At 41.5% G+C, this 72089-nt stretch overlaps 1 protein-coding gene and 1 long non-coding RNA gene across 3 annotated transcripts; one reads left to right on the top strand and one right to left on the bottom strand.

Moving 5' to 3' along the window:
• Window positions 1–31668: 31668 nt before the first annotated feature.
• Window positions 31669–46295, bottom strand: LOC121655007. The gene is made up of 3 exons (XR_006013060.1): window positions 46285–46295; window positions 39282–39287; window positions 31669–31764 (listed from the first exon to the last, which is right to left on the bottom strand). It is a non-coding gene; the product is annotated as an uncharacterized LOC121655007 (long non-coding RNA).
• Window positions 37854–59728, top strand: LOC121655001 (protein sprouty homolog 3). Of its 2 annotated transcripts, none has more exons than XM_042009425.1 (2): window positions 37854–38492; window positions 55981–59728. In XM_042009425.1, the coding sequence occupies exon 2, from the start codon at window positions 56048–56050 to the stop codon at window positions 56930–56932; it is 885 nt and encodes a 294-aa protein (XP_041865359.1). In that variant the 5' UTR covers window positions 37854–38492; window positions 55981–56047; the 3' UTR covers window positions 56933–59728. The 2 variants fall into 2 exon arrangements, with proteins under 2 accessions (XP_041865359.1, XP_041865360.1); XM_042009426.1 differs by lacking the exon at window positions 37854–38492 and adding an exon at window positions 41978–42050.
• Window positions 59729–72089: the final 12361 nt, after the last annotated feature.

Below are 72089 nucleotides of genomic sequence, written 5' to 3'. Positions count from 1 at the left end.
GGAACAGTCATACTGGTCCCCCCGCATGTGTAGGAGACCCGTAAGTGTGAAACTCTTTCAGGCGCTCTCTCTCCCCCCTGCTCCACCTCTAGGGAAGTAAGCGCTGAAATGAGCTTGTTTGAAAGCGTGTACGTTATGACGTCATAAGGGACAATAACCACTCCCCACAGAGCGATGGACCCGCCTACCGGCTCTCAAAGCCCGCCCTCTAAAAATCACCTAGCGCCCAGTGTTTTTCCCTCTTCGGCAACCCTCGTTAGCGGACATGGCTAAGCGACAGAAGCACTGTTCTGTTTGTGGCTGCATAAATGAACACGAAAACGTTTTTTTACTTCCATCCACTGAACCCACGAGGACTGAGTGGATTAATTTTATTTTTGGAGGAAATGTACCCGGAAAACTTCCAAAGGTTTTGCATGTCTGTGGCCAGCATTTCAAAGAGGACTGTTTCCACAACATGGGGGCATGGAAAGCAGGCTTCGCCAACCGTTTGAAGCTGAAGCCAGGTTCAATACCAACTGTCCGTGACACAGCTGGAGAGGTAAGAGCTGGCAGTTATTTTATCGTTTCGGCCTTATTAGTCTGATAGCTTGAAAATATATTAACCTGTCAATCACCTCATGACGGGCGATGCGATGGGCGGAGCCAACAGCTGAGCTGCTCCACCAGGGTTCCGCCCACCATAAACGGCACATTTCTGAAGCTGCTAAAAAGAGGGAGGTGAAGAGAAGCCGCTGCACTCAAACTGAGGGTCGATTTGTCCATACCATGGCGGAAATATTTCATTTAGATATTAATGAATGGTCTCAGATTGGGAATAAAGTGTATAATATGGGACCTTTAAAACATGGATATGCCTCCATAATCTTGGTTGGCTTATCCTCTTCTTTCAGAACATCACTGTCAATATATATATATGTCATCATATAGCATCATGGACAGGAAAAAATGAACCTGTCTGCTCTAGTTCATAGTTCAATTATTTAACTTCATAAGGCATCTCCAGCTTAAATAGGCTGGGCTATGATGTTCAGAAAATCTACTGATCTCTTTTGTCTATAAATATAATTTTATGTGAGTGATTTTATGCCCCAAAGAATGTAAATTCATAATTTCACTAGAACAGCTGATGGATTTATCAGATGCAACACATTTTGTTTTCCTTTATTTCACAGCAGATCATGGGATCTACTTAACCAGGAAAATGGTCTATGTTTTTCTCCACAGCCTGCACAGACAGCTCATTTCTGTTGCATGTTCACCTGCCACTCATCGCACACTGAGTTGTGGAGGTCTCAGTCCCGTATTATTTTGCACAACGTAATTCCATTAATTTTATATATCTTGGATAACAGCGTGATAACCCCATATTTGAGTCATAGCTATAAGCAGGGTATCACAAGTTGATGGTGAAAACTGAGATACAAGGAAAGCAGAGGATGGACAGTAAAGTCACCACATGAAATGCCAAGGCCTGAGCTTGAGGATTCCCAGACTCCACACACTGATGATCAGGTAAGAGGTTATTTTGGCTATCTTAACCCGTTAAGGCCCGACCCATGAAAAAATGTTTTTTAAATATGAGGTCTTTATTTGGCCCTGTAACAAAATGTAACAAAAAAAAAACATTTTTTTTGGGGGGGGGGGGGGGGTTAAACAATATAAACCACAGTTTATATTGTATTTTATGGCACACACCATTGGAAGAAGCCAGTACCTCAAGTGAAAATCTCATCAGGCATGCAGATGCATTTATCATCAATGTCTGAGCAGCAGCAGAGCTGAGCTCCACTCAAATCCACACGGTTCAACCACCAGGCCCAGGAGCTACCACCAGATCTCAAACATTGTCTCAATGACATAACTTATCCTAATATGTGTGTAAACTAACCAATTTTAGGATTGAGTAACTAAGTAAGAAATAAAAGACAAAAACTCTCAAAACTTGATTAATAATCTTACACATTCTGCTCTTTCCGAGTGTGTTATTGTCAAAACAAGATCAAAAAGACTTTTTAGCTGAATATAAGATTGTACATCTTGATTAGAGTCAGCTTGTCAGTTTTTCACAGACAGATGGTAAGTTAGAATGCAGTAGATAAATAATAAATGGATGGTTAAAACATTTTATTAATAGACCTACAGTTATAATTTAAATGTATAAGGGCAATGCATTTTTAAGTTGCCATATTTTGTGGCATAGTTGCAATTTTTTGTATTATTGTTTGTTTACACTACAATAAATATATATTTTTGAAAAGTAGTTTGAAGTTATTGGATTATTCTAGAAGGTATTTAATTTATAGGTTTTGAATTTATCTTAAGAATTAAGATCTTGTAAAGCAACTTTGATGCACTATATTGCAAATTAGAACAGGGTCCAAAGAAATTCTGTTAGATATGGCCACGTGGGTGTATCATTATTCATCCATCCATCCATCCATTTTCTGCCGGAGTCAGGTCGCGGGGGCAGCTGTCTAAGCAGGTAAACCAAGACTTCCCTCTCCCCGGCCACATTCACCAGCTCATCCGGAGGGATCCCAAAGCGTTCCCAGGCCAGCCGAGAGATGTAGTCCATCCAACTTGTCCTGGGTCTTCCTCGGGGCCTCTTTCCAGTGGGACGTACCCAGAACACTTTACCAGAGAGGCCACCAGGAGGCATTCTAACCAGATGCCCGAGCCACCTCATCTGGCTCCTCTCGATGTGGAGGAGCATCGGCTCTACTCTGAGCCCCTCCTGGATCACTGAGCTTCTCACCCTATCTCTAAGGTAGAGCCCGGCCACCCTGCGTAGAAAACTCATTTCGGCTGCTTGTATTCGCGATCTTGTTCTTTCGGTCACTACCCACAGCTCGTGACCATAGGTGAGGGTAGGAAAGTAGATTGACCGGTAAATCGAGAGTTTTGTCTTTTGGCTCAGCTCCTTCTTCACCACGACAGACCGATGCCAAATCCACATCACTGCAGACGCCGCACCGATCCGCCTGTTGATCTTCCGCTCCATCCTTCCCTCACTCGTGAACAAGACTCCGAGATACGTGAACTCCTCCACTTGGGGCAGGACCCTATTGCAGACCCGGAGAGAGCACTCCACCCTTTTCCGGCTTAGGACCATGGTCTTGGACTTGTAGGTGCTGATTCTCATCCCAGCTGCTTCACACTCAGCTGAGAATCGCTCCAGTGAGAGCTTAAGATCACGGCCCGATGACGCCAACAGAACCACATCATCAGCAAAGAGCATAGACCCAATCCTGAGGCCACTGAACCGGATCCCCTCAACACCTCGGTTATAAAAGTTATAAACAGAATCAGTGACAAAGGGCAGCCTTGGCGGAGTCCAACCTGCACTGGAAACAATTCTGATTTACTACCGGCAATGCGGACCAAGCTCTGACACCGGTCGTACAGGGACCGGACAGCTCGTACAAGCGGTTCCGGCACTCCATACTCCCGGAGTACCCCCCACAGAATGCCTTCTGCAAGTCCACAAAGCACATGTAGATTGGTTGGGCAAACTCCCATGCCCCCTCAAAGACCCTGAAGAGGGTGTAGAGCTGGTCCACTGTTCCACGACTGGGACGAAAACCACACTGCTCCTCCTCAATCTGAGGTTCGACTATCCGACGGACCCTCCTCTCCAGCACCCCTGAATAGGCCTTACCGGGGAGGCTGAGGAGTGTGATCCCCCTGTAGTTGAAGCACACCTTCCGGTCTCCGCTTTTGAAGAGGGGGACCACCACCCCAGTCTGCCACTCCAGGGGAACTGTCCCCCGATGTCCACACAAGGCTGCAGAGCCAAAACAGCCCTACAGCATCAAGAACCCTAAGGAACTCTGGGCAGACCTCATCCACCCCCGGGGCCTTGCCACCGAGGAGCTTTTTAACCACCTCAGCGACCTCAGTCACAGAAAGAGGAGAGCCACCACCAGCCACCCCACACTCTGCTTCCTCATCGGAAGACATGTTGGTGGGATTGAGGAGGTCTTCGAAGTATTCCCTCCACCGCCTCACAACGTCTCGAGTCGAGGTCAGCAGCCCCCCATCCCCACTGTACACCGTGTTGACGGAGCACCGCTTTCCCCTCCTGAGCCTCCAGATGCTGGACCAGAATCTCCTCAAAGCCATCCGGAAGTCATTCTCCATGGCCTCTCCATGAGTTTTTGCCTTAGTGACCTCCAAAGCTGCGCTCCGCTTAGCCCACCGATACCCATCAGCTGCCTCTGGAGTCCCACAGACCAAAAAGGCCTGCCGGTGTCCACCAACGCGTTCGGGGGTTACCACCACGACAGGCACCAACGAACTTATGCACAGCTGCCGCTGGCAGCCTCGACAATAGAGGCACAGAACACAACCCATTCGGACTCAATGTCCCCCGCCTCGACCAGGACATGCCGGAGATGGGAGTTAAAACTCTTTCTGACAGGGGACTCTGCCAGATGTTCCTAGCAGACAATACGTTTGGTCTGCCAGGCCTGACCGACACACATCTGAGCCAACTTACTATCAGGTGGTGATCAGTTGACAGCTCCGCCCCTCTCTTCACCCGAGTGTTCAGAACATGCGGCCGCAAGTCCGACAACACAACTACAAAGTCGATCATCGAACTGCGGCCTAGAGTGTCCTGGTGCCAAGTGCACATGTGGACACTCTTATGCCTGAACAAGGTGTTTGTTATGGACAATCCATGATGAGCACAGAAGTCCAGCAACAAAACACCACTTGGATTCCCAATCACACCCCTCCAGGTCTCGCTGTCATTGCCCACATGAGCATTGAAGTCCCCCAGCAGAATGAGGGAGTCCCCGGAAGGAGTGCTCTCCAACACCTCTTCCAAGGACTCCAAAAAGGGTGGGTACTCTGAACTGCTATTTGGTACACAAGCACAAACAACAGTAAGGAACCGTTCCCCCACCTGAAGGCAGAGGGAGGCTACCCTTTCGTCCATCGGGGTAAACCTGTCACGGTCTGGAGCTGGACCCAAGAAGGAGAAGGCAAGGTTGATGTTCTGTGAGTCTTTATTTACAAAAGTGATGCTGAAGCTAGGTGTAATCCAGTGAGTGGTGAAGCGAGGAGCAGACTGGTAGGAAGAACGGTGAGCGGGCAGACAGGATCCACGAATCCACGGATTTATCCAGGGCCGGGGCTTGGGAGAGAATACAGATCGGTTAGAGCACAAGCAAATACCAGAAAACTGTGATCTGTTTAGAGCCGGTTACCACGTTTGGTAGTACGATCCAGCGAAGACTAGAGAAGATCCAGAAGTCTTTATACCATCTTCTAACCAGCCTGATGCACCACAGCTGTGCGGTCCTGATTGGTGAAGCCGCCCTTCCTCCAAATAAGGAAAGAGGCGGAAGCCGCACTGGCAAGGGCAGTCCATGACAGTGCCCCCCCCTCAAGGGGAGCCCCCAGGCGACCCACCACCACGGGCCAGACGAAAAGCCCGAACGAGGCCGGGGTCCAGGATGAAGGACCGAGGGATCCACGAGCGCTCCTCCGGCCCGTAGCCCTCCCAGTCCACCAGATACTGGAAGCCATGACCCCGGCGACGGACGTCCAGGATGCGACGGACCGTAAAAGCCGGACCACCAGCCACGACCCGGGCGGGCGGAGGGGGCCCGGAAGGAGGGACCAGAGGACTGGAACAGAAAGGTTTAAGACGAGACACATGAAACACAGGGTGGACCCTCATAGATCGAGGCAGGCGAAGTCTCACAACAGCGGGGTTGATGACCTCCAGGATCTCGAAAGGCCCCAGGAACCGGGGAGCCAGTTTGCGGGAGGCAGTCCGTAGGGTTATGTCTTTCGAAGACAGCCAGACCCGCTGTCCGGGAACATAGGCAGGAGCTGGAGCACGGCGCCGGTCAGCCCACCGGCGGTTGTTATCCGCAGTGCGCTCCAGGGCTGCCCGGGTAGACCGCCACATCCGCCGGCACCGCCCCAGATGACGCTGAACGGACGGGACCGCCAGCTCAGCCTCCTGGTCCGGAAACAGCGGGGGTTGATAGCCTAAAGACGCCTCGAACGGGGAGAGACCAGTAGCGGCAGAAACATGAGAGTTGTGGGCATATTCAACCCAACACAGATGAGCACTCCAGGTGGAAGGATTGGCGGCCGCCACACAGCGCAGGGCGGATTCCAGTTCCTGGTTAAGCCGTTCCGCCTGGCCATTGGTCTGGGGGTGGAAACCGGAACTGAGGCTGACCGTGGCACCCAGGGCGTTGCAGAAGGCCTTCCATACATGGGACACAAACTGGGGCCCCCGGTCCGAGACTATGTCCGCAGGGATCCCGTGAAGGCGGAAGACTTGCTGGGACATAATCTCGGCCGTTTCTAACGCTGTGGGCAGTTTGGGCAGGGCCACGAAGTGAGCCGCCTTTGAGAAACGATCTACTACTGTCAGGATAGTGGTGTTCCCCATAGACGGAGGTAAACCGGTGACGAAGTCCAAAGCTATGTGAGACCAGGGTCTTCCAGGGATGGGTAGTGGACGGAGGAGTCCTGCGGGAGCCCGGGAGGAGGTTTTACCTCGCGCGCAGACGGGGCAGGCTGTCACGTATTCCAGGATGTCTTTCTTCAGAGTGGGCCACCAGAAGCGCCTCCGGATAAGAGCAGAGGTCCGGGCTACACCGGGATGACAAGCCACTCGGGAAGAGTGGCCCCATTGGATGACCTGGGAGCGGACACTATCTGGAACAAATAGTTTATTAGGAGGACCGGTGCCCGGATCTGGCTGAGTGTGCTGAGCATCACGGACATTCTGTTCTACCTCCCAGGTTACCGCGGCGATGATGCAGGATGCAGGCAGGATAGGACCAGGATCAGCGGACGGGTCACCCGATCCAAACTGTCGGGACAGGGCGTCAGGCTTGACGTTCTTGGATCCGGGCCTGTAAGTAAGAGAAAAGTTAAAGCGTCCAAAGAATAAAGCCCACCTGGCCTGCCTGGCGTTCAAGCGTTTAGCAGTCTGTATGTATTCCAAGTTCCTGTGATCAGTCCAAACGATAAATGGTTGAGCTGCTCCCTCCAACCAGTGACGCCATTCCTCCAGAGCCATTTTAACAGCCAAGAGCTCTCGTTCTCCGACGTCGTAGTTTGTTTCCGCAGGGATTAGGCGTCGGGAGAAGAACGCGCAGGGATGCAGGATGCCTGACTTCTCTGCCCGTTGAGACAGCACAGCTCCCACCCCTGTGTCGGAGGCGTCCACTTCCACCACAAATTGGCGAGACGGGTCGGGATGAGTGAGTACTGGTGCAGAAGTGAACCGGTTCTTAAGCTCCTGGAAAGCCGACTCCGCCTGTTCAGACCAATGAAAAGGAAGTTTAGGTGAGGTTAATTTGGTGAGAGGTGCAGCTACCTGGCTGAAATTTCTAATGAAGCGCCGATAAAAATTGGCGAAACCCAGAAAACGCTGCAACTTCTTTACAGTATCGGGCCTGGGCCAGTCTTGTACTGCTTTTACCTTCACCGGGTCGGTCTTCATCTGCCCGCTCATGAAAATGTAACCCAAAAAACCTACTGTGTCCGAGTGGAATTGGCATTTTTCCGCCTTAACGTAGAGCCTGTTTTCCAGCAGCCTCTGTAGCACTCGTCTGACGTGAACCATATGTTCCTCCAGGTTCTGGGAATAAATCAGAATGTCATCAAGATATACAAACACGAACTGATTCAGAAAGTCACGAAGGACGTCATTCACGAGAGCTTGGAAAACAGCGGGGGCATTGGTGAGACCGAAGGGCATGACCAGGTATTCATAGTGTCCTAAGGGGGTTTTGAATGCAGTCTTCCATTCATCCCCTTCTTTGACTCGAACCAGGTAGTAGGCGTTACGGAGATCGAGTTTAGTGAACACGGTTGAACCTAACAGGGCATCAAAGGCAGAGTCTATGAGGGGCAAGGGATATTTGTTACGGACAGTGATTTCATTTAGACCCCGATAATCCACACAGGGCCGCAGAGTTTTGTCCTTTTTGGTTACAAAGAAGAATCCAGCCGCCAGTGGAGAGGAAGAGGATCTTATGATGCCAGCCTGCAGCGACTCCTGAATGTATTTATTCATAGCCTCCCTCTCGGGTCTGGAGATGTTATAGAGGCGGCTATTAGGAAGGGAGGAACCCGGTAGTAGATCTATGGCGATGTCATACGGCCGGTGGGGAGGAAGGGATGTAGCCTTAAGCTTGCTGAAGACTTCAGCCAGATCATGGTACTCACGCGGAACAGAAGACAGATCCGGGGGTATTTCAGGACTCTCAGGTCCGTCGGTGATGTGCAACGCTGACTGTAAGCAGGACTGGTGGCATCTGTCGCTCCAGCCAGATATAGTTCCTGTTTCCCAGTTGATGTGGGGATTATGGCGAGATAACCAGGGATGACCTAGAACCAAAGGAGATTCTGGTGCAGAAATCAGTTTAAGTTCGATAAGTTCTGAATGGTTTCCTGACAATTTCAATCTGACCGGAACAGTGGTGTGAGTTACCTGAGCTAATGTTCGACCGTCTAGAGCGTTGGCTGTCATGGGGTGAGACAGGGGAACCAGCGGTATGTGGGCTTTTTCGGCCAGACCGATGTCCAGGAAGCTATCCTCGGCACCAGAATCCAGTAGAGCAGGGATATTGAGGGACTGATCAGCACAGGTTATAGTGGCCTGAATCTGAGTTTTAGTTGGGGTGGTGGATGTGTGATCAGCTTGACCCGTCAGGACACCAACCCTTACCGGGCCCGTTCTTTTGGGCGCACCGGGCATGATACGCGGAAGTGACCAGATTCACCACAGTACAGGCACTCTCCCTCCCGCAGCCGTCTTTGTCGTTCTGCCGGAGCCAAATGAGCTCGCCCCACCTGCATCGGCTCCTCAGCCGCGGAGATAGGAGCTGAAGAATCCGGAGGAGCATGGTGCGTGGGCGTTGTGACGTACCCTGAATCCAGGACAGGGCGGAGCCCACCTCGTTCCCGGCGCCTTTCCCGACGGCGGTTGTCCAGTCGAATAGCCACGTCGATTAATCCGTCCAGATCTTCCGGGAGATCGCGGGTCGCCAGATCGTCTTTCATCGTGTCTGTTAAACAATGCAGAAAGTGATCGGTTAAGGCAGCAGAATTCCACCCTGAATCCGCAGCCAGAATCCGGAACTCGACAGAGAACTCCGCTACACTTAGAGCGCCCTGCTTTATTGTCATGAGCCGCTTAGCCGCCTCCCGGCCACGTACCGGATCATCAAACACTTTTTTTAATTCCTGGACAAAACTGTTATAAGTCAGTGTGTGAAGTGGAGTAGTTACGAGAAAAGCTTCTGCCCAGGTCAGTGCTCTGGATGTCAGCAAACCAATAATAAAGGAGACTTTCGAACTGTCGGTGGCGTAGGTGAATGGTTTCTGTTCGAAGACCAGGGAGCATTGAAGGAGGAATCCTCTGCACTTGCCTAACTCTCCGGTGAAGGGTTTGGGATCCGGGATGTGGACCTCCCGAGTGGATGTAGTTGACGGACACACGGGAACAGGCGGTGGAACTGTGGGAGTGGACAACTGGGATAACTGGGTTAGTACTGCAGACATTCCGGATGCGATGTCGTTGAGCTGAAGTTGCAATGTCTGGTGACTGTCACTGAGAGACCGGAGGGCCCGAGAGTGTTGACCGAGCAGATTACCTTGAGAGGATACAGCAAGGAACAAGTCACCGGCAGATTCGGGTTTCCCAGCGTCTGCAGAAGTCGCTCCAACTGGGTCCATGTTTTGGCTGGATCGTTCTGTCACGGTCTGGAGCTGGACCCAAGAAGGAGAAGGCAAGGTTGATGTTCTGTGAGTCTTTATTTACAAAAGTGATGCTGAAGCTAGGTGTAATCCAGTGAGTGGTGAAGCGAGGAGCAGACTGGTAGGAAGAACGGTGAGCGGGCAGACAGGATCCACGAATCCACGGATTTATCCAGGGCCGGGGCTTGGGAGAGAATACAGATCGGTTAGAGCACAAGCAAATACCAGAAAACTGTGATCTGTTTAGAGCCGGTTACCACGTTTGGTAGTACGATCCAGCGAAGACTAGAGAAGATCCAGAAGTCTTTATACCATCTTCTAACCAGCCTGATGCACCACAGCTGTGCGGTCCTGATTGGTGAAGCCGCCCTTCCTCCAAATAAGGAAAGAGGCGGAAGCCGCACTGGCAAGGGCAGTCCATGACAAAACCCCAACATACAGGCGCCAAGTTGAGGGGCAATGAGCCTGCCTACACCTGCTCGGCGCCTCTCACCGGGAGCAACTCCAGAATGGAAGAGGGTCCAGCCCCTCTCAAGGACAGTGGTTCCAGAGCCCAAGCAGTGCGTCAAGGTGATTCCAACTATATCTAGCCAGAACCGTGCAACCTCGCACACCAGCTCCGGCTCCTTCCCTGCCAGAGAGGTGACATTCCACGTCCCTAGAGCTAGCTTTTGCAGCCGAGGATCAGACCGCCAGGGTCCCCGCTTCTGGCAGCCTCCCAACTCACACTGCACCCAACCCCTATGGCCCCTCCTGAAGGTGGTGAGCCCACGATAGGGGAGGCCCATGTCACCCTTTCGGGCTGAGCCCGACCTGGCCCCATGGGCAAAGGCCCGGCCACCAAGCGCTCGCCTCCGTGCCCCACCTCCAGGCCTGGCTCCAGAGGTGGGCCCCGGTGACCCACATCCGGGCAAGGGAAACCTTGGTCCTTGCATTCTCCTCATCATAGGGTTGATTTGAGCAGCACTTCGTCTGGTCCCTCCCCTAGACACCAGTTTGCCATGGGTGACCCTACCAGGGGCATGAGCCCCCGACAACATAGCCGCTAGGATTGTCAGGACGCACAAACTCCTCCACCACCATAAGGTGGCGGCTCAGGGAGGAGGTGTATCATTATTATTTTTTATTAATTAATATTAACCTTTATTTATACAGGCAGTCCCATTGCAGTAACAGCAACAACAAAAAAGAAGAAAAAATGACTGGGCATATCTTGCCTAGGCTTGACCAGGTAATGGTCAAGTAATGGTAATGGCCAAAGATGGGTAATGAAGAAAGACTGTGTCTTAAAATATTTCCATCTGACAGTATGACGCCACTTGAGGACTTCTCATCATGAACACAAATGCCCCTTTTCCACTAAAGACAAACCGGTGCCAGTTCGGTGTTGGTGCTAGGGCCTTTTGTCAAGCCCGGCTCGTGAGAGCTTGACAAACAAGGAAGCGGGACAACGAGGGATGCCAATTAAAGTATAGTTTATTAAGAAAAGGTGACCAAAGTAAATAAACGAAGCTTAACAGTGTAACCTATGTGTATAATCTGTAGCATCAGTAGTGTATGGGAGTGTTGGTTGTGGGAAGGTGTTGTGTGGAAAAGCTAAAGTGAATAGACTAATGAGTGCACAAACAAAGGACAAGGAGTGCTGCCAGTGAGCAGGCCGGCGCGAAGAGCCCCGCAGGTGGAGAAGGCCTGGTATTTAAGCCCAAGCGGGCCACGCCCCCGCCAGGTACCGCGGGAAGACCGGAGCAGCATACTGGCCACCTGAGAAACGGAGGACAGAGGCGGAGAGAAGGAGGAGGAGGCAGAACAAGAGACAGAACTGGAAGCAAAAGTCTGGGGTTGTCACACCCTCCCCCTTAAGCTGTGAAACAAAGGTTCACAGACAAGGATACAAAAACAACCCCAGATATCACCAAAACACCCAATTACGATGAGACAAACGAACCACCCAGGAGCAACACTGCAATACAGGACCCAGCGCACTGCCACAGCCACCAATAAACTACCCCCCAGTACCACTCACCCCTCCGCAACCAGACGCCTTGGAGCATATTTAAGAAAGGCTAAGACACAGAGAGCGAGCTAGTGGGACAGCAACAAACCCAAAGTCCCCAGCAGCAGATATTAATAACTTAACCCCTAACCGGAGTACGACAACGGAGCACGAGACAGGGCATCTGCCAAGACGTTATCCCGTCCCTTCACATGGCGGATGTCCAAATCGAACCAAAAAAACAAACCGGCCTCAGCACCCTATCGTCACCCCCCTGGAGCAGGACGGCACCAGCCCCAACCTGGCTGGCGTCCACCTGAAGCTCAAAAGAACTATCAAACCGGGGAGCCGCGAAAACAGGAAATAAGCACCAGAATAATTCAATATTCCCAAATGCCTGTCGGCAATCCGACGACCACACAAATTACACACGAGCGTTCAACAGCTCTGCGAGAGGGAACACGACCGCAGAAAAGCTACTCTAAAACCCCCTACAATAACCCACCAGGCCCAGAAAACGTAGGAGGCCTTCCCAGCAATGAGCTGCGGAAAGTCGGCCACAGCAACGACCTTGGCGTCAACAGGCGCCACCCTACCCTGGCCAACCACGCGGACCAGGCAAAGCAATGTCGCTCTGGCAAAGTCACATTTGGCCAGTTTACGGTCAACTGTGCCTCCGACAACCACTCAAACAAAGTAAAAACGTAACACGGTCACGTTCATCAAACTTAGGACCAAGAAAGAGGTTAGCAGTCACAGCCGTGCCTTCACATGCACGCGCAGACCCAGACATATCTACTGTGCCTCCGACAACCGCTCAAACAAAGTAAAAACGTAACACGGTCACGTTCATCAAACTTAGGGACCAGACGAAGATTAGCAGCCATATCCGCGCCATCCCGTGCGCGCGCAGACCCAGGCGCATCCGCCCCGACCGCCGCGGATGCCCTCGACTCCCGATCCAAAACTCTGAGCTTTGTCTGCTCCAATTCCAACTGCAACTGCAGCAATCGCTCCTGCTGCTCAAACGTGAGCGCATTCCCGCGCGTCACTGACAACTCTTCGCAGCCGCTGCCCCACCCGGCTCTTTCCGCAGCACCCCCGTTTCAAACAAGGATAACAAAATAAACATTTTTAACTCGTCATTAAGCATCCCATCCCGCAAATCAATTGCATAATGCCCGGCTATTTCTACCAACTGATCCTTCTTACAGGTATCCAAAAACGCCGCAGAAGGCTCCAAATAAAACGCAGCCAAATCCATCACTAACACACAATTACACCCCCGAGTAAGCTACGCACCGCTTAGACAAACACCAGCGCACACCGACGCTGGAAAGTTCCCACTAACTGCCTAACCAAAACTAGCCAAACTGGACCCTAGTCTTCATGCAGTTCTGTGGCGGGATGATTAAGCACAAAACCAGCGGGACGCACGGCACCCTGTACAGACTGCCGCACGCGACCCCACGGACTGCCCCCGAGAAGGTTGCTGACACAACCAACACAAACCACTCCCCGCAACACTAACAAACAAAACCCGACACAAGCCCAAAAGGGGAAAGTGCCCTAAGCCTATCAGGGAACTCCCAGCCAATGCGTGTCCAAACAGCACTTACCTCAACGCGGCAGGGAGACTAGAAAACATGCAGCAACGGACGAGCCCCCATTTTGTCAAGCCCGGCTCGTGAGAGCTTGACAAACAAGGAAGCGGGACAACGAGGGATGCCAATTAAAGTATAGTTTATTAAGAAAAGGTGACCAAAGTAAATAAACGAAGCTTAACAGTGTAACCTATGTGTATAATCTGTAGCATCAGTAGTGTATGGGAGTGTTGGTTGTGGGAAGGTGTTGTGTGGAAAAGCTAAAGTGAATAGACTAATGAGTGCACAAACAAAGGACAAGGAGTGCTGCCAGTGAGCAGGCCGGCGCGAAGAGCCGAGACCCGCAGGTGGAGAAGGCCTGGTATTTAAGCCCAAGCGGGCCACGCCCCCGCCAGGTACCGCGGGAAGACCGGAGCAGCATACTGGCCACCTGAGAAACGGAGGACAGAGGCGGAGAGAAGGAGGAGGAGGCAGAACAAGAGACAGAACTGGAAGCAAAAGTCTGGAGTTGTCACACAATGCTTCACTGGTGTGTCCAGCGAACCTGTTTGGTTTTGCACAATTGGAGCCAAGTCGGTGCTGCATCATCACGCCATCTAAAACACAACTGAATATGCCTGCCTTGAGGAGAAGAAAGGAGGATGCGCTCAGGCAAAGAATGTTTAAATGGAGTTTACTGTACTCTGCTCTTCCAAACTTTCCTAGACTCCCACAGATAGACAAGTCATCTGTTCATGGATGTTCATTAATAATAGCTTATCAAGTGCAGAGAACAGCAACTACTTTTTTAATCAAGCCTTTTTAGTTTAAGGAGTGGTTATTTTTCCCCTCTTTGTATCAGTAATGATATGTAACAGTAACAGTTAAGAACAGATAACAGTTTATGTGGCTGGTGTGCCCATTACCTTCCTGCAATTGGGAGTGCAAAAATCTCTTTCCTTCTCTGCTGGGGCTGTGGGGGTCCTTGGGTATTTACACCTGGGCAGTTTAACCTCTGTGGTGTACTGTTTGGTTATGATTGAGTTTGGTGCCAGGGTAGCTCATCAAAACCTTTCACAGTATTCCTGGCCTCTTCTTTTTTCCCTCCCCATTAGAAGGGATGTACTGGTAAGACTGCATTCACTCTCCAGACAGAGTGGGACATTAATTTGGGTAATAAAATCGTGGGGTTTTTGTAGACACGGGAATTAGTGTGCCCTACGCTACCATGCAGGTGGATAGGCTGCTGTTTTGTCTTCGCTTGGATTCCCATCCTTCAGTCCATCGGATTGACAAACTGGTTACTGACAATTTACTCTTACACCCCAACAAGGGGTGAATTACAGATTGACCCTCACGGTGGATGCATCCCAGATTTTTGCTGAGAATATTGTTTTTTTTTGTTGTTTTTTTTTTTGGTTTTGCCTGTCTCAATTTTGATTATTTGAAGTATTTTGCATGTATTAACTTCTTTTTTGTTTATGGGGTTGTGACCCCTGATTTAAACCCCTGCAAATGTTTATTTTAGGAATTATCAAGTTTCATATTTTTAATTGTTCTTTTAAAACAGTTGTCAATAAAATATTATTTTGTATGGGATCCGTCTGCCAAGGTGCATTTATTCAAACCTGCTTACTGTTTCAGATTTACTGGGGGTTAAACCCCCCCCAGGTGGCATTGTCACCACTGATTTTAATCTAGAACCCTTAATCGCCTTAACCCAGCCACTCATGCAGCAAGTATTAGGGTTTCCTCAGTTTCCAGGCACTTTAACTCTGTTAAAAACAAAAAAGAATCTTAGTTTCTTAGTTTTTGTCGCTGATCACGTAACTTGCATGTCGGCGATATTCTTGGGTGGCAAAAAGATAAACAAAGCAGGCGTACTGTTGCCAGCTCAGCTCTACAGCCAGCTTTTCACATAAAAAAAGTAATGGTACACTCGTGTTGTGCATTTGGATGTTCCAATCACTGTCCAAAGAATGAGATTTTTTTTTGTTTTTTTTTAGACTGCCTGCTGGCCCTGAAAAATGGGCTAGATGGGTTGCTGCCATCAAAAGAGATAACTGGAAGTTGTCAGAGCTCTCAGCTGTGTAATGAACACGTTGTTGGTAAGTTTATCAAAAATTTGGTTTTGTATGCTTTCCAAGTATATTTATGGTGGGCTTCTCTAATTTTGAATATATTTATTAATGAAAAAAGTACAGACAGTGTATTACTAAATTGCAGCAAACTGCGGTGGTTTCATGTTATTGCCCCCCAGGACCAGACACTTCAGGTTAGTCTGTTATGTACATGTATGTGCATGACATGTAGTTGAGGCTATTTTTGTCTTCCTTTAGAAAGGTAAAAGTGCAACAATCCATTGTTCCCAGCCTATGTCCCATCTATCTTTGTGCTTATCTGCACTCCTGAGAAAAGAATCCAAAAGTTGATCTGGAAAAATTTGAAAGATGGCAGCAAGCAAAAAAGAGAATAGTCCGAATTACATTAAAGTTTGTAAAAATCTTTCTTAGGTTTATTTAACTATTTCTAAATTTGTGTGTGTGTGTGTGTGTGTGTGTGTGTGTGTGTGTCATGTACTGTGGAGGACCAAAACTGCCATTATTAAAAGTAAATACAGAAATGTACTACTTGGTTATTTTATCTAATTAACCAATACAGCACTCATTGTCAAATACCAGGACAGGGCCCACTGACTGAATACGGTGACCCTTTCCCAGCTGCATTTTTCAGCTTAAGTCCTGTCTTACAACTACAGCAAGCAAAAAAAAGTTTATAGAAAAGTTTAGATTTTTGTGTAAATGTTCATTTTTATTGTTAGTATTAAATAGTAAAAGAAGAACTTGGTTTCAAGACTTTTGCCTTCCGACACGCGTGTACTGAGTGCAAAGAAACCTGAACTTCAAAGCTACTGTAGTGAGTCAGCCCAGCTGCACCCACAAAGGCTGTTAGTGCAGGTGCAGGAAGAGCTGTACAGCTGGACTTTGGTGGGGACATGTCCCTATATTTTTCACCCATGGAACCACTTCTTCTGTTTGGCTCTGCCGAGTGTGGCTTTGGGAGGGAAATGAGGTTTTTTTATGCTGGTCTCTTTTAGCTGAAAAAATTAAACAATCACTGAAGACTATTCACTGGGGTGGCAGCGGCTAAGGCAGTAGAGCGGGTTGTCCAATTACTGGAAGGCTGGTGGGTCGATTCCCACACCCCAGTCATCTGTTACTGGGAAGATGATGCTCCAAACTAACTAGAGGAAGAGCTGAAAAATGCAGTTGGGAAAGGGTCACCGTATTCAGTCAGTGGGCCCTGTCCTGGTATTTGACAATGAGTGCTGTATTGGTTAATTAAATAAAAAAAAAAAACAAGTAGTATATTTCTGTATTTACTTTCAATGTTGGCAGTTTTTGGTCCTCCATAGTATAGGACACACACACACACACACACACGCAAATTTAGAAATAGTTAAATAAACGTAAGAAAGATTTTAAAAGCTGAAAAACCACAACAGTTAAAGAGGGTCTGAACACCGTACTAAAAGGTGGTATCAGCCAGAGAATAAATTTACTGAAACTTTGCAGGGTGGTGGAAATGCAAATAACACAAAACAACAGAAAGCCTTTTACATTGGTTACCCTAATAAAAATTCCTGGAAATACCAGTGGAAAACCCCCTTTTAACCTGAACCTGTTGCCCCATTAATGAATGAATGAATGAAATGAATGAATGAATGAATGAAAAATACTTTATTAATCCCAAAGGGAAATTCAATATTGTAGTAGTAGTAATTTTTTTTTTTTTTTTTTTTAGTAAAGTAAAACAATCACATTAATTAATTAAGGGCTTTGTTCTTCAGCCTGATAGCTGCTGGAAGGAAGGATCTTCTGTATCTCTCTGTCTTGCATCGGACTTGAACAAGCCTCCCACTGAACACACTCTGTTGTTTCGTCACGGCGTTGTGTAGAGGGTGTGAAGGATCTTCCATTATCTTCGTCAGCTTGTACAAAATTCTTTTTTTGATGATCAACTCCAGCGGATCCAGAGTTACTCCAAGCACAGAACCGGCTTTCTTGATCAGTTTGTTAATTCTTTTCAAGTCTCTGGTTCTGATGCCGCTGCCCCAGCAGATTGCTGCAAAGCTGATTGCACTTTCAACAACAGACCTGTAGAACATTTGCAACATTTTGGTGCAGACGTTAAAAGATCTCAGCTTCCTTAAGAAGTAGAGTCTGCTCTGACCTTTCTTGTAAATGTACTCAGTGTTGCTTTTCCACTCAAGTCTGTTGTCCAGCTGAACTCCAAGGTACTTGTATTCCTCCACCACCTCCACCTCCTCTCCCATGATGGAAACACTTCTATGTGTGTTCTTGTTCCTCCTGAAGTCAACAATCATCTCCTTTGTTTTCTTGGTATTCAAGATGAGATGATTGTCACCGCACCATTTCACAAACTGACCGACCAGTTCTCTGTACTCTGCTTCTTGTCCATCACTGATACACCCAACAACTGCTGAGTCATCAGAGTATTTCTGCAGATGACAGAACTCAGAGTTGTACTGGAAGTCTGAGGTGTACAGCGTGAATAGAAATGGTGAAAGTACAGTCCCTTGTGGTGTTCCAGTGCAGCTGACCACCATTTCAGACACACAACCTTTCAGTCTCACAAACTGTGGTCTGTTTGTGAGGTAGTCGTAAATCCAGGTGGTTGTGGAGGGATCCACCTGGAATTTCTGCAGCTTCTCACACAGCAGAGCAGGCTGAATCGTATTAAAAGCACTTGAGAAATCAAAGAACATGACCCTCAAAGTGCTGCCTGACTGGTCCAGATGAGAGTGGGCTCTCTGAAGCAGGTATATGATTGCATCTTCAACCCCAAGCCCATTACGGTATGCAAACTGTAATGGGTCCTGAAAGGTGTTCACCTGCTTGCTGAGGTGAGCCAGTAAGAGTCTCTCCAGGACTTTCATGACGTGAGATGTCAGGGCGACTGGTCTGTAGTCTTTTGGTTCAGCTGGTTGTGGTTTTTTAGGCACTGGAACAAGGCAGGATGTTTTCCACAGCACCAGGATTCTTCTCTGGCTAAGGCTGGTGTTGAACAGGTGCTGGAGAATCGGACATAGCTGTTTTGAGCAGGTCTTGAGAACTCTGGGACTGACACCATCTGGACCTGCAGCCTTGTTCTGGTTCAGTTTCACCAGTTGTTGCATGACTTGGTTACAGGAGACAGACAGAGTGGAGGTGGAGGCAGAGGAGGTTTCAGGAAGTCCTGATGTGGAGGGAGATGAGGTTGTGTCCAGGTCCTTGACTGAGCTGCCGGGTGACAGAGTGGAGGTGTGACAGGAAAGCTGTGGGCTCATGGAGGGTGTGTGGCTAGTTGGGGTTGAAGCAGGAGGTGAGCTAAACCTATTGAAGAACATGTTCAGTTCATTCGCTCTGTCCAGACCTCCATCAGTCTGATCCTCCTTTATCCCGAAGCCAGTGATCTTCTTCATTCCTGACCACACATCCCTCACATTGTTTTTCTGAAGCTTACTTTCCAACTTCTTCCTGTAGTCCTCCTTGCACTTCTTCATAAGTCCTTCCCACCACAGAGGATCCCTGTGATTTGCCATAATAAACCACCACTTCCTGTCTGAAAATACGGTAAAATGGCTTTTTTTTTCTTTTAGGGATTTTTATTTTTAATTATTCAAACTCTAAAATCAAAATGAAATCATTTTCAATACTTTAACAGCTAAAAGCAAAAATGCCCTATATTTAAAATCAAATAAATGCTTTTTTTTGTTGTTAGTGCTCATCTATAAAGACATATTTCAAGTCGAATATCATGCAGACCAATTACGGAGCTGTTTCACAGGTTAAATATAAATTTACTATATACTAATGTTCTGCCTCACTTCCTTACAAAAATATTAACAAACTTGGGACTGAAAATTAACATCATCTCAGGCTACAAATAGCCACGATATGAAGACCCTGAGCTGGAGATGTTAGATATACAGTTCATCAGGGAGGCAGTGCCCTCATTTTACTTACAGTCTCTGGTAATCATTCACAGAAGCTACAAACCAAATATAATCTATAGCATTCAGTCACCTCTTTTCACATATTTAAGGTCTATATGTGTGTGTGATTCAGTGGATAAAAAGGTGGACTCAGTGACCTGCAGTGTAATTCAGTCGGAAAAGAGCTTGTGAGCCTATAGAATCCTCCTCCCGATCCCTCCCCCTCTCCATCTTTTAATGTCTGAGCTCTGGTTTGTCTCTCTTAATTCTATCTTCCCATCTCCTGATCCATCCATCAGTGTCTGTTCATCTTAAATTCTACCCCACATACACACACGCGGGCGGTCACACATAAACACACACACCTACACGCACACACTCTCTTCGTTGGCTTGTACAAAATTGTGTCTCATTTTCACGTCCATCATCCTTCCCTCTCTCTATCTCTCTCTCTGTCTGTCTGTCTCTCTCTCTCTCTGATGAGCTGGTGAATGAGAGGCTGAGCGAATGAGCATGGCTGAGTGGGCGTAGTGGCTGATGCACTCCTGGTCATTAATAAAAGTTTTATACACAGTCAGGAAATGCATTTGAGCCCCGGTGGCTGGAGCTCCTCTCAGACACACAGGAAATGGGTGCTTGGACAACAGCCAATCCTGCTATTTCAGGGGCTTGTCCGGAGCCAATCAAGCTAGGCCTGGTAGGTTAATGGATCAGCGGCTTTGCTCTTCTCTACACCCAAAAATCAGCAGCAATTAGTGGGGGTATGTGTGTGCTGCTAATTTTAACAATGTGGTAAATTAGTGTTACAGACAGCAACACACGGTGTTATTCATCCTTCTGGATAAAATTTGGTCATAAATCTGTTATATGCATGGTTGGGACATATTCAACATGTACCTAGGAACCTTTTATAAGCACTCTTTTTCTAGTTAGACCAGTCAGAGTGGGAACTACATCTGGGTAAACGAAGCAGACACTTACAGTTTTAAAATGCGTGAAGCAAGGTGAGGTGTTTATTTTCTCATACAGCTAATTTACCGAGGTAAACTCTGTCACAAATAATTTTGAAGCTATTTGAATATTTCAGTTTGTGGCAAATTAGCAACACTCGTCCATAATGGCTACATCTGGTTAAATGTAAATAATGGTGTATTTAGAAGATTTTGGGTACTTGCATGAATTTCTCTTTTTTGTGTGTTTTTTTTTTTTTTTTTTTAGGAAATTCCACTCTAGTTGCTTTCTGTAAGCATTATTAGAACATTATGTGGGAATATAAATGCAATTTCTGTCCTTTATTTTTACATAGACTAAATGAACACATCAATTTTTTTGTGTGAAGCAAACTGGTTTACTTCACACCGGGATCCACCAGATGACAGCAGGGACAGCGATAAAGAGTATGTACCATCGTGTACCAGGTGATGAAAACAGCAGTAGTGCTTTAACTTTCGGCTTTTTTGTTGGCCATATATTTATGAATATAACAAGTATATGCTGTGTATTTGTTGTGAATAAAATATCAGCGTTTTTCTATTGTGAATATTTTTTTCTACACCAGGTGATGCAAGTAGAAAGAGTACTGACAGCAGGAGCAGTAGTGATGAGGATTCAGATGAAAATGATCACTGGTTCCAGCCTTGGCTACAAACAGGGACCTTTCTGTGTAGAGTTTACATGTTCTCCCCGTGCATGCATGGGTTCTCTCCATGTACTGCAGCTTCCTCCCACAGTCCCACAATATGTATTTATATATGTTATTTATATATTAGGTTATGATTCATGTCATACATTTTTATTTAATGTTGTAAAGGAAATGTTTAAGCCCTGTTTTATATTAGGTTTGAATAGTAAACTATTTCTTTATTTTTATACATTATATATAATATATATCCATATATTGATAAATCATATACTATGAAGTATAATAATCAATAATAGTTAAAAGTTGGTGTTGTAGTCAGCTGAATATCATTTTGTGGCATCAGTAAACCATTTCCATCCTGTGATGGCCAGCCACACATGGTAATATTCACACATCACCATCAGTATATTTCTAATTTAATTTTCTTTGCGACCATAGGTCTAAATGCAATACATATTATTTCATACATTATATCTCTACTAAACAACTTAAATGTCCCATACATTACAATGTTGCATACACCATTGTACTGTAAGGTCAAATTATGCCTGAATCAATATTTGTTTCTTTTCTTTGAGTTGTCTGGGGTTCAGTCTCTTCTTACTGGTGCAGCAATGGCTGGCCAGGGGCTGAGGATGAGCTGCGTAAGCTTCAGTGGACTGAACCACATGTTGCAGTGTCATAGGGGTGTTTGGGGATTTATTGAGGTTTTGGTTGGTTAAAAATGAAAAAGACATTTTATTTCCCCCTTTCTGTTTTCTTTTGGTTTAGCTAAACTTGTTCAAGAGGTAATTTTGTTATGTTCATTGATTGATTGATTGATTGATTGATTGATTGATTGATTGATTCATTCATTCATTCATTCATTCATTCATTCATTCATTTATTCATTCATTCATTCAAATGAGTTTTGAAGTGAGTTTTCTTCAGTTCAGATTTTAAGTCTAGTTATATCTAGTTAGCCTCTTAGTAACAGTTTTAAATTTTGGGGGTAAATAAAAACCCAGTTTGAACAAAACCTCCTGTGTTGTTGATGCCTTATTGCTTGGTCCCTGACACTGTGATAGGAATTATTGTGTGAGCTTGGCCTAAAACTTTATTAAAGCTGTCATAAGATGAAGCATTACTGTTACACTTACAAATTATCATGTGGCCTTTTCACACTAAAAACAAAACTTACAGACGCTGGCCAGCTCTCTTTGTAGCTTCCCCTTTTTCTGTCTACTAGCAGGGTGAAGAAAAGGGCAAAAGATCATCTGCTCTCTCGAGATGAGTCTAGTTTCGTTTTATGTAGAACTCTCTCCAAATAGTTCCGTTTTATGAAGAACTCTCTCTAAGTTGCCCCTAGCAACCGCCATTAATAGATATCCCCATCGAGTGATGCATGATGATGATGATTGTTGGAAAGGGCGTGATCAGAGATCTATATAACTTTGTGACACTTCCTTGTTTGGCAGAGAGATCTCTGCATGCTGACACTGCATGTATTTTTTATTTCTCTTTGCTGTAATAAACTTGTGAAAGACAGTTTGACTCGGCATCGTTTTTGATTCTCCCCACGAAGATTTTTCCAGCACAACACATCCCCAGAGACTGGGATCTGTTTTATGACAGTTTTCTTTTTTTATTATTATAATTTATTATTATTATTACCTTTGACCTCTTTTGGTGTCACAAATTTGCATCAAACCAAAATTTCTATCTATTTTATGTGCTGCGGTCGAATTAACAATCTTAAAATGATTTAACATCTGCTTGAAAGCGAGAACACAATTAGTTTTATATTGTACTGCACTTGCACATGAATTTAGACGTTAAGGGATTTAAATAATATTATTAACAATTATGTCAATGAAAATAATTTTTTTTCCTACTGTAAAATACAGGATATTAAAATCAAATCAAACTTTATTTATAATGCGCTTAACAAAGCAATTAATGCATTTTAAAAATAAAACAAGCCTTCACACACCAAAATAGATAACAGCATAAAAAAAGCAATAAATTAAAGAAGCATTAAAGGACTATGAAACGTTTCTCAGCGATGTCCCTTCTATTGACAGCTAATTCAGCATAAAGCTTGAATCCTACCTGTACTGCGAGCCCTGTCCAGCCAGTAAAAGACAGCTTTATCTCGACTCCTGTCTTATCCCTTCTTCTGCCCCTTTCTCTCTTTCTTTTCCTCTCTTCCTTTGCTAATGTCTTCTTATGTTTCTTTGCTGAATTAGTCACGGTGTTTGTAAAGCAAAACTTATCTGCAACATATCGCTGCATCCCAGATGAAAAAGTTGTATAGTGCAGTTTTTCAGACTCAGGTTGCTGTTGGGGAGCGATGGCTCCAGAAATTCCCTTCATAGAGCTCTGAGAGTTGACATCACACAATCCCGGCCTGCAACAGTCCAAATCCAAACACCACCATTTTGGCAGGAAGGTGCACTGTTCAGATTACTGCCAGTTATCACGCCGCTTGCAGCTAAACTGGTAAATAAATGGTACATGGATGGTAATGGTGGATAACTGTTGTGCCCCGGGATGCCAGAACAGCCGAGGATGAGCAAAGGGAACAGCATTTCCCAAACAGAATTCCCAAAGATCCAGAACATAGAGACCGATGGACAACTGCCATCAACCACGCAAGCAATGAGAAGAAAACAGAGAGGTGGGACCCACATGCAAAGGATTCAGCTTATGTATTGATCACTTTAAATAAGGTATGGAATACAAGTGATGCTAATGCTGTAGACAGCAGTGTAAAACATGTCCTCTCACAGAGTCCCTCGTCTGGGTGGGAGGGAACCCAGGGCCAACAGACCAAGACCCATTGTAGCCAAGTTCGTCATCTTCAAACAGAAGGAGCAGGTGAAGAACCAGGGCCAGGCGACAAACTTCGGTGTAAACTACCAATATTCAAGAAAGACCCTGGATCGGCCATCTCCATTGCACATGGATGTGTTTTTTAATTATTTTTTTTCCTTTGTTACTGTCACTCACTTCACTTTTCACTCTTCCTCTTTCTGACCCTTTCACGGTTAATCGTAATCCCACCTGTCTTTATATTAATGCGAACTGCGACACATGCACACATTCAAACATCAGGCCCAGTTTGTTGACAAACTTCAGTACTTTGCACGATTCACACAAACATACACATGCCATGCATGAGGGAACAGCACAAGCACACATGCAGACATTTAATACACTGATTATTTTAACCCCTCTAAAAGAATAACCCCTCTAATAATACATCCTGACCAAACAGGCTTTATTAAAGGTAGACATTCCTCTACTAATATGCGTAAATTAATTAAAATAATAGATTATTCTACCCTACATAATCTGGAATCCACAGTCAATTCTTTAGGTGCAGAAAAAGCATTTGACAGAGTAAAGTTGACATTTTTATTTGCAACATCAAATAAATTTGGGTTTGGCTCAACTTTCATAGACTGGATAAAAATTTTATATAATAACCCAAATGCATGTGTGAAGACCAATGATCAAACTTCTCCAAGCTTCTGTTTGCAGAGAGGCACCAGACAGGGCTGCCTACTTTCTTCCTCACTTGTTACTATTTTATTTAACCCTTAGCAGCTACCACAGACAAAATAAAGAAATTAAGGGAATTCATTTTAAAAATATAGAACATAGGTAAGTATTTATGATGATGTATTACTTTTCCTCCCAATCTCACCGACATCTCTCCCCCAGACAATCGCACTCATTAACAAATTTTCATCAATATCTGACTACTCTATTAACTGGTCTGAGATTATAGTTATGTCCATTAACTGTGACCTACAAAACATATCTAATATTACAATTCAGTCTGAAAACATTGTTGTCACAATTAAAATGATGGTTCTGTCATGGTCGTGCTCTGTCTGTATGCCTGAGTTTGCAGGTAGGGCTGAGCAGGTTGCCATGGGGACTCATGGTGGAGTCTGGAGCTACAATTGACACCACCTGCAGCTCATCATCCGGCTCGTTATCCTGCTCAACTCCCTGCTATTTAGGGACAAGCAGGAGCTCCAGTCTTCGCCAGATTGTCTCTCATTACTGCATGGTAATCAGGCCAGCCTTGGTGATTTTCTCGTATTGCTTTGCATTTAAACCTGACCTTGTTATCTCTACTCCTCAGCAACTTGATAGTCATGAATTGGAACTAACTAGCAGCTCTGGACCAGGACTTCTGTTTCCACCAGCTCACCATCTAAAGTTTGTGCCTGCCTGCTCGCCCTGCCTGCCACCTAACTCTTTCACCGCAACTGGAGATCCTTCCCTGGCTTTACCCCTCCACCGTCATACCACCACTGGATCATAGAAGAGTTTCCCGGACCTGGTCCAAGCCTTCCACATCTATTGACAATAAACATTGTTCATTTCCACCCGCAACTGTGTGTGTGTTCTGCATTTGGGTTCCCCTCCGTACTACGGTCCCAGACCGTGACAGGTTCTACTTAAAGTAAACTACGTCTTTTCATTGATACCCACTAAACCATCCTCCAGCTGGTTTAAGTCACTGGAGTCTCACATATCCAAATCTCTATGGAAAAACAAGCCATCATGTATCAGTCTAAAAACAGACTGAAGACAGAGATGGATTGGAGTTACCCTCCTTTAATCACTATTTCTTAGCTAACAAGCTGCAATATATCTCCAAATGGCTTAAACCATGGTTAGATGTAGAGCAAGCATTGTGTGAGGATCTGGTTATCTCTGACCTGCTATTCATCAGCTCAGCCATCGGCCTACATCAGTGTTTTAAAAGCATCAACATCAGTTCCTATATAATGGCTTGGTGGACATTTCTAAAAATAACCAAGTTTTCACTTATTCCATGTAAGCTTACACCCATCTAGAACAAACCTGACATCCTACAAAACAAAAAGGTGATTAACCTCACTCAGTGGAAAAATAAGGGAATAAAACAGAACATATAAAAGAAAATGGAAACTTTTTTAATATTATCACTTCACAATATGGAATCAGCAGCACTAAATTTTTAGAATACCACCAGCTTAAATCTAGTATGTTGTAACAGTTGTAATAGTAGAACGGCCCTTTAAAACTACCTTTGGTTGTCTAGTAATGATGATGTCAGGAAGATGCTTTGAGAAGAGAGGAGATCGTCTTGCGCACGTTTGGACTGCAGATGGACATTTTGGGAGTTCAGCTCTTATTAATTTCTTTTCCCCCTCGTTGTGACGGACGTGTTGTGTCGCACTGTTTTATTTATGTATAATGAGACAGTAGCCATCCAACCGGGCTTTATATGGTTGATGAATGTCCTTTTATTAAAGAGCACGCGCTGTGGAATCTTCAGTACCACTGTCGCTGTGAGTTTGTCAACCTTGTGGCAGCTTTATCCAGCTAACTGAGCTAATTCCCCTTACCGCAACCCGCTTCCCCGTTACAATGTGTAAAAAATATACCATTAACAATGAAACTTGCAGCTACGTATGAGGGTAGCAGAATTCTTGATGTCAAAAATATATTGACTATTAACTAAGCTAGAAGGTTCAATCTGTCTCATCCAACTTTAAAATAGGAGGCTGGCTTATCCAGTAACTTTAATCAAAATGAATGGTCACAAAGATGTTTAAACTAAGAATTCAAGATTAAGAATCAAGACTAAAACTTCAAATATGCAACTAATACAATTCAAAATTCTACATAGAATTCATTATACAGGACAAAGGACATTCAGGATGGGTCTGTCATAATGAAATAGATGTTCACATTGTAATGACAAAACGAGCCATGCCTTGTGGTCCTGCCTATATGTCCGTCGGTTCTGGCTTTAGGTATGTGAAGACATGTCAACATGGTTTAAATGCAATATTCCTGCAAATCCCACACTGTGCCTACTAGGTGACTTGGGTGAAATTAGCATGGTAATTAACTCTGCACACATGATCTTCATGGTCTTATGCATCAAAAAGAAAACTACAGGGAGCAAAAAACTGGTTGGACAAATGGGGCTTTCAATTTTTCAAGGACCGTGTCCAGAAAATAATTCAGAGATTATAAATTTCTGTTTTTTGATAAAAAGGAAACCCGACGCACATGTCTCCTGGAGGACAGGTTCGCCCTGGTCTCTGCCACCTGTAACAAGTGCATTGAGAACTGTATTGCTTGTGATCTGCCAGCATCACAGTCTATGAACAGCTGTTTCTCACCAAGGCAAGGTGCAAATTTATTCAGTACATGGCAAATAAACCAGATAAATTTGGGATCAAATTCTGGCTGGCAGTGGATGTTCAGTCAAAAAAGCAGAAAAATATTTAACTTGCTTAACTCTAAAGGTCTATAAATAAATAAAGGTTTTCACTTGTTTTTTGACACTAAACTACTAAACAAAAGATGAATATCGATGTTGACTAACCACCCTTGTGAAAGTGCATGAAATGGTTTGGTCCTGTTTTAGCACATCAGTTCTCTCGTCAGCAGTGGTCTGCAAGAACCAGAGTCGTTCAAACCTATCAGTCACTAAAAATGCAGCACAGCAAGAAAGGAAAATCTGGTTTTTAAAAAAGAACAGAGAAAAAGATGAGAGATGGTGAGATCAAATCATTGATGATGCCAGGTACTCCTGTACATTTATATCTGAAATGTAAAATGATAGCGACGCAATTCTTTTTTAAAACGAAACCAGGACTATTTAGCCTTTTTATTGAGCTGATCACGTGTCTATAGCTAACCCAGAGCTGAGCAGTTAAGCCAGAAAGCTCAAAGGGCTGAGAATTTACAACATTTTGAAGTCCACACAACCAAAGCAGTCAAGAGGAAAGACCAGACCTCAGAGGGTTAACCAACATTTATTGAGTGCTATGTTTAGCAAGATATTTATATTAAATCAATTGTCCTTGTCCCTTTATCATATGAAAACAGATGAACCAGCAGCTGCCCTGTCTTCTCAAAACCTTTACCCTCCCTGTCCCATTGAAAAAGGTGAGCAACATTGTTTTCATCCCAGTCGGCATCATTACAGAGCGTGTGAATATTTCTTATGCCATTCCAAAAAAAAAAAAAACCAAAAAACCCCAAACCAAAAAAGCAAAAACAGAAAAAAAAGAAACTGAAACACATTATTTTCTTCTAATGATCACTAATAAATAAAACAGCATGAAATTGTTTGTACGGGACACTTAACTGTTGATCGGAAACATCAAGGGGCCTCCGGCAGCCTGTATTAAAGTTACTGACTATATTTACATGGTCAAGTTAGATGTATACATTAAGCCATTAAACAGCCATTAAACGACATCCATAGATCTTCATTATTCCCACAAAGGGCAATTTATTTGAGCAGCTTGAAGCAGTTACACCTAAAACATTTATCTACTGTAATGATTGCAATCTAATGGTGAGTCCTACACTGAACTGTTGGTAATTTATATAATTTATAAGTGTAATTTGTTGACATGTGGCATTTTTCAATATAACGTGTCTCATTTACATTCTAAACAGCCAGGTCAGTCTCATGTTTCTTGTGGTACTTCATTGAACTTCTCTTGTCTGATTACCTGTGTCCTCCTCACCATGCTTTTCACAGCTTTTGCACCATCAGACCAAGACAAGTATTAAAGGGGTAGTGCACCCAAAAATGTGTTTTTTGAGCTGTAAACAGCACAGTATTACTTAATTTTGATGAAAACCACCTATACTGTTGATAAAATTTGTATTTTTTAAAATTATTTAAAAAACAGGATTGTGTGGGTAAAAAATGGCTCATAACACCCTTTACAGCAGGCATGTCAAACTGGTCCAGCAAAGGGCCGTGTGGCTGCAGGTTTTTGTTCCAACCAAGCAGCAGCACACCAGATTTGACTAATTCAATCAACTGATCTCAGTCTTCAGACAGCTGATTGGTCAAACTGTGTGCTCTTGGCTGGTTGGAACAAAAACCTGCAGCCACACGGCCCTTTGCTGGACCAGTTTGACATGCCTGCTTTACAGGGTAAAACCTGATTTTGTTTTCCATGATGTAGAGCCATCTCTACGTCATGAGAAATTTTAAAAAACCCCACAGCCCCCTCCCTCCAGATGCAGACAGACGGGTCCTCGCCTTGCAGGCATAGGAAACCATGCCCACCAACACATATGAAGTGATGTGAACTTATATGGTGTAATTTTGCTAGTTTCAGACTAGTTTCAAACTTCTATTCTTTCACAGAATTTCTGGTAAAATTTTCCTGCATTGACAGATGACAGATTTGTGCTTTTAAGGGGTGTTAAAGCAACACCAGACTTTATTCTTAACCTGCTGATTCTTATCTGGTGACAGTCAGCAGCTGAAATCGTAGCAACGGCAACTTACAGTGGCACTTCCTGCAGCTGCCACAACCTGCTGCGAGTCTCCACAGCTTTCCAGAGCTGCTGGAGCTGCTGATAGGCCAGAGTAACAGCACTAACGGCTCAGACTGATACGGTTCAGGGCCACCTTGTTCATGTGTAGCTGAGAAGATTCAGGAGGGAAAAAGTCTTCCACCTTGAATACCGCTTTTTTGGCATAGGTTCTTTATGAATCTCACTCTGCATCTTGCCAAAAAGTAGTGGGTGTAGTTACACTTTAAATGTGCTACAATTATTATATAAATAACGTGTAGTATAGCTCAATTGGCAAGGCATCCACATATGTGAGACCCGAGTATGAATCTTGCATAGAGTGTTTAACATCATGGGGATATGTGGTGTATATTATCCTCTGGGTCCTTAGGCAAGACTCTTAAAGCTACCACATAACACAAGAGTTGCCTAGTAAAACAAGATCAAGGGAAATTGCTTGCTTCTGTGTGTGTATGCATGGTTTTATAAATCTGAATATTTTTTGGCACACACAGACTTTGGGTCTACCTTGTACTTAAATGCAATAATAAAATTGTTGTAATGTCTTTTGTAATGTACAAAGCATGTTATTTTAAAATAAATAGCAAAATATCACAGATGATGCCCTAACATTACAATTTCCCTGGGAGACAATTAAGCTAAGTTGCAGTCAAATCGGGATTTGGTTCTATTTCTGGCTTTGCTAAAACCATCAGTGTAACAGACTGCACTCTCGTCAGATCCCTTCCTTCAACCTCAATTAAATACAACTAAAGAACAAATTTTAGAAGATATTGGTGAATGAGGCCAATTGTCCTGTTGCATGAGCCAGTTTCAGCTAATCTTAGCTGTCACATGGACTCACATGTGACTCTAGAATACTTTAGCATCCAGAGGAGATCATAGGTTGATCAGTGATGGCAAAACAATCCCAGATCATCGTCTCTTCACCACTGTGCTCGACAAGATGTATGACGTGTTTGTGCTATTTCTTTTTTTTTTTTTAATCCCATGCTGATTCAAACTGATTCTGTGGTTTCTTAGCTTCAGAAACCATGGAAAGAACACAATGACAGCCCTGTTCTTCCGTCTGAGGTACTACAACAGACCATTACCTTAAAAAAGATGTTAGCCAAATCTGGTTAACATGGCTCATCAATCATTTCACATTGGTTCAAATATGTCGTCAGGGTAGTTAGACCAACTTCAGAAAGCATGAAAAGGGGAGAACTTCTTGTCTTACTTCCTGTCAAACTGTTCATGCACTCAGATAAGAGCATCGAGTGAAAGAACTGCACGTTTGCTCACATGACAAATACACTGTTATGTGCTGGTAAGTTGACACCCACATGCTTCATGGGTGGGACGCCTACTTCACATCCAGCACACGTTTGCTACTGAAGAGCAATGACGCATTACACACAGACACACAAACACACACACACACATACACACAGAGTGTATGCAGAGCGGAGTGCCGGCAGAAATGAATGACTTTGTCAGCTGTATGCTGTAAACCAGGCCATTTGTCATTGATCCTTTCATGACCCAGAACATCTCTTCATGTCTCTTCCTCATCTCTGCTGCTTCATAACCATGAATGTTTAATTTTCTACTCCTGAAACAACTCTTTAAAATCTTAAACCATGTATTTATTAAGTTTTAAGGTTTCCCAGCCTAATCTGGAGGAATATGCTAGCCAAGACTACAGCTTGGCAGGACTGAAAAACTTGCCAGATCTTCTCTGCCAAATGTTATTCTGCCATTGACTCTTGTTTTGAGCTTGTTCATGGACACAACCCACATACTCTAATCTGCTGATCATCCCACAAATGCAGTTTCATTCTAAATGTGGCTCAATTTTAAGGGAAATAAGAGTGAAGAGGAAGAATGAATATTTCACTATAAAAAATAAACAATCTTTGTCATAGAAACTACAAAGAGCAAAAGATCTTCTGTACTGCCCACATCTCATGGTCCCCTCTGTACAGGAGGCTCTAGTCCAGAGAATTTTAAAGCTCCACTACTGAACTTTGTCAGATTTTTTCATGTAATATTCAGCCTCCAGCTTCATCTTGTCTCTCCTCTGAGTTTTTCCAACTAGTAAAAGTCAGTCTGATGTTGACTGTGTCGCTTTCTCTCCTTTTCTAAGGGGAAAAAATCAACCAAAATGCAGCTGTCACATGGGGCTTTGAGTTTTTGAGTTGGTACTCACTTCATGTGCTGAAATTTCTTTTTTCTTTAAAATAATTAATAATTCAGTAATTTAAGACTTTGATGAATGTTGAACAGTTGTATGGTAAGGTTGGAGCTAGAGGGGTGGCCATGGTGATGCTGGTCATCTCTGAAATCTGATTGGAAACTCCAGGTGCCACCTCAGGTGACTGACAGGTCACTGGAGAAGGACGGAAACATCTTTCCAGACCTGCATGAATCGCCAATATCATTACACTAGTTTAAAGTAAATATTAAAGTACTTTTCTATTGAATTATCCTTTAAAAATGTTGGCATTTGGCTGCACATTTCTATGACAGATTTTGTCTCTGTCCAAATACAACTACTCACGTTATGGCCATTAACCTGAAGTAAGCATGAAACTACATACCAGAGCTAATCTAGTTATGCTAGTAGTAGATTAGTTTTAAGATAATGTGGAGAAACCTTGTCATGTTTAGTTACCAGTGAGTGCATGTAGGGATTAAAATCCACTCAGCTAATCAAAATTTGCAGACTGGAGCTGAAAATAAACTACATAAATGCTCAAAGAGTACCTCAGTATCCATGTTATTTGGCGCTGCTAAGCTAGTGCTACATGATCCTGTTTAATTTAAATAGAAAACTAGCAAGGCTGCTAGTTGATTTAGTTGATTTTAAAGTAGCTACAGCATGAAAATGTGGAGAATCCTGTAACCAGTCTGATTTTGTTTAAGAAGATATAAAAAGGAAGAGAAAGAGTGATATTTCTGACTTTTTGTAAAGCGGAAGGACACAGATCAGGGCAAAACAGACCACAGCCCCAGTATCAGCATCCCAACAGCTCCCAACGTGGAGCTAGATACACAAGGATCCAGTCTACCACCATTGCCAGACGGTGATAAACCAAAACGGATCCCCCTACATCAAGCTCCACACACTGCACCCCCAAACAACCAACTTACCATTCTATGGATCTTTTTTAACTTGTTGCAAAAATTTCTAATTTCTAATTAAGATGTTTTATTCTCATGTCTCTCTAATGTGTCCACAGATATCACAGCAGTGGATGTGAGTGTATGTTAGAAAAAGAATACAATCACTTCCTTTATTACTATATGACCCCCCTCGATAAAGTCTTCTGCACCCGTTGGACCCCCCATGTATAAAAGTCTAGCTCTGCTATTGTCATGTGATGGTTCCTTGTGGTACCTTTGATCAAAAACATTCCCAGGTGATACTTGTGTTTATCTGTGGAAATCAAAGGAGGATGTATTTGTTTGCACCAGTTCTTTATTTTGCTAAGATCAAACCAATTTAAAATGAATAATCTGGATTTTCTAACATTTTCTTTTTTCTGAATAAGCATATATTTTCTTTTCTTTACTTCAAAGAACACACATCATTCTTCATATGGGAAAAAAAGGATCATCTTTAGTGAAGGTAGATTTGGTTTCTTTTAGATAATCTCATTGTCTCTGTCTTTCCTCCATTTCAGTGTCTCTCTATCAGCAGTTTGTTTCATCTCAGATACTTTCCTCAACAGGAAACAGAGCTCCCCCTCAACCCCATTAGGGACCAGTGTCTAGTTACAATAATGTGTGTGTGGGTGCGTGTGTGTGTCTGTGTGTGTGTGCTTGTATGCCTGCACATCATGTATAGCCCAGATCTTGCTGAGTAAGGGCATGGACCAAGAAAAAAAAAAAAAAGACAGAAGAAGGTAGAAATCCACCCACATGAATGAGCATCCTCTCACACACAAAGCAGAGGTTCATATTGCAGTCATGCAGCATATTCAGCATGTTCAGCCAGTGATGTCACTTGTCTTTACTGAATGAATGCATGAATTCAGATTTTCTCCTGAGCTTATTTCTCTGTCACTACGCTCACTGCTGGGGCCTCTAAAATTTTAAAATCTAAATAAGGTAATAAATAATGAAATAGTCCGTAACAGCAGCTTTATAAAAGCTCTACAACAAGAAGGCAGAGGAGGATGATGACGTCTGTATTTACATAATACAAAAGACACACTCGCTGGTTGGTGTTTGCTCTATAGTCAGCAGAAAAAATTGGTTCCACACAGATCTGTGTCAGCAAAACTGACTCTTGTAGCATCTCATCCCCAAGACACAGCACAATTTAAAAAAAAAAACACTCATTGTGTAAAGGGTTAGACCCCCTTTTCCTGCAGAACTGCTTTAATTCTTAGTGTCATAAATTCAACAAGGTGTTGGAAACATTCCTCCGAAGTATTGCTCTATATTGACATGGTAGCATTACACAGTTGCTTCCACCGTTCCACCACATCCCAAAGCTGTTCTACTGGACTGAGATCTGGTGACTGTGGAGGCCATTGGAGTCCAGTGAACTCAATGTTTGCATGGACATGAGTATTTGGATTAGAAATGATTCATTACTGTGCATGCCCGTTCTGTCAGCCGTATGTCAATATAATGTAATTGCTTGAATTCTTAAAAATAAAACAAAAACAAAAACAAAAAAAAAACTAAAGTTTTTAATGGGGTAGCAGCTGAAATCAGAAGAGGGCAATAAATATGCACAAGCAGCTGCAGTTGTTTACATTAGAAACTTTTTTAGTGTCTATGTAAACAGAACAGGTCTGATTGGAATTGTGTACCTGACTGAAGAAATTTTGTGCGTATAAACATAGCTAGGCTGCTGGTTCGAGCCTCGGCTGGGGCTGGGTCTTGCCTGGTGGCTTTTATGTGTGGAGTTTGCATGTTCTCCCCGTGTATGCGTGGGTTCTCCGGCTTCCTCCCACTGTCCAAAGACATGCATGTTAACTGGTCACTCTAAATTCTTCCTAGGAGTATCTGTGTTGGCCCTGTGATGGACTGGTGACCTATCCAGGGAGTACCCTGCCTCTCACCTGCTAAAATGCTGTGATAGGCTCCAGCTTACTCATAACCTGTAATGGACTAAGCGGTACAGAGAATGAATGAATAAACATAGCTAATATGTCCAAAATCACTCAGGTAGACTGTACTGGCCATGTCACATTGGTACTAAGGGCCTAAACTGGGCCAAGAAAATATACCCCATACCATTACACCACCAGCAGCCTGAAGCATTGATTCAAGGCAGGATGGAGCCATGATTTCATGATTTTTCCACCAAACTCTAAGCCTACTATCTGAATGCGGAGCTGAAATAGAGACTAATCAGACCAGGAGACATTTTTCTATCTTCTGTTGTCCAGTTTTGGTGAGTCTGTGACTGTGTCTCATTGTGAGTATCGTGAATACACTGGAAAGTAGTGCGTAGTGCACACTAAGCACTTCTTCTGTAGTCCACACTATTGTGGGTAAGTGCTGACCCAAATGGAACACTGACGCGTTGCAGTTATCTGTAGTGATGTACTAGCATTTGACGGTGATTTTTCTGCCTGTTTTAATTTTCAGAATTAATTCCAACTCTTGATTTTACTCTCTTTTGTTTACTCTTTACTTAACCCCACCTGTAAACTATGTTGCATCCAACGCCAATGCAGGATCCTCCTCCTATTGGCTGAACATGAGTTGAAACATATTCTTATTTATTTTAATGTTTATTACCCTCCTACACAGAGGCAATCATGGCTAGTTTTGTGCCCTGGGCAGATTTTTCAACCTGGGTCTTTCACCCCAGTTTACACCTGGCACACACACCTGACAAGTCCTGCAAAGATGTGGCTGCAGAGGTAGATGGTTATTCAAAAAAGCTATATCACATTAAGCTTACAAATGTCATGTCAATGTCATGTATAGCATTAAAAATTCCACAGTCAGGACGTCCTATTGTTTACCAACTTTTTAGACTAATAGGCCCATGTGAACTTGCACTTGTTGTGTAGCAAACACAAATTAGCCTATTGGTAAAATTAACTGCATGACTTCATGCCTCAAATTTTAATAGTTGCTTAAGTAAAACTAAAAACCAAATACAGTTGTCTTCTGTAGCTAAGTAGCAACATATTAGCAAGAGGATAAATAGTGTATAGGCTACTGTTTCATTACATGCACAATTAACGTCACTCATAGAGACCTGCATACCTTTATCTTTTGAGCGTTTCTCCTCTTTTTCTTTTCCTTATTTTTCCAGGCACCTGATGGTTTCTTTGGTCTTTTGTTCGTGTTACACCCTTGACTTCACATCATCACCTTTTCTGTCCGTCAAACACCCAGAGGATCAGGCTCCTCCTTGCTTTTCCTCTGAGAGTGAGACTCAGCCTGCTCACACCCTCTGCAGTTGCGAGTTGATCCCCCGCCTGTCTCCCCCCTGGATTTTCTTCTGACACACACACAACCTGTATACATGACTCTCAGCAGTCTTAACTTGACGTGGAAATGAGCTGTATTAGTCTAGAAAACTGGTGATTTTTTTTTTTTTTTTTTTTTGAGGCCACTCGTGCGCCCCCAAATAGATTGGGCCCTGGGCGGTTGCCCACCTTGCCCAAAATAAAGTTCACATACGTTTTTGCATGTCATCATATGTTGTTCTATTAACTGCCTTTTAAGGACCTCATTTACGTAACAGTGCCGTGGCCTACACTGTTTTAGTTTACCTTAGTTGATAACAATAGAAAGCACCATAAGCACACACATTTGTGTTTTTTTGCATGTCTCCCCCATACCTATTAGTATAAAGTGCAATTCAAAGACACAGTACTGCCACATAAATGCCTCAGTGCCACTGCTGGCACAGTACTTTGATGGTCACAACGGCCTGCAGCAATCACACACTGGCAGGTCATATGTCACATTATTTATGTTTATATGTACTTTATGGGTACTTTGCAGTCTCTTTTATTTAAAGTGACGTACAATATAAATACAACCTTAGTTATATCTGCCAAGAACAGAAAAAAAATGCAATTTAAAGTATGCTATATTACAAGATTTTGCAATTGTGTTCAGCCTATAACTGCCTAAAAATTATGATCTGCCCACATTCATTTGAAATTATTCAGGACCTAATGTAAACAATTATGCATATATTTATGCTTACTTGTAAGCTTCAACACTGGCATGCCTCTTCCCAGTAAATAACAAGGGATTGGTAAATAAGGGTCCTGGTGTCCTCATCTGTCCCTGCAACATTTAAAATATCTCAATATAACTTAAAAAAAATAAATAACACATTAACAGTAATCATACTACTGCAGTTTACAGTTTTATTAATCAAACAATGTTTTTATCATTGTAAAAGCTACCTATACGTCATATATCTCTTTTATTCAGCTCAGTCTGGGCAATTCAGATTTGCTTTCAAATCAAATTTCAGATCAAGGATAATTTAGTTTATGCCATAGACACTGCAATGCTTTGTCTGGAGGTTCAACAACAATGAATGAACGTACAGAACTTATAGCATTCATCATTTGTAAAACATATAACTTATCTACGTCCGTGACCCGGCTACAAAACTGCTAACATAACTCTACCGAGCCGATATAACCTCCAACAAATGTTCTGTCCATAACTGTCTCGAGGGATAGAATAGATAGGTAGCATGCTGTTGTCTACATTAGAATTATGATCGAATAACTTCATACTAGCATCTGTACAAAATAGTCTCCATCTATATGGGTACTGCTGACTCGTTGGCCGCCTTTATTCAGCTCTGGAAAACTGGTCGAAATTCCCTCCTATTTCATTATGTCAGCAAAATGGCGTCTGTTTCTTGCGCGTAGTGTCCATCATTTCACACTTGATTTTTGGTTGATTTTAGGGCAGCATCCTGGTAGTTTACTGAGTTTTTGCTTAAATTTCAGTGTGAATGCACTATGCACTTAAACATAGTGTTCGGAATAGGGCGAGTGTGATTATTGAGACACACCCTGTGTGAATTGTAGCCTCAGTTTTCTGTTCTTAGTTGACAGGAGGCACCTGGTGTGGTCTTCTGCAGCTGTAGCCCATCTGCTTCAAGGTTGCATGTGTTGTGTGTTCAGAGATGCTTTTTGGTTGTTGCCCTAAAATGAAACCTTCAGTTGGTTGTTTCACAAAGACACTTTTTTCAGCTAATTCTTTTCTAAAAGAATGTCACATCATTTCTCTGTACAGGAAAACCAGCCAATAATCCAGTGTTGCTTCTGACACTGGATAAAAACCACTGACCACACGACTAATATAACAAACAAAAAATTAAACAGATCCAACTGCATCTTTTTAATCATACTGAGTGTGTCTAAGATGATATGTTTCATGTCTAAAAGTCAGAGTTGTGCCCTGTCAAGCTCCAACAGCTGAACTGATGGAAGAGGGAGGAGTTAGAGAGAGGAAGAGAGAAGGAGGGGCAACTGGAGTGTATGAGAGAGAGAGAGAGCGTGCAGCTCTCAGTCATTCATCTCTCAGAGAGAGGAGAGGAAACTACAAAAGGAGGGAACAAAATAATTTTTTATTAACATTCAGCTGTCCATCTGATTCCACACTCCTCTTTGATTTCAGTGGCTGTTCTCTTTCTTTTTCATCATCGCCTCGTCCTGCGTGGAGATACTTCCACTTCTTCCTCCTGCATCTGGGGACTCTTTGTAAACTACAGATAAACAACCAAGCAAACTCAGAACTGTCATTATTTTTGACTGGATTTCTAACAACAGAAGCATCTCCTCCAACTTGAATGTCTTTCTAACTTGGAAGGAGGGAGAAGAGCTCTTCTGTCAGCGTGCATAAAAGGACTGGTTTTTGAGGGAGGTAGAGGAGGAGGTGACCTGAAGAGGAAACACCGGGATCAGAGTGCTCCGGGAAGAGCTCTGGGAAAAGGAGGAGGATAAGGAGGAGGGCGCGTCACACAGAGGCAGAGCATCCTCACTACCCTCAAACACACACCCTTCAGACCACAGGACTCCAGGAATTTCATGAAACTACAGTGTGTTTTATCAACATCAAGTCAGTTTTAAACAAACAGACAAAAACTCAGCCACACTGCAGAGATTTGCAGAGACGTGCACACACACACACACATCGTGACATCCAGGACACGCCACAAAATGGATCTCCCACCAGTCAGAGGTAAGCATAAATTCATCCTGTCGCCATTCGATCTGCTGATGAACTATTGATGATTGCCATGACCTTGGAAAAACAGCGTCCTAATAGGATATTTCACACTCAGCATCTTGAAAAATGGTTTCTGTCCCAAGTTTTGTACTTATTATTTTTGCAGCAGCTGCAAAGTCCAGAGTTTTCACCGCTTACACTTATGAGCTGGATCACCAACAGTTATAATAATATAAAACTCTGCTTCCTTTCAGTGGTACGCTATTGTTGAATTAATATTTGGATTTACTATTTTAGTGTTTGATGTCAAAAATGCAAAACGATTTCCTGCTTTGGTGAATAAGCGGCTGGCAGATGGGCACTAGTCTGCTCCATCTGCTTCCGTTGGAATAAAAACAAGCCACTAACTGTCTTTCATATTCCTCACAGGATTAAGCTGAGATTGATTTTCATCTCAACGGTTCTATTAACAATTAAAAAGAAAAAAAACTGGATATTTGTCAGTAGATGAAAGGCAGCTTACACCTTCCTCCTGTTTCCTTTTGGAGTGAACAAAGTCTTTCTGGTAAAATAAGAATTTAAAAAGTCTTCGCTACACAGCTGGTTAGTCCAGCTTAAAGCTGTCATTTCTCACTGGTTTTCTGGAGGGGAAACCAGTATAAAAACTCTTTAAGTCTTCAACTTTTGGCAGGTCTTCATTATGTGGCCTGTTATCTCAGTCGTCACTGATCATTTTTGCTCCTTGTGTGTTTCCTGAAAAAAGAAAGTCATTTATCTGCTGAGGTGGACAGGCATATCCACGTTTCTCTTAAGCTGAATTTAAGTCATCTTGACATCGTGTCTCCGGATCTGCAGGGATCTGTAAGCAGAGGGATTTCTGAAACGTCCCAACTAGAGAGAGAAAATAGTTCTGAAAAGTCATTGTGTGTTTGCACAGTTTGTGGAAAGCTGTGATGGGGACATGTGGGGTTGCAATTGATTGTCCTCAAGGTCGGATGTGGAATGTCAATATCCATCTCCGCTGGGGTAAGAGTGGGGTGGGGGTTGGGGGTGGATGAGAATTTGATGGGATGGACTGATGGGAGGGAGTGAAAGAAAGTGGGGATGACAGAAGCAAAGAGATTGACTAGTGATAGATGGTTGGAAGGGAGGGGACAGTAGAGGAATATGACGTATATGAATGAATGAGGAAAGGAAGAGCGTGTGGAGTGAAGAACCCCTACAGCTCTGAAGAAGTACAAAACTACAAACTTGTTTTGATTTTACTATATTTATTTGTGTTAATATTGTGTTCAGTATTTTTGTAAGCTGTGCTTGTTTTGAATATCTTTCATTTGAGTTTGCCTTGAAGTTAAACTACATTTGACTGAAAAGAAAGGATTATATTCTAATTTACCAAAACACATTTTCCCTGAAACACACTGGGGAAAAGTTGGGTTTGTTGAAAAGTTTTTGCTGTGTGTTTTACTTTGTAAAACCATGAGATATTATTTCCTTACTAATTTATATTAGTTTATATTTAAGAAATGTGACTAAAATTTAACGTCACAAGTGGCCCACATTAGGAGGTGGTGGCAGTTTAAGTTATATACAGAGGTCAGCTTCACATCCGTCATTGTCATGTTTTAAAATACATTGTATTTTTCTACATTTTCATGATTTTAATATTTTTCTTGTATTTCTAATCCAAATTTTATGGCTGCATAACCGGAAAAATGCCTAGTTTTGTCTTAAATGTGTTTTTTGTTCCTTAAAAATTTTGCTTTTTAATCATATAAGAACTTCCAATAACGTGTTCAGCACTTTGTTCAACTGTGCTTGTTTTGAATTTAGGGTTTAACTTAATTTGACTGAAAATAAACTATTTTATTTTAATTTATCAAACATGAATTATTCATATAACAAGATGGGGAAAAGTTATATTGGTCCAGTCTTTTTCAGTTAGTAACGCCATGGATTATTACCCTACTAATTTATATTGGCTTGTGTTCAAGTCATGTGACTAAAATAAAACCTCACAAGTTGCCCACATTAGGAGGTTAGAGGGGTGGTGGTGGTTTAAGTTACAGGACTTTCATCCAGGAGCCAGAGAGGTTAGCTTCACATTTAATATTATGTTTTAAAATTCATTGTATTTTTATGAGTTTTTCTGATTATAACGTTTGTCTTGTATTGATGCTTTAAATTTTATGGCCTATCACCACCAAAAAAACTTAGTTTTGCCTTATATGTGTTTTTTTTATTTCTTTCTTAAAATTTTATCTTTCTAACCCCGTTAAAAATTTTGCCTTTTAATTCTTTTGTTATTGGAATTTTCTATTTTTACTCATATATTCTTTAAACACCCTGCGATGGACTGACGACCTGTCCAATGTTTTAGCGCTCTAGTGATTAATAATCACTACCCAAACTTTACAGTTTGTATAATGCAGAAATTGAGGTCCCTCAGTTTTAGCATAAATCTCCTGGTGTTCAAGGAAATCATGGAAACTAAGAAGGTAAGTACTCATCTTAAGTCTCAGTGATTTACTTCAATTGCTGCCAAACTCTAATTTGAAAAAGCCAAACTTCTTAATCTTCATCATCATGAACACAGTTTCAAAGAAAAACAATTTCCTACCCAGAGGCTCAATGGAGAAAAGTACTTTTTAATTAGCCCTACTTTATTTCACCGCCATTAAACATCTCTTAAAGTTTAATATAACTACTATGATAGCACATTGGCAGCATTAATTGAAAATGAACATGCAGCTTTCAGAGTCATTGCTTAAAAACTTGAACAAATTACAAGTATAAACTGAAACATGGTGCTTCAGTATTCATACTGTATATCATGTAGAGTCACAGTAAAACGGTAGTGTTGATGAGCTATCTGAATTCAGCAGTATGGAGTTGTGTGAGCTCATCTCTGGCCAGAATATTTTTTAAAACAATAACCAAAATCTTTCCTTAACCTCAATAAATTTTAGCTTGACTTGTTTGCATGCCAAAGCTCCCATGTCCACTGTTGTCCAACTATATAAAGAAAAAGGTCAGTTGTAAATGCAATAAGATTTAACATGTGTTACTACAGATGAAGCAGCGTGAATATGCAGCTGAAACAGGTCAAAGAAAACAATACCAATAATCTAAGACCTGAAGAAAGTTTAACTTCTGCAGAGCACTTTCACTTTGGACCTCTAAGATACAGCAGCTCTAGTTAATCAGACAAATTCATGCACCAGCCCAGGTAGAGAAGGAACTTAGGCTGAACTCATAGTCTGATCCAAGGCAGAGTTTCAGATTAAATTCCCTTAACAAAAAAAAAAAAAAAGAAAAAAAAGAAAAAGCAAATCTTTCAGTAATTCTTATCTGATGATAACCTAAACAGCAAAATCTGACTAGATTCAATTCAGCTTTTAATCTATAAAACACAATCCACTATTTAAATTGCACTTTATAATGAGTCTTTTTTTTCTTTCTCAACTCATGATCAGTGGGGGACTTCCAAAGAGCACAGGGGGTCCCCGAGGCTTTGAACATTCATTCATCAAAGCAGCAGCACTGACTGAAGGTGTGCTGCACTGACTTGTAAGTCATTTGGCAACTAATCTTCATTTATTGAGTCATATGGACCAGTCAGCCTAAAACACATGAGTCAGATTTGTCTTTGAAAACTCTTTGCTAAAGACAAAGTGGTTTATTTAATGTATTAAAGTTAGGATTAAGGAAGCATTGTCCCTTCTAAGCTAATTGGATGGAGTCCTCTTCCATTCATCACATTCTCTTCACCATTTGGGATACACACTGATGTTAGATCTAGAGTCAGTGTTCGGTGCACAGGGTGCTCCTCTGCTGTCACTCCCAGACATACAGGGAATTGCTCAACAACTGCACATTTCCAGTCAGTAAATGCTAACTGGAGTATGATATTCTCCTGTGTTAGTCTAAACAAGTAAAATGGATCGAGTATGAAGGTTAGAGGGAGGAGCAGACAGTCATCTATAGTCAGTCTATTTCTTTTTTACTTCATTACGTACCAAAAATGTACATAATGATGACCTAGCAATTTTAGAAAAGTTGTTTGAACCAGGGGAAACAGGAGGGGGTATATGTAGACAGAGGCTATCTAGAAGGATTTCTAGAAAGAGAAAACCTGGTTATGTTAGCTTTTCAGTTTGTTTAGCCACTTTCTGCTTCCTCTTAACCACCAGCCCTTCACTGAAGGACTTTGTGTCTTCATCCAGTACCTGTGGAGATCCATTCTTAGCTTCTTCTGCTATCGGACCAGCTTTTCATTATTTATGTCTGAGAGCTCAGAAGGTGAAAGCACTATATAGTCTTTAATGTAGACTGTTTAAATATGCACATTTTAGTTTGTGTTGTGTGTGTATAGTGTTACATTTTGAGGCTGTTCGTTTAAGGTGATTCTTGAGGAAATATGTCAAATGTACATATTTCTTTTCTTTTTAGACCCTATCTGTGTTTTTTTAAAAAGAAACTGACACTAGTTAGCTAGTTTCGACATCCATTTTTGTTACTTCCCTCTCTTTGCATGTAGATTTTAGGTTGTTCCAGCTGTTCAGAAAAATTGTTGCTAAACTTGTATCACTACAAATGCTAATAAAATCTTTATGATATGCAGTTAACATTTTTGGCATCATCAATTCTTCACAGGCCCATCATAACATGTTACAACTGCAAATCATTTACAGTTATGATCTGCTGGAACTGTAATCCCACCATGACTGAGTTAAGAAAGGTTACAAATACCTTTGTCAGTTTGAACGAAAAGTTTGTGCAGTCTGTTCATTTTGTCCACTACCTGTCAGCTGGGAACGCTGCAGAGGTTACATGCTGTCTCTTCATCTCTGGAGCAGTTTCTGGGTTTCAGTGTGTAGAAACAACTAGTTCAACATGAGAACCAGTTTGAGTGCTGCAATTATAACTCAAGACACAACTCGGCCAAGTTTGAACCTATAAACAAATGGTCCGGATGGTCACCACGACTTTATTTATTTTTAATCATTGTTAGCATCGTCCATGTCTCACTCATTCACTGCTTCTTCCCTTCCTCTTTCCTTCCCTCCCTGCCTGGACTTGCTGGTCTGCAGTGTCTATTTCAGTCTTTCCGTTGGGGTCAGATTCGGCACATCCGGTATCTCATCCAGTTTATTGTCATTCAATCCTGCTGCACTCCCGTAGGGCATCAGGAGGAAGGCCCCTGGGTCTCAGTGCCTGGCTGGCCTCTCTCTCTCTCTCTCTCTCTCTCTCTCTCTCTCTCTCATGATTCAGACTGGGTTCCAATCAGTATATTTTATCCAGCTTTATTTTCCCAAAAGAAAAACTAAAACGTTGTGTAAAAGAAAGTCTGTATCTGCAGGTTTCTCTTTTATAAGTCTTAAATATGTAATAGGAATGAGTCTTATATAAATGAATGGAGGTATCAAACATATGGCCTGTGGGCCAAAACTGGCCTGTCATAAGGTCTAGTCTGGCAGTAATATATATCTGTTTAAATATATTAATAAATAACTGTTTTTAAAATATCTTAATATAAATAACTGTGACAATCGAATTAGTCCTGCTGAGGTTTAATTTTTTATGTTTAAATGTAAAACATTTCCAAGGCAAGACGATAACTTGTTCTATGTTTTCAACATTTCTCAGACTTCAGTTTGTATTATGAGGTGGGTCAGTTCAGGTGGTCAGGATTACTACTACTACAATGTATGTACATTTTAACAAACTCTGATCATAATGTGAAGTACTGCACATTTACTTCCAGATAACTGGAATTAAACATTTGCTGAGTTTATAGATCCCCTGTGATATACAGTGTGTGTGTATATATATATATATAATTCAGGTTGTTCACAACGTTTTCTAAAAGGACAGTTCATTAAAAGCAAAAATCTTGATAATGTATTTGTACTTCTCTGTGCTAAAACAAAGGGAAAATGTTGGGTTTGTATTATTTAGAGGTTATTAAGCTGTTATTTTACGGGTCCGAACCACTGGAGACCAGATTGGACTGAATGTGGGTCCTGAACTAGAATGAGTTTCACTCTCCTGATATAGCCACTACCACATTCACATGGAAACATGCAAAAAACGTAGTAGTATTAGAATTAAAATTCAGGAAAAAGTGTTATGTCAGAGTGTGCTGTACACACACAGAGATTAAATTCATATTGATTTTCTAAGCCGAAAAACAAGATTTCCCAAAACATTTTGCTGCAAACTATGATTAGTTTTTAAATACTGTAACACGGCTGGAAAGTTTATTTCTTCATTAAAGAGAGTTAAGAAAGAGACAAAAAGAGCTGAAAAGATGACAGGCTAAAAGTAGCATGAAAAGGCGGTGAAGGATGGAGGGAGGAGAGGAAGAGGATAGGGCAACCCCTCCTCATTCCTAGGGTCACTGCAGTCAGTTTTAAAATAGCCTGAATCCATGATGTCATCTGTGAGAGATGCAGCAATGCTCCATCCATTAAAGTCCATCGACCATCAGCAGGTCGAGTCCAGACTCAGCGGAAGTCGGGGAGTCAGCAGGCAGGCAAAGAATCAGCAAAGATGACAAATTTCTATCTGCTCTGGACATGAAAAGCAATTTTTTTTAAAACTCTCTGCTTTGTTTTGAGCCTGTACTAAAACAAAAATGAATGCCAGAACTAGATACAGTTCTCATTTGTTGCTACTTTGCTCTTATATACAACTTGTGTGTGTTAAATTTCTCCTGCACAGAACAAATACATTTATAGTTTTGGTTTACATAAAGTTTGTAGAATAACTTCCAGGTATGATAAGCCACAGAAAGAGAGAGAAAAGAAAAGTTCTGTCTGGCTCAAATTTAAATTTCACATTTTTAAAAACTTTTGGCGTCACAAGTAACAGAAGTCATTCCACTTTTTATTAAAGCTATCACTTGAACCAATATCTGTTTCCTTGATGCTGTTGCTATAGCAACTGTTTATTACTTTCCTGATGGAAGACAGAAAACAGATGCATCTCCAGCTTTATGAGAACACATGTAGCTTAATTTTAAGCAGATTAAATGTGCATCTGTCATTCATTGTTTAAGCTATATTTCTAACCTGACACATTCTGTGAAGATTAATGATTAAAATGATTCCCCTGAAGTGTAAAAACGTGTTATTTTGTTGCACATTGAGCAGTAAAAAGAGGTGTATTTCAGCTAGAATGGGTCTAAATGAGGTCAGGTAGTAGCGTCTCACAGGCTTGTGCAATAACTAAACCAGGGGTCTGCAACCTTTCCAATCCACAGAGTCATTTTTCCCTCAGCCCAGCTAAATAAAACTTGTTTAGAGTCACAAATGTTACGAAAGATTTAAAAAAAAACACAACTTATAATTTTTGATAAATATCCACTATAGGAAATATGTCGTCATTTTTGAAGAACCACGTTTTTATTTCTATTTTCAAGTTTTAAAATAAAGAAAAACAAAACTTTTGCAAAAGAAGGATAGACAGACTTTCTTCTATGGGATGTAGATATCTGTGAAAATTATGTAAAAAACAAAAACAAAAAGACCCTTGAACTAAACACTGCTTTCTTCTTTGTTTAACACTCACTCTTAATTCTATCTTAAACTTGCTTGATTGAGTTCTGAATGCTGCGTTTACCAAAAGAAGCATCCTGAATGTACCTTCAATGACATTTGAAGCTTGCCTGAAGACTACTCCTGTTGTACCATCATCAGTGGTACTTGTTTGTACTCTCGCAGTTTGTACTTCATAATTGTTGTTTCGTATTGTTAAATCCAGTGTTAGGGGAATTTACTCTAAAAGAGTAGTTAGTTACTAGTTACTCATTACTTCTATAAATTGTAATGAAATTACTTTACTAGTTACTGCATTTGAAAAGTAACGCCACTACTTATTACTTTACCATTACTTAATTCACCGTGTAGACATGGACAAACGAATCATCACTGCCTGTCTGCAGAGTGTTTACTGTATTTTGTGAACAAAATGGCTTTAAAACCACAAGAACAACATCGCTGTCTGTGGGAAGAAACGGTCACACTTGTCTCATAATCATTTTATCTAGTATTTCTCTAAATCTGGGCAATTCAATAGTCGACAGGGGAGCATGTCTCCTACAAAGAACCCTATAACTAGCTTGTTAATTTCTGTCTTACCGGCTGCTGCGCTCCAGGAAGTTATCATTTGGTCTGTGATGTGTTATGAGCCAATTTGTCATGATAATCCACTCTGAACCGGTTGTAGCCGACAGTTGGGAATATTGAACATGTTCAATATTTCAGAGCTGATTTCTGAGGAACGTCGGCAACTCCTGCATTGTGACTGTGTGGATGGTGACGTGGTACGGAATGTAGCCAATCAGAAAGCGAGCTGGCTGGGGAACAAGGAAGTAAATAAAGTCTGTGTTCACGCCGTCTCCAGTCTGTTATTTGTTTATTTATTTATTTTTTCAGTTCTGGCTTTTTCTGTTAACAATAGTCTCAAGACCACCATCATTCCCTCATCCTATAAATCCTCTTCCATGCTGTGTGTTGTGTTTTCTGATTGTCACTATGTTTCTTCTTCTTCGTTTTTTGCCGATTGTTGCTCTGGTTCTTCTTTTACTTTTCGACGTTTGTCCAGCTTGGAGGACTAGATTGTAGATGAGTTGTGGGACAGCATCGTTATGTGTGTGTGTTGTTCTGTGATTAGATTATCAGCACACACCACAAACATGATGATCAAAACTGTTTAATGCCTGATTTTTCATCTTCACGTGTGAGGTCTCGAACCGATCAAAAATCTCATAAGATTAAAAAAATCGTTGTGTGTGTACCAGGCTTTAGTTGGCACGCAATCAGGTACGTCATGCAAATCGATTTCTATGGCAACATGACCAGGCAAGCACACACACAGGCAGCAGCATGCACACACCACTTAAAACAGATCAGAACTTAACACATAGGCAAACACGGCTCAAGTAACGCAGAAAAACACGTTACTGTAGTCCATTAAAATAATTTCATTACCAATATTTTAAATGTAATGCATTAATTTACTTTGTTACCCAAAGAAGTAATATTGTTGCTGTAACTGGTTAAATCAGGGTACAAGATGGCTTTTAGAGGTACAGTACTGGAGCCTCAGTGCATCAAAATGTTCCATAAGCATGTTCCACACACTTTGGGATGTTCAAAAAACAACTTTGCATGGATCTGTGAGCACTGCTATACAATTTTAAACCTGCCATGAGAAGCTCTGTACCCCAAGCAAGTCTTGTCACTAACAAGTGACAGACGACAAACTGCTGAAACTCTCCTTTCCACACTACTTTCTGAAGTCAAAATGGAAAAGAAACAAAAAACATACATCACACATTTGAGCTCTAATGATTTACACCCAGACAAAATTAGACCACATTTAATCTAATTTTTCAACAGATCATTTTCACAGTTACACAAGGTGCAGTGGGCTGCCAGGTCGGTATCCAGCACCAATTGGGGGGTAAGGGCCTTGCCCACAGTGGTTCAGCCAGCCCAGGGACTTGAACCCAAGCCAACCTCTGTAACCACTTGGCTACCACTGTCCCAGATTTTGACCCCATCCGTGTCCATGTGCTGCCCATAACTGTGGATGGCGTTTATTCTAAATGTGTTGGCACGAAATCAGAAAGTTCATCTGATGATGGAGGCTCCGTCATCTCTGAACCTCCTCCCGATGATGGAGGCTCTGTCCTCTCTGAACCTCCTCCTGCATCCCTCTTCTGATGTGCAGCATTCCGTCTTTTTGCATTAACTTTTATTTCAGACCATTTTTTATTTTTTACTTGGACCATGATGGTGTGATGTTCTGATCTAGCTGCATTTGTGTGTGATGAGGAGGTAATTGTCCGTAGTTTTTGCTATTTCGTTTTTTGTTTTTTTTTTGGTGTTGGTTACGGCACACAGCAGTGTGTGCATTTGTTTTAATAAATCCTAAACAACACTGGATCCCACTTCATAGCTTCTTGTTTAGCATTATCAATGGAAGATCGACCAACAAATGAAATAAAATAGCATCTTTCATCATAATGTTCAATAATGCGATGGTGGTCTGTACGAGTAAAAGAGCTCTGTGTGATTTTCACAGTCCATCTTGCTAACCCAAAGATAGAAGACGAGTTAAGACAGTAACTTTAGTTACCTTCTGAATAATGGTTTCACACCAGTTAACACACAGAAAATACAAAAACAGAATACCACATCAGTTTCATATCCTTTTTTTTAAAAAAATATATTTCTTTTTTACATTTTTGGTGTGTTTCTAATTGTTATTTGGACTAAAGGTGAAAGCATGCCATGTATTTATTGTCATTTGACCACATTTAGTGGTAAAAATTCTTCTCTTAGCAAAAATGGTGGAACAAATATGGCAGCTGACATGTATGTGGACCTACTGCAAGCTGAAATAAATGGTTCAATCTAAGAGAGTTATTTTAATAAAGTGCTTAGAGACCAATAGAAAGAGTTTTTAATCATTTATGTGAATTTTTCAGTCACTGACTTGATTTTATTACAAGCTCCAGCTTTAAGAATGATGGGGAAACAAGGTGGCCTATTCATCTAGAGGACGGAAAATAATCAAAGCTTTAATAAATTACATTTCGTCATAGATAAGAAATAGACCGGTACTGTCCACTGAAACATGGGTTCAAACGTGGCAGTGGTGGTGATGAGGTGGAGAATGGACAGCATAGACAGAGTACAGTGTGTGTTTTAGTGGAAACAAGTGATGGAAGAAGACTGTGTGTGTCCCAGGGCTCAGGCTCAGTCATTACTGATACTCCCTCAGCAGCGAGGTCCGTCCTCGGGTTACCGCTGACGGCCTCTTGAAACAACAGCTCTCTGTCACTGTTTTGCTCTCAGTTTGGTTTGCTTCTCTGACTCCATTTTTATAATGCACTTATGATTTTTAGGTTTTTATTTTGTTTAACCAAAAACACTTTTTGCTTAAAGTGCTCTGATGCTGCAGAGAAACGAGTAAAGGAAGGATCACTCTCCTCTCATGGCTTATCTGCTAAATAAAACACTCATTGTGCTGCCGGCAGGTTTCCCTTAAACCAGCCTCATATTTGGGGGAAACAACTGTGAGAAAATGTATGTGATCCACAGGGAATGTTTAGATCTTTAACATATTTTTAGGGAGGAAAAAATGATATGATGGTATGATGGTGCAAATGACTAAAACAATGAGATTTTCTTCCCTGATCAGAATATTTAATGTTAGTTAAACTGCATATAAATCTGATGATGGCTGAATGTGTAAAGTGTAGCTGACAGTGGTGGAAGGTGTGAGTGAAAGTCAGTAACAGATGATGTTAGATGGTGTCAGCCAGGTCAAAATGTATTTATGATGCCCTAAATTACTTGGCTTAATATGAGCTTCACAGTTCACAAGATTCATTAACACAGAAATGGATACCTGAGAACATTCCTACACACGGCTCAAATAACGGAAATAAATAAATGTAAAAGATGAATACATCCACAAACACTAATGAAATTACTGTTTAAAAAGGACTTTCCAACATCAGCAGGTTACTCAGACTTACACTAATTTAATATCCATTTCATCCTTAAAAACGAAATTTGCCTTTGAAAAATTACATCTATAGAATACACACAATGACTTAAAACTAAATAAAAAGTCCAATAAAAAACAGGAAAACACAACATAAATAAACAAAACAGTGAACAGTGAGGGTCATTGGTGGCCACCATAAAAGCATACTATAGATCAGTTTGTTGATGGTGAGCTTACAGTCTGACAGGATCAAGCCCTCATTTTCCACATCTGCTCTACAGAATTATTAAGAGTCAGTGTTTAAGAGTTATGCTGTCACTCTATCTATCTATCTATCTATCTATCTATCTATCTATCTATCTATCTATCTATCTATCTATCTATCTATCTATCTATCTATCTATCTATCTATCTATCTATCTATCTATCTATCTATCTATCTATCTATCTATCTATCTATCTATCTATCTATCTATCTATCTGTCTGTCTGTCTGTCTGTCTGTCCATCTGTCCGTCTGTCTGTCTATCTATCTATCTATCTATCTATCTATCTATCTATCTATCTATCTATCTATCTATCTATCTGTCTGTCTGTCTGTCTGTCTGTCTGTCTGTCTGTCCATCTGTCTGTCTATCTATCTATCTATCTATCTATCTATCTATCTATCTATCTATCTATCTATCTATCTATCTATCTGTCTGTCTGTCTGTCTGTCTGTCTGTCCATCTGTCCATCTGTCTGTCTATCTATCTATCTATCTATCTATCTATCTATCTATCTATCTATCTATCTATCTATCTATCTATCAACAATAAATGAATGAATGTCCTACATTCATGATATTATATCAGTGTAGCATCAACATTTTTTTTTACATTTTTTCCTTTTGTGAAATTTACAGAAATGTAATAAGTTGCTGCTACATTGATATTGTATCATAAATGTTGGATTTTTAAGTAGAATCATAACATAATCATTCCTTCATTATCCATTCGTATTTGGAATTTTCATGGCTGTACATTTGGTTTTGTATGTGCTCGAAATAAACTTACTTACTTACTATACATGCACCACACTCTATGATGTTTCTGATGTGTTGGAGCCATTATCCTTTACTTCTGACATCTTTGCATCCTCCTCCAGTTTTTCAACCATTCAATTATTATCTCTCTGTCTGTCTGTCTGTCTGTCTGTCTGTCTGTCTAGAGTATCTAAAACATAAGAGTACACATACACTGCCTGGTGGAGCAAAAAATTTGCCACCTGGATTTAACTAATCAAACAGGTACGAAGCTCCTGTTGGATAATTACTGCATGGACGCTAATCTTTAACCCCAACTGATGCAATGAGTAGCTTCTCAATTCTTTAACAACCATGTATAAAAACACATACCGTGGTTGTGGAAAAGATGTTAGTCTTTAGATTAAGAAGGGTCAAAAGGTTGGCATCAGCAGAGAAAACATCTAAGGAGATGCAGAAACTACATAACATGGGTGAAGAACTGTCCAACTCATTAATAAAAACTGGGAGGATAGTGGGGAGCCATCATCTTCCAGGAAGAAATGTGGTAGTAAAAAACATCCTGATTGATGGTGATCACTGATCGCTTAAATGTTTGGTGAAATCAAATGGTAGAAAAAACACCCGTAAAACTCAGGGCTATGTTTAATAGTTAAAGTAAGAACATTTCCACATGAGCAATGTAAACTCCAGGGACTGGAGCTGAACAGTTGTGTAAGATAAGAAGAGATAAGAAAACCACTAATCAACAAGGCTAGCTGGAGAAAGATGCTTTAATTTGCTTGGGAGCATAAAGATTGGACTCTGCAGCAATGGAAGAAGGTCATGTGGTCTGATGAGTGCAGAAAATGTATATCTTTCTTGCAAGGTTATCTCATTTAATTTTCCTTAGTTAATGCATAGTTCCATTACAGACAGAAACTGAGGTGCAGGGTGGGCACAAAGGCCCGGATTCTTCAACATAACTCAGAAGTGTATCTGTCACTGCTGTTGGTCCAAATGTGGGAAATCATCAGCTAGGAGTTTCAGTAAAGAAATCAGACTTCATCTCGGTTTTTGTTTGATACTGTCTAGCAACTATAAAAAATATTATTGTCTTTGTTTTTCCACAAAGGGATTTGAATTTTCTGAAATTTGCTGCTTGTGGTATTTCTTTATCAGAAAAACTTTGAGCTCATTAAGTGACTACTCTAGGATTTTACCTCACACCCTTTTACTGGAAGGTGTAGCCATGGATACCATGTTTGGGAAGTCAGCTACCCAGAATCCTCACGCAATTACAAGCACACAACAACAAATGTAACTAAAAGAAAACACACACACACACATCCCTCAGCTCCTCTTGTAATATGAGAGGGGAGGATACTGGCTGCCCCACCCTCCTACATCCTTTGTGCACACACACACACACACACACAAACACACACTTTCAGCTCTCAACCCAGCTGCTGTTCCCAGAGGATTGATAACAGACAGCAGAGCCAGACTGACCATCACAAGCTAAAACAGCTGTAAAACTCAGTGCAGCCAATCACTGAAGTCATTCTCAGGTCACGTGATCATACCAGAACCACTAACACAAACATTATTTTCCTCCTAGCAACAATATCTAAACTACAAAATCTAAGCTAACACATTGTTGCCCTCATTAGCTTTGCATGTTGCAGTAAAACCATCACTGGTTACATATTTGGTAGTAAAATTAGGGGATATTTAGTTAAATGTATCTTCTGTCTCTCCAAAATCAATCATTTTGTCTATAAAATAAAACCCTGAACATCTAATTTTGCTCCAACAATGATCAGAAGATTAAAAGATTTCACTTCCTGTTTGTCTGCCTTAGCCTCCAGCCCTCTGACGTTACTTAACATATTTGTGCATAACGTAGCAGCCCAAGAAAAAAAAAAAAAAAAGGGAGGTAATGAAAATGAACATCAAGCTTCTTTTTTCCCCCCAACAATTAGATGGGCTGATAGGCGAGCAGAGTATGAGAGAGGCAGCCACCACTCTGTCTGATGAGATTAGTCACCAGGACTTCTCCTCTCTCCTCGGACTAATTGAAAAATGCATCCTCATCCAACAAACCTGGCCCTACTTATCTGCTGCTGTATGGCTGGACCTCTGGAAGGAGTGGGATGAGGACAGGACACTCTACAGGGAAGCAGGAGCAGAAGATGCTTGTGCTACAGTTTGCTGAAAAATCTCCTTGAACACTAAAGAAGAAAAACAGCATTTTGGATTGTTTTAATTTTAACAGCCTGTTTAATTTATCACCTCTGCCTCTGGATGCAGTGATACTGTTCTTGGGTTTCATCTGCCGCATCATCCTCACTTCAGTTTGCTGGTTTTTGCGTTTTTTTTTTTTTTTTTTTCTTTAGCCTTTTCCCCTCAGCTAGTTTCTGTTTCACTTTCTGGGGGGCAGTGTTAATCCGGGTTATGTCCCTTTCTTTTTCCAACAACTTTTGCAAACGACTGTTGCTTTTTTAGAGGTAATGTCGGATCCTGGTCATCTGCAGGTGAACAGGTGAACGTTTTGTTCTGCTCTCCGCCATTTCCCTTCGAAAATATGAGCTACCATCGCTCACTTGCTGTAGCTATTTATAGGAAGGGAGGGCTGAGGGCTCGGAGAGGAGAGAGGAGGCGGCGATTCAGATGAACGGACCGGCTGATAAACACCGTGCTGGAGATCAACACAGAGAGATGGTGTCTGACATCCTGCTATACTCCAGACGAAATTACACCACTCTTTCTTCACATAGCGATTTTTTTAATTCCTTCAATCTAGAAATAAAGAATTTCTGCTTATTGCCTCTTTACATGATCATGTATAGCACAGTCTGATTATCCTTTATCAGGTAATTACAGTAATCTCAGGAGAAACTGGATTAAAACACCTTGTTTTGTCCCCAGTACTCTGATATCTTTGCACATGTAGCCTCGTATATCTGATTTAATGATTGTTTTTTTTTCCACATCTGTGCTTCCGTCAGCAGAAATGCCGCCGTCACAACATGAACGGCACCCAAAAGAAAAACAAGAAATCTGAGTATTAATTAGAACATTGACATGTTTATTTACCAGATTATTAGCTCCCACATTAGCAGCTAATGCTAAGACAGTGGGTTCCGCCATTTATAATAAGGACCAGATTTTTTGAAAATAACAGTTACATCACTACGCACATATTCTGAAAGACATCTGATAGTAGACTAGAAAATGTAGACAGGGTTTTTTGAAAATTGCTTTCAGAAGTAGACGTAGAAAAGTCATATTAATTATCTGATTATTCCTGATGATTTGATTTTTACGGTCATGTAAACAGACTCCTATATAGTTAATGTAATGAAGTAAAAATGCACCTGAATTTAAACATAAGAAAGGGAATATCAAATAATCTCTAATCATGTCAACACCCATAAGTCTGGTGTGAGAGATGAGCATGAATATTAATTTAAGAAAATGTTGACATTTAGTGCCTAAATATGAATAAAACCAGGACATCTTTTAACAGTATGATCAGATTCAGACGTCTCTTGGCTGAAGAATAAAGGCGATCTGCAGCTCACTGAATGTTTGTGCAACTTTTAAGAGTCCAAACAGACTGAAGTTCTGTGACTGTTGCAAATTGATCAAATAAAATGAATTTGTTTGAATTATTATAAGTTGCAGAAAAACCAGTGACCTCCAGTCCTCCTTTATTCTTTGGAAACCCCTCAGTTCTGTCATTGTAACATGTTAGAGAAGGAGCTTCAGACAGGTCATTATTCAGACTTTACATGATTTTTATTTCTTTTCTTAAAGGATATTGATGATTTGAATACATTCGTCTATCATTTTATTAAGACTGATGCAAAATTTTGCTTTACAAGTAAACTGTAGGTGTGGCTCATGAAGCAATGTTTTGAATGAGTTACTGTTCACATAGCTACAAGTGGTTATTTGCTGCTACTCCTTACATCCTCCTCTTTCGTAATCTCATGATCTGAGCTGCTTTATACACATTTCCATTTGGCCTCATTACTCAGCGAGGACCAGTCCCACGTGAGGAGTGAAGCAGCCATCTTTGCCCCCCAGCCACAGGGCAGGACCACATTTTCTTTGTGTGTGTGTGTGTGTGTGTGTGTATAGCTGAATATGTACAGTGTGTATATGTTAGTTGAAGATGTTGTTTTATCAAAGAAAACCTCACATTATCAACACACGTCAGAGACCTGAAGCTGCTGATTTATAGTTCTTTTCCCTGTTTTGTCTCCATTTAATATCTGTGCAGACAATCAAATTAGCTGCATATTCACCAGGAGTCAGGCCTTTTAAAGTAGTATTTTCTGATCACACATTAACTGGAATATCTTTATGCTTTCTGGTTTAGCTGTATTTTACCTTCAGTATGCCATTTTATGCTGTAAACATGACATGTATCCTTCTAACAGATACTTTGTTTGCTCTTTAGTGTAGCAAATCTTTTTTTCTCTAGTTAAATTAGCATTTTTCTCAAACAGCTCGGCCATGCTGCAACCCTGCGTTTGCAGGTGGGATTCCTCCATGGCAGCAGCAGCTGTTTTCAACAGATGCTAAATTATAGAGTTCTTTTTGTGAGGCTCTGGCAGACTAATAACAGTGTTAGCTTGGCATTGGAGAGCCTCAGTGGTCACAATAACTTAGCCAATGGTTGTGCATTGGCTCTGCTGCCAAAATCTTCAATCAAGTGCTGCTTAAATATTTGTAGAGCAATATTTAGGCTACTGTATACTCTATGCAGTGCGATCCCCTCTGTCATTGAGCCAATCTTCAGTTATTAAAAACTAACAGAAATGTTTTGGTAGCATGTTCCCATAAAAAAATTCCAGGAGTCTGATTGGATCAGATTTGTCTTTTGTTGCTGACATGAGACAATAATTTGATGTTAAATTAATTAGCAACTGTTTGTTGCTTCTCTGTGTCTTTGCAGGTTTATCTGATGTGCCGTGAGCATTGGGAGCCCTTTGGCCCTAGTGCCACCCAGCTGGCTCACCAGAATGGAACCTACTCATTCCTTGAGGATGGAGCTGGACTCAGTGCTGTCGCTTGACCAGATACGTGCCATCCGGGCCAACAATGACTATGTGGAGAGGCCTGTGGCATTGGAACCGGCATCCCAGTCGGGATTTTTTTATGCCCATGAGGACCGTTACCCCCATGGAGCATACACCTATAACCCCTCCACCCTGTCCCACAGCCAAAGTCAGCAGCACCACACTCATCTTTCCCACCTGAGCCGTTCCAGTACCGTTAGCTCCTCCATGTCTCGAACCAGTGCCACCTCAGACCAGCGGCTCCTGGCAGGTTTGACGCCATCTCACTCTGGCTTAGGTTCAGTGGTCCATTCTCAGCCTAAAGGGGAGTTTAAGCCTGATGCATCGTTGGGTAAACAGCTGACAGAGGATGAGACAGACCTCAGTCTTCATCTCTTCATCTGTGAGCGGTGTGGTCGCTGTAAATGTCAAGAGTGCTGTACCCCTCGACCCCTCCCCTCCTGCTGGGCCTGTGGACAGCGTTGTCTGTGCTCCGCCAAAAGTGCTGTGGAGTACAGTACGTGCCTGTGTTGTGTCAAAGGACTCTTCTATCACTGTTCTGCCCAAGATGACGAGGATAACTGTGCTGACCGGCCGTGCTCCTGCGCTCCAGCCCATGCCTGCTCCCGCTGGAGTGCCATGGGTCTGCTGTCGCTCTGTCTGCCCTGCCTCTGCTGCTACCCCCCTGCCAGGCTGTGCCTTGCCCTGTGCCAGCGTGCTCATGACCGGGCCACACGACCTGGCTGCAGGTGCAGCAACACAAACACGGTGTGCCGCAAAATTTCTGCCTCCAACCCTAACCCTTGTCACCCATCGCTACGTAGCAAAGTTCTGGAGAAGCCATTATGACAGGCTTAGAGGAAGACCAGATTAATCAGCTTCCCCTCAACTATGGCCAAAGCTAAGGCCTAACCAATAAAAAGTTGGGGCTTTGCAACAGAGCCATTGTGACCCACCTACCTACATATGACAATCTAACGAACCATTAAGTGTCGTTTGACACTTGAATTTCCTTCTCCAGCTCAGGAGGGACCAAAGCTTTACTGTGCCTGTTCAGGTTGGAGACTTAACGCCTACAACCATAAACTCGTGCTGAAGAAGAAGACAAAGAAGAAGACAAAGAAGAAGAAAAGCTGTTATGCTTTGCCGGACAGCTCTTCAACCTATCCAAGACTCCCAGTCGGAAATGGCCTCTGCATTCTACGGCGTAATCTTGGCGTGATAAAATCTATTTATTTATTGTTGAACCTCCTTCCTCCCCGCCCTCTGCAAAGTTCACACGGAGCACAGAGAGGGGCAATGGACCAAATCAGGAAGGAAAGACGCCTGCGGCGGTGTGCACGCTCCTTGCCAAAAGTTTTCTGTCCTCTAGAAATAGAAAATCAGAGCAAGAGTGTGTCTGAGGTTAAAGCCACAAAGACATACAGAAATCTCAACAAAAAGCTGAAGTGTCGAGTAACTGACATGAAGCTGAACACCTGAACTGTGCAAAGCAGAAAAGGCATTGTGAAAGAAAGCTGTAACAACAGTTTGAAACCAAAAGAAAACCGCAAAAGAACAAAAAAGGGACCACACACTGTCTAAAGTGAGTGAATTTAAGTGATATGACACTCATTTGTAAAGGAAAAGCACTGTGAGGTAGATGGACGATCTTTTCCCCACCCGTCCAGAGCTGAATGGGGAAAATTTAACCAGAGAGAGGATGCATCATTGTGACCAGGCAGTGTGTGTGTATGTCCATGTGTCCTCTGCTGTCCAAAAACCTGTGTGTGTGTGTGTGTGTGTGTGTGTTGTTTTGTCAGCAGAAGAAGCCTCCCTTGTCTTATTTTTAGCAGAGCTGTTTAAGTGGAGCTCCGAGGGTCTGGTTGGGTTTCCTCTCAAAGTCAGTCTGTCGCCAACCTCCCCTCCCCCTCTCACTGACCTCCATCCTCCTCCTCGAACCCGCACAATCCCCTCCTTTTTTCCCCCGCTCCCTCCATCCTTAAATGCTCTTTTCCCAGAAGTGACAATCAGTTTTGTAGTTTGGCCTACACTGAGTTTGATGGCGATAAACCAGTCGCTTTAATCCATGAAAATGATTGTATGAGAAGCTTGATTCTACAGAAAGTCTGGTACTCTTAGTAAAAATGAATCCACAGGTTGTATTTAGTTTAAATATAACATAACATGTGAAGTTAAGTGAAAGTGATGGAGTATATGCATCATTCCCTCTAAGAAAATGTGAATGCAATAGAGGAAATATGAATGTCCTACAGACTTTCAAGTTTACACCCTTAAAGAAGCTCGGTTGCTGGTAATACTTAATGAGCATGGTTGAAGGCCTTCGCGGGTAAAGCGACATTCAAGTTTGCCTATTAGAGAATTTCCTTAGGATTACTGTAAAGAGCCGTCCTTGACGCCCACTGTTTCAGTGATAAATAACGTATTCCTCTCAGGAAAGAAATTATAAAAACTATCCAGAAAGATAAAGCTTATATCGCATCTATCTCCTGTGATGGTCAGAAGACCAACAGATTGCACTGAAATAAGACAATCAGACCAGTGAAATAGACAAGATGAGGCGTATTATTCCACACCCATACTGTATCTCCTGTCTGCCTTGTCTAAAGCTCAGACAGCTAAAAGCCTCTAGTTCCAGGTCCACAGAGAGTTGATCAAACAGGCAATTAGCTTCATGATAGCTCTTAATGGGCCAGAGAAGACTGCAGCATGGGAGGGAGGAGAGAGGACAGGATGAGTGGAGCTGTGGTGGAAGGCATGGCAGGAAGAGAGGGATGCTGAAGATTGAGAGAGGGAGGCTGGATGAAGGGAACAAGAGGAAAGAGAGATTGTTGATATTGAGATGAAATCAGAGACTGATTTTTTTAAGTTATTCAGATTTTCATGTAAAACAAATGCAGCCCTGCAGGATGTTTCTAGAAAAGGAAGATTGTGTGACTTTGTATGAAGGCTGGATGTGTGCATACATGTAAGTTTGTGTGTGTGAGGATGTCCCCTATAAGCACAGACACTCACATTGACCTGATATGTTAAATATTTCTTTGCTCTATTTTTATATGTAAATACGGGCTGTTAACTCTATAACTATTTTTTATTCTGCTTTATTTAATTTCCACAAGACTGATATTATTACAGTTGTTTGTCATTATACTAAACATTTACCGTCCACTGGTGATCTGTTAGAGAAGTTTTGGGGCAAATGATGACAATGAAGCAATTTATTCCCTTTATTACCACTTCCATCTCATGTGGCAGAGAGTTGCTGCAGCTTCTTTTTCCTGCACTGAACACTGTTAGAAGCATTTAGAAATAAAGACACTGAAAGAAAGTGGTCGTCTCATCTGAACATTCCTCTCAGTGTCCCACTGTTTGTGCAGCCCCAGAAACAATGATGCTGTCCAGTTAAAAGGTGTATTGCATTAATTTGAAAAACAAACAAACAAGAGAACAAACAAAAAAAGCTCTTAATTAACAAGATAAACTTCCCAACATACACACACACACACACAGAAAATAAAAAAAAATGCTTTCAGATGCAGAAAAAGTATCTAGGCTGCTGTCGGGTGCAAACCTACCGTCTCCAAAACTTTCATTTTTCAAAAAATGAAAAAAACTGTATGGTTTTGTAATAACTGGACATAATGTCGTCAAACTTGGTATTGTGTTTTAATCATATATCATTGGTTAAATAAGACAACAGACAGACATAAAGGGTGACCAATAGTACTGAAATATGAAGGAAAACAAAAATTACGAATTTTGGACATAAGAGGTTTTTGCCCGACAGCAACGTAATACAGAAAAATAAAATTTCTTTTTAAGAAAAATAATCTAATAAATCTGAAAAACTGATTTTTATTTTATTGTTCTGTTAATTCACAAATAACAGAGAACATTTATCTTTCGGGACCAAATTTATTTTATTCTCTGTTTTGGGGACAGGTGGGGGATTGTTTTGTTAATTCAGAAAAAAAAACAGTTTTCGTTGTTTTGCTTTTTAATTATATAAATAATTCTGAAAAATAGAACACATTTTTATGTCTTCTCTAAAATTATTGTTAATTCAGAAAAGCAGCAAAAACATATTTGAGAAAGATGATCTAATTCAGAAAAACCAAAGAGTTTATCCATTTATTTAATTATTTGGTAAAAACTATCTTGTTTATTCAGAAAAAATAAGTATTTTACTTTATTTTGAACAATGATTCAATTAAAAACAGAGCTTTTATTTTTTTCCCCTATGAGTGCAACACACTTCTGTAGTCCAGTGTGTGAGTAAGCAGGTGTAAAAATAAAACTTTGAACTGGGTGTAAGATGAATGTTTTCCACTGTGGGTTTTTTAGGATGTATGAGTGTTGCCCTAAAATCCTCATGGTCCTACTTTGAGGGATTTGCTGGCAACTGAGGAGGACACAACTAAATATGATTTTCCTTCTTATTTTATTGTTTAAATCCAACTTTTTTAACTGTTAGTGTTATTATCAGGACACTAAAGACATAATCTGACAGCTTTATTGATGTTAATGAACCTGAAAAAGTTTTTCAACCACACAAAAAGAACAAATAAAGATATTTAAAAACAAAAAAAAAACAAAACAAAACAACAACAGCAACAACAAACCCTAATGGGATCCTTCTTTGCTAGTAAATACTATCCTGCACGCAGCTCTAAATGTGATTGCATTAAAACAGCAGTGTGGACAGAAAACTTTAAAATTTAGCTTCATTGGTGTGGACATGGCTTCAGACAGGTTCTACACAGACGTTCTCCACCTCGCTGACTAAATTAAATTACTCGGATTTTGGTGCTTGTGGAGAAGATGTGAGAGCTTTTCCTTTCTAACCCGTAACTGTCTCAGCTGGATGTGACAGCTTCCCAATCAAAACCTCTTCAGTAGTGTTTAAAATACATACAGAGCGGTGCGTTGCATTAACCTTTTAATTCATTTTTTGTCAAGATTTTTATATTTCATTAGCATGGTGTTGCTGGAATGCTCATATGTCAATGCTAGCTTACCAAAACCACCAATGTTTACTGATTTAAAACATGAAGAAGAACTGGTAAATGATGACATGTATGATTTGAACGGTACAATTATCTAGTTGTTTGGAGGTATTAATATCTATCTACATCAAGAACTCTCTGGATGACAATTTTTTAATTTCTGCTGATAATTCTGTGTGTATCCGAATGTAAAGTTCAGTTCATAAAGTTTTCCAACATTCCTCCCTTTGGACCGACGCTCATGTCAGGAACCTGTTTGAAGCTGCACTTTACAGGCTGCCACTATAACCACTCCACTTCTCCTCTCGTGTCTTAGCAAGCATTGCTTTCGGTACAAATTGGCATCTTGTATGTTGTAAAAGAATTTAAGGAGAGTTTATGGAACAAATATATGTAGAAATATATCGAAAATGAATATATTATAAATGAAAAAGCATTTCACACTTGGTTTCATTGTTGTTCTTCTCCATCATTATTTATTTAAATGGTTGGAGAATTGGTGTTATCAGTAATCATGAGGAGTATTCATTTTCCAGTGATCAGTGGAACTGAAGAGCACCGATGTTGTTGTTTGTCTTTTCAGTTCTTTCATTTGTTCCTCTCATGTGGTGTGGCTGCTGCTACTCTCCTGGCTAGAAGAAACAATAAAAATACATTTCCAACACAACTGTTTATTGGGATTGACTGAATTCATGTGAAATTGTTTCTCAGTATGAACTTTAAACTAATGAGGTAATATTCTATGTTGTTTAAATCAAGCTTTTGCTTCATGTAACACAAGAAACTGCAAATGTAAAAAGCAATATTATTTTCCTAATTTAAGCAACTTCCAGCAGCTAAATGCTATCATGAGTAAAAACAGAAAATAAACAGAGCTTTAGCAGGTTGCTGCTGTATCTTAACCACTGAAAGTTCAAGTTCAGGGCATGTTCTGTCCTTTCATTATCAGGCTTAACTAACCAAACAAAAGTAATGGTGCCGCAGCACAGAATATCCTTTTAAACACTGCCTTGATCTAAAGAAGCAGATAAGTACGAGCCTTCTACTGGATTACTGCATGGCCTTCCCTTTGGAGATAAAGTTGTGCACCTACTCAGAAATTAACGCTTCATGTTCATTAGCTGCAAAATTTGAGTAACTACCAAGGGCAGTATGGGACCATTTGGTCACAGGTTTGATGGTGGTAAAAATGACAAAGACATAGTGCACTCAGTGAAGGGGCATTACATCTATAATATAGCTGAGTACACAAAAGAAAGTTTATGTGGCTCATGAAGGAGCCACTTGGCTATGCAAGTACATTCTCATACCTCATACCTCATTTTCAGACATTAACAAACATGGTGATGGTGGAGGAGATCATGATGATGTTCACTCTCAGAATAAATTAAAAACTGTTTGGCCATTAAATAAGTTGCAGCTTCTTCTTCTTTGTTCTTTTCGCTGCTTGCACATCAGCTATACTGCTTAACACTGCTCCCTCACGATTTCCATTGATACTGGTCCGTTTGCTGTGCCAGGGGACGCATCTGCAAGAGCCCTGGAAACAGACAAAATTACACAAGTAAACACCAGTGTAATGCCATCTCTTGATCACCTCATATACTGTGTGTCCCTTTGGAGGCAATTCAGCTTTATTCGCACCAATTCACAACAGAGTCATCTCAAGACACAGTCCAAGTCCAAGCCAATCCTTTTTATTGTAGTTCAAATATAATTCAATTAAAAGAAATCCATTCTATGATTCACATTAGTCCAGTTTATAATAACTGTGTTCATATAAACCAATGAATAAAAATAAATATCTAGCAAAGGTTACCAACAGATTTGGTTTCTGGAAATAACTCTAGTTCTGTGGATGTTGCACTGAAAAATAACCCATGAAAAGAAAAAAATCTTCTTTGTTGAAAAATGTATTATTATAGGAGTCTAATCCTTTAATTGAACTCTGGCCAATTCCTCTCCATGGATAAAGCTAGCATGACACCAAAGGACACTTTCCCAACTTTTTTTCAGCAAATTTGGCCGACATCATCAAACTGATCTCTTGGAAAGGCTGTTACACTTTTAGAAAGAAAACAGTGTTTCTGAACAACATTGGTTTTACTAGAAATTATAGCATTAGCTGAGGTAATAAGTGAATGAGATCTGGGTGAGGTGCTCGGTGCTCCACTCCCCTCACTTTACTCTGTTAGGCCCATAAATAAATAATCAAGGCTGGGTCTGACTAATGGCTTCATAAAGCAGTGAATACAAATGTGTGTAAGTGTTTGCATGATTCAGAGACACACAAAACGGAGACAAAAGACAAAGACAATCAGTGTGTTGTGTGTTTTCATGTATGTCTAGTCCTTGAGAAAGAAAAGACTAAAAAACGTCTGATTTCCACCACACCACACACATGAACACACACAGCATCTGGATATTTGGTGTATGGCTCAACAAACATAACACACCCATGCAAGTTAACACACACACACTTTTTCTGTCTTCTGTGACACACACAGCAGACAGTGTGTAATAAAAGTGTGATGGAGAACATGAATAATGCATAAATGTTTCCCTCCACAAGCTTTTACCAATAAACTCATTCACCAGCTCTGAACTATGTGAGAGGCTTGAGGTGGGACTCACCCCGACAGGCTGCTGGTTCACTGATGCTTCTGTGAACAACACTCCACAGCTGTGGCCTTGTTTTCTTTGTTTGTGGTAGTTTTCGGGTAAAACAGCTGTCATTGTTTGCTATGTAGACCTCTGACACCTCCACTGGGATGGATGCTGGGATTTTAGTGCTTATCAGTTGGTGCAGATCTGCTCACTTATAACAAAATAACTACTTCTCTAAGTAAACTTACACCTGATGAATAAGGCTGTTATGAAATCTGCTGTTTGGATGCAAGTTCACAAAAAACTAATCCTATCAGGGGCCTGCAGAAAGAAGGCCAATATTTAAAAGGCCAGGTACACAAAGCTCGAAAAATATGTAAACATAAATTATGTCTCCCCATGTCCCCGTGACGGTATGAACATGGACAAACGGCTCCTCTACTGAAAGCTCACATCTCACAGATTCCACAGCTGGAAGTTTCATCTCACTATGACCAAGATTCACCGAACCAGAGGTAGAAGAAGACCCGATTTATGCCTCAGGTTTGTAAAAGTCAGAAAGCATGTTTTACCTTTGCTGTGTTGCCTGAAAACATCCACTATAATAAAACTGCATTTAATTTAAAAAAAAAAAAAAAAAAAAAAAAAAAAAAACCTATGCCTCTTCCCTCCATTCAGCTGGCCAGATGTTGCTGGTGCTTCCTAAATCACAAGGAAAAGGAGAGGTGATCAAGTTTTTTTCTGTTGGGGCCCCAAAGCTCTGGAATAAGCTTCCTTAACATATAAGACGAGCTTCCTCAGTTGATGGTTTTAAATCTTCTTTGAAATCGTATCTTCATTCTTTGGCTTTTAACCCAGCGTGAATTTGACGTGGCTTTTACTGTCTTCAGATTGTATCCTCTCTGTTTTTAGTGTTTATATTAATTATTTTCTGTCTGTGTTTTACCTATTGTGCAGCACTTTGATCAACCATGTGTTGTATTTTTAAAGTGCTTTACGAATAAATATGTTATGGTATGGTATGGTATGGTATGGTAAGGTAAATATAGAGGAGGATCAGTGATGATCAGGGGTGCTTCAGCAAGACTAGATGCAGATGCATCTTTGTGAATGATGCATTAATAAATTCACAGAAAAGATTACCCTAAAAAACATTTACTTCATGTGGAGGAACACCTCCCAATCTGACAAACCATGAGAGGCCAAAGTAACAGACACCCATGCATTCCTTACCAAAGCCACTGCAAAGAAGACAGAGGGTGGGTGGCCAGAGTCAGGAGGCTAACGACTGTCCACATCTGCCACAGACACACAAACAGCGATGAACTGGGTAAAAGATTTTTGATGTAACATATCCAGTGTCCAGAGAGCAACTCTGCAGCTTGGTATCTGATGTCAAAATGAAAATATGTTCAATTTGATATACAAAAAGCAAAAACGAAGCCTGAGCAAAGGCCATGACTCAGTGCAGCACAAGAAAGTACTGACAGTACAAAATATGTTATATTTAACACAAAAACTATCAGGCTGAATTTTATGGAAGTTGGTGGGGAGGTGAATCACAGGAAGATGAACAGAACTGGATCTGCCACAGATGTGAACCCGGAATCATCAGTCTGATAAAACTGGGAAAAACAATTATTTTGGTAGTAAGATACGAGAACACAATCGATCTGTTGGATCCCTTTTTCCCCAGAACTGCTTTAACTCTTGGTGTCATAGACTTAACAAGGTGTTGGAAACATTCCTCAGAGGTTTTCTCCATATTGACATGACAGCATCACACAGTTGCTGCAGGTCTGTCGGCTGCATCCATGATGAGAATCTCCCGTTCCACCACATCCCAAAGCTGCTCGGCTGGATTGAGATCCAGTGACTGTGGAGGCCGTTGGAGTCCAGAGAACTCATTGACATGTTCAAGAAAGCAGGTGGAGATGATCTGAGCTTTGTGGCATGGTGCATTATCCTGCTGGAAGTAGCATCAGAAGATGTTCCACTGTGGTCATGAAGTGATAGCAACATCCCTTCATGACCACTGTTGGTCAGCAACAATACTCAGATAGGCTGTGGTGGTTAAAGGAGTAAAGTTAAATCATTTTATTGCAGGGTTTGCATGAACTTGCATGAATTGCCGTGAACAAATGTGCAAAGTGCAAACACAATGTGCAAAACAATATTGTTATTTTGTGGAACATATCGAAGTAACTTATAATATATATGTTGTTACCTACTGTCCAGGAGAAAAGCTAGCTCTGAGTCAAATTGCAGCCTCTTTAGCTCTCGCAGTGCTCTCCACTTTGAAAATACCAGGCCAGCGGTAATCTGGGTCATGTCCCTTTCTTTATCCAACAACTTCTTCACCAATAACCATAGTGTTTTTGAGAGGTAATGTCGGATCCTTGTCATTTGCAGCTAAACGAATATGAGATGCCATTGTTTGCTTGCTGTAGCTATTTATTGGATGGGAGGACCGAGGGCTAGAAGAGGAGAGAGAATAACAATTCCCATCAATGTGCATGAATGTGTAGCCGGACCGGCTGGTAAACATGGGGCTGGAGATCAACACAGAAAGACAGTCTGTCACATCCTGCTATACTGTAGATGAAATTACACCTCTCATTCTTCATATAGCAATTTTTTTTTTAATTCCTTTAATCTAGAAATGATTAATTTCTGCTTATTGCCCCTTTAAACCAGGTCATGTTGGTAATAAGAGGCCCAAAGTGTGCCAAGAAAATGTCCCCTACACCATTACACCACCACCAACCTGAATCGTTGATATTTGACAGCATGGATCCATGATTTCATGATGTTTCCATCAAATTCTGACCCTACTATCTGAGTAGGAGGAGGACAAGTTACCTAAACTAACTGAAAGGCTAATGCTATATTATAAAGTGCTGTGAGCATCTTATATGGGGCCATTTAGGTTAGCTAAGCATGGTATATTTATGTATTTTTTTTAGGTATTTTCACATTGATATATTATTTATACTTGTTTCTTTTACTAAACATTGTAAAAAGAAATCTGCAGTGCAAGATGCATAAACTTCACCTGTCAGTGCTGAAAAATACTATCCATCTTTCCAGTTGGGTTCATTTTTTACACCTAAGTGGTCACTAAATTCAGTTTGGGAAGTCTAGGTTACATGATTTAGTGAAAGAAGCTCTCTCTCCTGTCCTGTAGTGATGAATGATGCCACTTCCACTCCTGACTTGTGACCCTGCTGTTAAAGCAGTATGCATCCAGAGGTGAGGAGTCGCTCCCCCACACAGCATAACCCTCTGCTCTCAGCAGCTTGTGTATCGTCTCTGTGGGCCTTGTCATTTCTACACAGCTGTTGCACCCTGGGAGTCCATCTCATAGCGAATCACGAACAAAACTGCCTGTCCATCAAAAGCCCATACAGCTGTCAATCACTCTGAAACCTTTTCTGGACTGTTTACGATCACTCCTGTGGCTCTGCTGCCAGTCACTACCTTCACTTAGACATTTAAGACTGGTGGTGTGAAGCTGTGAATGGACGAGCACAAGAGAGCTAAGCAAGAAAAAACAGGTTAAAAGCGAGGGTCGACCACAAAATAGCCCCCCAGGAGAAGGCAGGAGAGGCAGCCAACCTCCTGGTGATAGGAAAGGGGTTCAGTGGGGTTTATCAAATCTAAAGCTGCAGTTTATGTAAAATTGCCAGTGAAACTGGAGAAATAAATGTGAAGTATCTTCATCAGGTTTATTGTTTAATTTTAAATTTTCCTGGAAAACATGGTCTCTGTCTTGTGTGTGATGATGTAATAACTCAGAAAGCTAAACAGATTCAGATGGGGGAGGTGCAGCAGGATGATTGAAGAAGATAAGAAGTCATAGCTGTGGCTTTTCTCTAAGCATATGTGTGTGTGTGCGTGCATGTGTATGTACTAGGAAGTTGGGATTCAGCAGCGGGGACAACAGCATGAAGAAGATGAGAAGATAAAGCTGAATAGGAGGAGATTTCCATGCACTACGTCAAGCAGTCGGGGGGTGGGGGTTGGGGGGGGTTGACTGGTTGTCTGGTCTTGCTTCCCAACCCAACGTTCCTCTTCTTGGAAATTCTTTACATCATAAGCTTATTCAAATAAATGGCAGGATCACACCAATCTTCTATAAAAAAAAAAAAAAAAAAATCTGTCACGTACGAGCATATTCAACCCTGTTTTCACCAAGGAAAGCAGGAGCCCGACTCGGAATCTGGCTCGGAGCCTGACTCGGAATTGCAGACGGTTCAGTAGACCCTGATCTTTGTCATGCTTTCACAGCGCAACTGTACCCTTACATGGTAGGCGGAGTTTAAATCACATAGCAATAAATGCGTCAGCCACGTTAGTGTAAAATGTTACAATGGTGCGACTCTTTCCTTGAATTACAAGGAAGAAGAAATTGACCCAGAAGAAAAGGAGAAGAATGGTGGACATCCAGCAGCTTCTTTCTTCCTGGCATCTGGTTAAAAGAACAAACAAACAACAACAACAAAACACTATATGTGTTCTTGCTTTATTTTTATTGCAGAGTCACACAGGAAGTGTTGATTCTCTCAATTAATCAGTGGACTGCAGTGAACTGCAGTGGACAGTCCACAGCAGTCCACTGGTAAGTTGGACCTTTCCTACATTCACAGTCTAGTGAATGTAGAACAGGCGGGATATTCTGGCACCTTGCCCAGGTTTTGCTGTTGGTGGAAACAGGGCTTAATAATTCCTAATTACTTGCTGGAATAAGACATAAAAAAGTAATCACATCACTCCTCTTTTGACCTCTTTACACTGGCTTACCCTCTATTTCATAGCTCTATAGGATCCATTTTAAAGTTGGATTACTTGTTTTTAAGTGTCTTAAAGACAAAGCCCTTGTTTTTCCTTATAAACATAATGTAAACTCAAGATATTATTAATAGCCAAAAAACGGGAAAACAAGAATCAAGATTGATGAATGCAGATTATAGAAATGTTGTGAAGGGGTTTCTCAGCCTCAGGATGCTGCTGGGCAGAGAAGGGTCCAGAACTGCACATAATAAATGTCATTGTGGCATGAAACAAGTCAGTAACAGAGTTCTAAGGTCGTAAAGTTGCACATGTTTAAATCAAACAAACTTTTCTGGACAACATTAACACTTGCTGTAACTGACAATAAGCCTGATTAGGAGGAAATAAAGATCAGTATATTATCGTATCATCAGCATAAAAATGGAATTCAGATTTCAATACTTGATGGTTAAGTCTATTAATATACATAATGAACAGTAGAGGCCCCAAGATCGACCCTTGAGGGACACCCTTGATCATGCTAATGTATCTAGATATAACATTTAGGTTTAGCTTTATTAACCCCAAAAGGGGAAATTGGGTTGCCAAGGACATTCACATACAAGCCTCAGACACACATCCATGGCAGTGTCAAGGGCCCAAGGACCACAGATTGTCTTCAGCATCATCAACTTTTTCTCCCTGAGGTCTGCCTGAGAGGTCTTTTTCCCCTAACCCACATAATTTTAAGACAATCCCACACTGTTTAACCTCTCTTTCAACATTATATCATCCACTGTATCAGATACCTATGATAGATCAATGAAAAGAGCAGGACAGTGCTGTTTGTTGTTTTCTTTACAAGATCACTCACAAGAGATTCAAGAGGCTTTACACGGACAGACAACTTAGAGATAAAGGCCTGTAATTGTCCAATTTAAGTCGCAATTACAGCCAACTTCGAACAAAAGACATATTCAAGATTCAAGATTCAAGATTCTTTATTTGTCATTATACAAGTGCAGGACACAAGTACAATGAAATCATTTCCAGTACAACCCGTCCAAGACTAGACAGCAACAACATGTAAGCACAAACAGGATCAGGCAGACTGAGGCAGCAGCCACAGCGCGGCGTATCGATACTAGTATTAGATATAGATGGAAAAGATAACATGAGGGGAATAAGATTAGGCTAGAGAGAAAAAAAGGCATCTCCACGCTGGGCCTAAGGGCCCAGTGTTGAGATACAAAAGAAAATACTCCTCAGTACATAAACGCACATAATTCAGACATTCACATAAGAATCTGGACTTTTACTCTGTTAACAATATGAACAAAAGTCTCAAAACTAATCTTTACAGCACAATAAAACTAAACTAGCTCAGAATTATTTTGTTAACGTCCTGATGAGTTGAGGAGGTTCATGGAGTTGGACCAACTCACAGGAAACAAGTAGAGGAAGATCCAGGGAACGAGGGAGGGCCTCACACAGCTGCACAGAGGGGGGAGGGTGGGAATGTTATCTGCCAAGGTCAAGAGGGCAGGAGAGAAGTTTTAACTCACTTCCTGTTTCAGCTGCAGGGATGACAAATTTCCTCTCCCTACCCTCTGAAATTCACATCCATCCCTCCCTCCCCCCCACACTCGCTCCTTCATCCCAAAGTCTTTTCCAGCTTTTCTCACTATTACAGTTCTTTAAAGTTCAGTTCCATTTCAGAAATTTTCCTCTAAATTCATTTGTCATAATTTCTGGACCTAATAAAAAAACATCTGCAAACATGCAGCTGTTGGTAATGTAATTTTTTCAAATGCATAAAAACTACTATTCAGATTCTAATCTATTCTAATAGTCAGGTAATAACAGTGTCTTTGCAGTGCCTTTTTATTGCTCTTATCTTTATCAGGGCACCTCACAAAACTTAGTTGCAGTTTTTTTTTATTTATTTTTCTAACTGTTGTTAGCGATCTTATGAAACACCAGGAGGTAAGTAAGAATCTGTGTTGTGGGTGTGAATGAGCTAACTTGAGCCTATCTCACAGTCACCATAGCAAAGCCCGGTGGGGACAGTTAAAGCTGCACATGCCATCATCCACCTGTGTCCGTTCAGTAAGGAACTTGCTGCTGTTCTCACTTTGCTTGGGCCTTTGAACTGTGTGTTCCCATGTGTGGCATGATGGTCCTGAAGGATGTGCATTTCATGTGTTCCTCTTTGTGTGGCGTTAAGGTATCTGAGGTTTTCATCAGTAGGGCCTGAGAAATAATTGACCAAAATTAAAGGAATGGTGGATGTAGTTATACATTACTTCTTGAGAAAAATCTGTTTTAGTCTTGCAGATGATTGAGATGGGACAAAACTTCACCTAACAGCATTAAAACATTAGGGTCGTTGTCATGGTGAAAGGTGTGGTTTATTGGGAAATAATTAAATATGTTGGAATAGCTGAACTAAATTAGCCAAACTTATAAAAAACAAATTGCAAGATTCAGTATCTGCAGCTGCTTTAAAGGGTCTTTTACAGAAATCATTCATACTTTATTAATCTTGACTGGGAAATTTGGTTCTGCATTTGACCTAGATGTACTAGAAAGAAGTGGTCTGCAATGTTTTGGCGCCTGGGGGGGTTAGGGTCCTTGCTCAAGGACCCACTGTGGTTCACTTCTGCAGGCACACCAGGGACTCGACCTCGGTTAGTCCACACCCAAGCCCACCTCTGTAACCACTAGACTACCACTACCGCTAAAAAACACAAAAAATCTAAAAACCCCACTATTACTGGCATTTGTTTTGGTATGTGTCACTTATCTCAGGGTAAAACAGTATTTATAAATGGTCAATATCAGAACATAGTTACTTTAAAAAATCTTTTATTTTTAATGTTTCGTCCTGACCACCTCTCTGTCTGATATCCTGTCTGCTGGATGTGATTAATTTCTCCAGATGAAACACTGATGCAACATCACATGAACACAGATGCAATGAAAACTACATTAGCCCCGGCAAGTATGTCAAAATTTTGGATAAAAACATTCATAAAATGACCAATTAAAGAGCAGAAAACTTCAAAGTCTGTGGAATAAAAATCCAGGATGCTGAATCCACCACATCCACCTTCATCCACCTTGAAACACACCTGGAGAGATGTCTGTAATTTTAAGGCTAATCAGAGATGACAAAAGTACTTAGGTAAAAGTAAAAAAAATACAACTTCTCAAATACAAAAATAAAGAGTAAAAATGCATTTTTACCATCAATAAAACAATCCTTTTTGTTAACTAGGTGAAACCATAAAGGTTTTGAAGCACAAACTAAAACAGTTTTCCTGTGTTAACATTATGGAGGTTAGAGTCCCTGTGTCGTTTTTACACTGATCTGACACTGAAAACAAGAAAAGTTTTTACAACATGGCTTTACTTAGTAAAATGTGACAGTAACAGTAAAATGAGTTTTCCATTCAACAATGCAACATGAAACAATCAGCTTAAAAACTGCAAAGTGTGTGTTGCTGCCCTGCATGACGGTGGAAAAGAAGTCCTGTGAGGAATGGCAAGTGTCATTCGGATGCATCACAGGTTGCTCCTTCAAAAGGCTTTTGATTAAGTCAAGGTCTTTTTAAAAA

Source organism: Melanotaenia boesemani, chromosome 15, assembly GCF_017639745.1.
Source record: "Melanotaenia boesemani isolate fMelBoe1 chromosome 15, fMelBoe1.pri, whole genome shotgun sequence".
In the NCBI taxonomy this organism is placed as follows: domain Eukaryota; kingdom Metazoa; phylum Chordata; class Actinopteri; order Atheriniformes; family Melanotaeniidae; genus Melanotaenia; species Melanotaenia boesemani.
Note: the sequence above shows the minus strand (reverse complement) of the source record. Positions and strands in the feature narration are given on the sequence as shown.

Bases quoted from the DNA above. Each gene is read 5' to 3' on its own strand.
- LOC121655001 (XM_042009425.1), top strand. From the start codon at position 56,048: ATGGAACCTACTCATTCCTTGAGGATGGAGCTGGACTCAGTGCTGTCG.